General features: G+C 42.8%; 1 protein-coding gene, 1 non-coding gene and 1 pseudogene across 2 annotated transcripts; all 3 read right to left on the reverse strand.

The window, feature by feature from the left end:
- Window positions 1-2,030: 2,030 nt before the first annotated feature.
- On the reverse strand, window positions 2,031-9,207 carry LOC127779491 (DEAD-box ATP-dependent RNA helicase 5). Its single transcript, XM_052306282.1, has 12 exons — window positions 8,656-9,207; window positions 8,415-8,539; window positions 7,691-7,798; window positions 7,310-7,390; window positions 5,329-5,407; window positions 4,771-4,856; window positions 4,555-4,679; window positions 3,957-4,025; window positions 3,777-3,870; window positions 2,862-3,026; window positions 2,681-2,773; window positions 2,031-2,369 (listed from the first exon to the last, which is right to left on the reverse strand). The coding sequence occupies exons 1-12, from the start codon at window positions 9,074-9,076 to the stop codon at window positions 2,277-2,279; spliced, it is 1,539 nt and encodes a 512-aa protein (XP_052162242.1). The 5' UTR covers window positions 9,077-9,207; the 3' UTR covers window positions 2,031-2,276.
- Window positions 9,208-18,011: 8,804 nt separating this feature from the next.
- LOC127780981 (small nucleolar RNA R71) lies at window positions 18,012-18,118 on the reverse strand. Its single transcript, XR_008018871.1, has one exon. It is a non-coding gene; the product is annotated as a small nucleolar RNA R71 (small nucleolar RNA).
- A 5,160-nt stretch (window positions 18,119-23,278) lies between these two features.
- LOC127780177 (cysteine-rich receptor-like protein kinase 44) lies at window positions 23,279-48,095 on the reverse strand (annotated as a pseudogene).
- Between the last annotated feature and the right edge of the window lie 23,994 nt (window positions 48,096-72,089).

A 72,089-nucleotide genomic window follows, 5' to 3' on the forward strand; every position in this document is an offset into this window, starting at 1 on the left:
TAAAATTAAATCAGTTGCTTAAAAAATAAATTGATTTCGGCCTAAAAGGCTCAAACCGACATGGCACTCTGTGGCATACAAGCGTGTGTCATGGCGGCCTAGCCAGGCTAGAAGGCCTAGCGAACAGTGCGGGCAGCCCAATGCAAGAGAGATGATGGTCGTCTGAGATTCTGGCCGCTCCGCTGAAATTGTGGGGAAAACCTAGCCCAGATTCTTCTCGATCCTCTTTCTCCCTGACGATGAGCAAGCGAGAGAGAGGAAACGGCGATGGTGGCGGTGACGGCGGTCCAGCGAGGTGGCACCCGCGCGGCGGGGAATCCATCGCGCGGCTCCAACCTTCGGTCGATTGCCGAGGGACAAAACCCAAATCCCATTCTCTTCTCCCTAATCCCCTTCTCTCTGGCACTTTCGAGCAAGCGAGCAGCAGCGATGGTGGTCCGGTGAGGTGGTGCGCACGCAGCGGGGAATCCGCCATGCGGCTCCAACTCTTTTCCGGCTGGGGGTGTTGCGGAGAACGGCACCTAGCCGTGCCTCTTCCCGTCCTTCACGCGACAATGGCGCGCTAGGTCAGTGGGGTCATGACGGCGGGCATGTGGCGGAGCTGGTGCAACTGCGAGGAGGAGGTGGCAAGCGCGTGTCGAGGCACGCGCGGGCGAAGAAAACGCCCATGGGACGATGTTGTTTCCCAGCGTAGGGCCAACTGTGTGGCTCCCACCGGTGGATTAGGCCTCCCCGAATTGAAAAAAAAAAGATTAATTTGATTCAAGGATTTGGGGGTTTACTTAGGTTTTTCTCAATTTGGCAGTTCGGGGAATTTCCTCCCTATGGCTCGATTATGTCGGTTTCAAGCTATCTATCCCTCCTAGATAATTTTTTTGATTATTGAGTTCGATTCATATTCCATGACTAACACAGATGTCACACCCGGAGTTTTCCCCTTTCCTGTAGTTCTAATTCATCAATAAATCATCTATAGAAATTACTTTGGTTAACCAGGAGAAAAACCTTAATTAACAATGTATTTAATAATCGGAATTGTTAGGGAGATTTTTTTTTTCAAATTTTCTTTGCTCTAAAATCATTAACATGACTTAAACCAGAATATTTAGAGTATCAGAGTTAATGTTGATAATTTAATTTGTCAAGATTTGAATTAATGATAATCTTTCTCTCCCGCCTTTAGTCGTGAATCGTGCCCGATTCACTCCCCTCACTGTCCGCTGTTTCGTTTTGCATGGCGAGCCGTGTCCGTTTTCGTTCTTTTCCTAAAACAGCACTGCATTTATTTTCCAATTTGGGAAAGTCCTAATCCTATTCTCCATATCCCTATTTTCCCTCCCCCTCTCATCCTCCCACTCGGCCACCGCCTCCCCCTCTTCCCTGCGCGCGCCTCCACTCCCTTGTCCGATTCCCTCTCCCTCCTTGCCGGCCATGGCTTCCCTCTGACCCACCTCTTTTATTCCACCCCTATATAAGCCATCATACCCCTGTTTTTTTTTTCCTATTTTCCAATTTATTGGAGCTCTAGCCTTAGCCGCCGCCTCCTGCACCACCGCCGCTAGCCACCACCGGCCGCCGGTGAGCAGCCCTCCTCTCCTGCCAGTATGGTTTGTCGTCGTGCGTTGTCCCTAGGGTTTAATCTAACCTAATCCCTCGTTGTCTAGTGTTATTGTTGTCTCCGCCAGATCGTCATCGCCGTCTCCTCGCCAATCGTCTTGGTTTGGTGAGGCTCCTAATCATGATCCCCTGGTTTAGGTGTTTACTCCCAGGAAGTTTGCATTATCATAGCCACCATGCTCATTGAAACAGTTTTCTTCACCCGCTTTTTGCTAGCCCACCGTACATTTCGGCTAATCGACAACAATGCTAGTCCATCGTACATTTCTGCTAATCGACAACAATCCAGAATATTTCTGAGATAAATATCGATGAACAGTATATTTTAAAAAAAATTCCTCTATTTGACGTTGATACTTCTGACTCTTTTCTTTTCAGCTAATCAACTGCTTTTGTGAACTGCCAATGGTGCCTTAGCACATATCTGATTTTATTTTTTTCCAACACAAGAGAAGCAAATTGCAGTACATACAACCAAGTATAAAATAAGATGGTCTGGACAAGGTAGGAAATCACTGATACTAAACTAACCTAGGTATACAATGATACTGTTAGAGGGGTTCTCCCTTCAAGAAAGGCAATATTTTGCTGTCGAATATTTGGCCTACTCCAAGCATCAAAACTTCAGAACGCAACGAAGAAAAGACCAGCAAATGTTGCTAGTCCTCATCAGAATCACCAAACGTAATCTTTGTTGATTTAGGAGCATCTGCTTTGATTTCTTTGAAATGAGATCCATATATTTGCGATTCCTGCAAATGAATTGTTAGCAATAAGGTAAGGTCATTTCTCAGTCATGTCATGCAAAGTCCTTAGTGTTTATTTCTTAGAACTTGCAACGTTAGGGCAAGGTGTTACAGCATTTCTAAGGATTAATGTAAAAAAGTAAGTCGCTAAGCTTTCTGTAGCATAAAGCATCAGCATATATAACAGTATTTTCATAGATTGAAACGATTTCTCGAGGACATATTCCTAGTTAACTAGCACGGTAGTACCTATAGACATGAACAAAGCACTCTACGAATGAGAATGTAACAAGATCTATTTCACAGTTAACACAAACCTTTTTCTTGACGTGTGTGCCAAATTTTGTAAGTGCAGGAGGAACGACCTGACCAGCCTCCCGCAAAACATTGACAAGTTCACCAGCAAGTCCCTGTATATAGTTTTGAAGTGACAATAAGTACAACTTAAGTTGTAAGGCTAAACCTAAGGGCTAACGTGTGGCACATAATCTCCAATACCTTGTTCTCTTGAGTGAAGAAGGTATGTGCAACACCTTTCTTGCCAGCACGACCGGTCCTCCCAATCCTGTGGACATAATCCTCTGTAGTCAAAGGATAGCTATAGTTAATGACAACTTCGACATCTGGAATATCAAGTCCACGGGATGCGACATCAGTGGCAATCTGCAAAATATACAAAAGAAAAAAAAAACAAGTGTTAACAGATGAGAATAAAAGTGCTACGGATGCAATGATAAAAAGGAAATAAATTCATAAAAACACAATATTTTCAGACAACGGTTGCAGACAACTGTACATTTCTGTTACAAAACCTCAGTAGCATATTTTAAGTGAGACTATCGGTTAAATGATTTCACATACTCAAAAATTTATCATACCTCAACTCTTGGCTCGGTTTGATTTCCAACCGTCAACTCAAAAACTTGATAAAACCAGACCCTCAGCTCCCAAAACCAGCTAGAACTCATTTCTCTTCTAGTTTATGTACTTGGCATCCACATGGGATCCTAGGTGGCACAGGACTCATTTGTCATGGTATACATGGTTTCAAGAGTTGAGGGATGGTATTTACTTGGTTTAGGAGTTAAGAGATGAAAATTAAACCGAGCAAAGAATTCAGGGATGAGAAAGACTTTTTCCTTAAATTAATAACAATGTTGCAAGCAAGTAGTTGAACACTTCCAACTCTCAAAGTATCATCGATCAGGAAATAGTAGCAGAATACCACCAAGCCCAACAAAATCCCTTAAGGGATAAATAACGAAACCACAACTAGATTTACAAGGGCGAAGTCTAAAAACTAGATTTACACTAAGCTCACAAATAAGCAAGAGAGAGTAGCCATTAAAAAACCACAACTGAACTATCAATGCTTATAAGCAGCCATGTAGAAATTAGTTAGAATTAGCGCACCATCAAAGGACATGACCCTTCTTTAAATAAAGATAAAGCTTTCGTCCTGTCATGCTGTGCCTTATCTCCATGAACAGAAACAGCACTCCAACCCCTTCACAACAAGCATGTGTAGATTAGCGAAAGTAGAGCATAAGTTTCACAAATATTTAAGTCGCACACTGGAAACAAATCTGCTACCTTCTTTGTAACATTGTTTCTACTCGCGTAGCTTCTCTCTTGTACAACACAAAAACCAACACCCTGTTTCTGTTGCACAAAACACAGGCACAATCTGCTTAGATCCATATGAAGACAAATGGTGATTAATTAGTTTGTTGAAGCAGATATTAGTATAATACTAACATGTTCAGAGGTTCAATTAAAACCTAACATTGAATATATTTGTTTGTTTGGTGTTGAAAATGTTGTTATGTTTTATATAAACTTGGTCAAAACTTAATAAGTTTGACTTAGGAAAAAGTTAAAGCGTCTTATAATATGAAACGGAGGGAATACTTCCTTAGTTTGCCAAACTGAGATAGCCTACAAATAGAATTGAACAATCAGCTTTGGTATGTGACTGAATACAATCCAAAGTAGAAAATTTTGCAGGACGAGACGAATGACATGCAATCTTATACATAATTTTCTAAGCTGCTCAGCTTAAAATCTTTTGTTATCCTCAAGAGCATCCAGCATGCATGCTGATTGCAATGCTTTTGCCTATGATTTTCGAAAGTGAGACTTTCATGGAGACTAATACAGCAACAAGTAAAATCCGTACTGCAATACCTACCTCTGTGCTTTATGGTATTTATCGAGCAAAGCAACTAATCTTGAATCCCTTGACCTGTCATCCAATACTTCAACAATTTGCATCACATCATGGTTAGCAGCAAGATCTTCTGATCCAATAACAACCTACAACAAGGTGGCATACCACATACGGAAGGTCAGCATTACCGCATTAGCAATCAGATATTAACAAGAGATAAGAAAAGAGAAACTATACCTTTATTGGATTTGGATCCATAAACTCTTGGGCTAGCTGGTGGACAGCAGGAGGCCATGTAGCACTGAACATAACCGTCTGACGTACTGCACAGGAAGAATTATATGGCCATGGTTGCAGATATATTCAGAAAAGATAACTAGGTGTAGTAACACATAAAATAAATGGCAGTGTCAAATTGACATGAAAAAAATGTACAAATGTATTCCACCTACGCGGTATATTCATCACAATTTCAATATCATGGTAAGTAAAATATGCCAAGAATTATGAATGCCATGAGGCTAAAGTGGTTTTTTTAGCAACGTGATATAGAAGTATGAAAATCTTGAGAACAATATTTCTTGCTCATTTCTGCCGTCACTAGTGGCTATTAACTTATGAGCACAAGTGTGCTGAACAAGGTATTAAAAACTATGGAGCAAGAGGGCACATGCAACAGACTTTGTGGATAAGTCCAACCAGATAAAAAGGGATGAAAGGAAAAGAATACATGCGATGCAAAGGTGGACATGCACATACACATGCCCTGAGAGGAAGAGAGTAATGGAGACAAACCAGATGCAGTTTGGCTTAAAATTGCTCTGACTTCAGGTTCAAAACCCATATCCAGCATTCGATCAGCTTCATCTAGAACCTTTATCAGTTACCAGACACGTCTGTGTTAGAAAGGACACTTACACTTCAAATGAGCAAAGCAATTAAACAGAATGAAAATTGACCAGCGCAAAATAAAAAATCCAGGTAACATCACAGGTGTAACTTATTGAACCAATATTTACCATTGACTATGACCATCCTCACGAGTCAAGTCCAGTTCAACAAAGGGGAGTAGGGGACAGAGGAGAGAGGGCATGGAAGAGACAAGAGGAAATACCACTCAAATCTTAAAATACCGAATCTGTTAGTGCTGGTAGGTTCCACAACCCTGATCTCGTGGATGAAAATACATATACATTGGTGTGTCACTTGTATTGTCTTCTATAAATGACTACATTATCTGCTTATGTGTATATGCACTGTGGCCATTTAACCCGATATGAACTATGTACACTAGAAACCAGCATAGTTCCTCAGCCATATTATTCTTAGGTAACAGCAAATTCAAGTTATAAAAATGATATAATTCCTTTCATGTTGTGCATTATTAATTTTATGAAACAATCATTGACCAGTCAACCCAACTACTCAAATTTGATGGAACCAGGTGAGCCTTTAATGCCAAACTTGTGGCGTTATTATCAAGGGGGTAACACCAAAAAAAAAAAAAAATCAGCGAACAAAGCAATCTTGACATGAGTGTTGCTACAACACCACCTAAAGATCAATCATGCACCTGCGTTTCTCTCTAGGCTTGTCCCATGTTAAGAATCTTAGGGTCTGTTTGGTTGTTGCCTAACATTGCCACAACTCAATTTGCCATAGGTGTGGCATGGCAAACAAAGTGTGGCCAACAATTTGTTAGGTGCAATGAAGTTCTCCGGCCTCCAATGTAATACAACAAATAGATTCAACATAATCATTGTTTAGTGTGCATGCATTACAACTGCACAAACGTCTTGTTTGTTAACTCAAAGTAACACTCAAACATCAATGACAAACTTCACAAATAAATAAAATTATATATATATATAGAGAGAGAGGACATATCGATGAAAATGATCTAAATGTTGGAAGCTCGTGAAAATCATACCTAAAAGTTTTGTAAATTCATGAAAAAAAATTACTAGAGATTGGTGTAGATATGAAATACATTCTCACCAAATCTCAAATCCAAACTCAACTTCATTTAAGAGAAACAAAAAAGACAAATTTCGGGTGAATAGTGTCATGTTACTATTCACCTGAAATTTGTCTTTTTTGTTACTCCTAAACGAAGTTGAGTTTGAACTTGAGATTTGATGAGAATGTATTTCACCTGCACCGTGAATCACAACCATTCAATCATTCCAAGATGCGTGCTTCCTAAATGGACATTACTTTCACAAATGAAGAGTTACTATAGGAGAAAAGATCAAGGAGGTACATGATGCATGTGTAGCTCTGGCATGGGACATGTAGTTCTGGGCAGAGATAGAGGAAGTTGACCACACATCATGTAGTATTTATCCTTCATTTGAATATTGTTTCTTTTCTCTTGTTATCCATGGAATTTAGCATATATAACCATTTATTTAAATGTTTAGGTATAAACATTAACTTCTTTACTAACTAGTCCATATAAGTTTGAACTTAATTTGAATAGGTTTTTTGTTAAATTTTGATTCTAGGTATATAACATCCATCCAAACTTATAATTAGTTAGGTATGTAATAATGGATTGTAAAATAAAGTTGAATTTGAGTTGTTTGTTGCTAGGTATAGGTATGAATAAAATTCTTGTACCTGGGTATATACTCAGAAGTTCAAAAAAATTCAAAAATTTGAGTGAATTTGTGTATTACATACCTTGGTGCCCGGGCACCATGGTGCCCCCATATGGGTGTATACTAATTCAAAACCATAGACAACAACACAATGAAATGCATAGTTAACTTACCACAAAAGAAACATCATTAAGACGACAAATACCCATTTCAATAAGGTCTTTCATACGACCAGGTGTCCCTATGACAATATCCTGAAAGCATATAGGCAGAAAAAAGGGGGGGGGGGGGGGTCAGGAATATGAGTATTTCTGTGTAACTAACTTCTGGATAATGATACAAAACAAAATCCAAGGCAGCGAGTCTGCTGAATCCTCGGAAAGTAAACAAAATTATTCAACAATACATTTAAAGAGAACTTTTCAAATCAATATAGCAAATTGAAATGTCATCACAATATGATGAATGTCTCTAGAAATTAACATTCATTGGTCATATATCATAATCCAGAACTGAGATAGAGTAAAAAAAATATTGTGTAAGTCTCATCTTACCACTCCAGATTTAAGGGCAGAAATTTGTGGTCCTTTGGAAGTTCCACCATAAAGGCACACTGAACTTATCCCACATGGTGCACCAGCTTCACAAAGTACATCTGCGATCTAACATATAATACAAAATGAATCATTCATGTGTATTAAAAAGCAGTAGTTTTTGCAGACCATCAGATGCCTATCTTACAAGTTCATATCATCAGTATATGACTGCAGTTAACCTGCTGGGCCAAACAAATTATATAATCCCATACAACCATAGAAAAAGGTAAAAAATCTGAACATGCAACTCTTTCACTTCAATTTGTTCGATACTAAAGGTTCTTATCAATTAGTTCGATACTCAACGATCTTATCATCAGCAAAATATAGGTTGTGAGCTGAGAGACTACACTTATAAATTAGAGTAAATTTCAGAAAACCTACGTTTTAGGGTCAGAGTTACAAAACCAGGGTATTGCAACTTGTGGCACATAACCTAGGTCATTAGGTTCTAAGGTTCAAAAAAACCACCGCCCTCAATTTAATTTCCAGATGATACAACATATTGGCAGATATTATAAAGTGTCTATGAAATTGTGTATTACGAATTTATCAAGGAAATTGAAAAAAAATACTATTCCAACAATCTCCCCCTTTTATATGTGAATCAATTTCTCCTATCCCCACTGGAAGTTGCATACATCCCTTATACTTCCCTAAAAGATTGAGTTCAGGGGTTTACCTGCTGAGCAAGCTCTCTCGTTGGCGATAGCACGAGGACCCGTGGCACCCCCTTCTTAGCAGATTTCTCCCCCATTTTCCTCCTAACGTGCATCAGAGCCGGCACACCAAACGCAATCGTCTTCCCTGGCATCAACAAATTACGACGAACAACAAACCATCAGCAGCAATTCGAGCACGATGCAGCAGTACTAACCAATTAACAAAAAGAAACTAACTAATTAGAGAATTTTTTTCAGCACCAGATCCGGTGGCGGCGATGCCGATGAAGTCACGGCCGTCGAGGAGGTAAGGCCAGGCGTACGCTTGGATGGGCGACGGACGCTCGAACCCCTTGCAGCAGTCGAGCACCTGGGGAGGAAGCGCGGTGGCGGCGAAGGATGACAGCGGGGCGTACTTGGCGTCCGCGGAGCCCTTCCCGGTCACGGCCACGACCTTCCCACCGCCGTTCTCCGCCTCCTCTCCTTGGCCCAGATCGCCCTTGGCCCTCTTCTTCTTGCTGCTCTTCGTCGCTTCATCCGTGGACGTGGCCGCAGCCGCCTCCACCACCACCACCTCGGCCTCCGCCTCCAGCTTCCGCTTCTTGTCTTTCTTGCTCTTCTTCTCCTTCTTGCTCTTCCTCGATACGTCCTCCTGCTGCTCGGGAAGCATACTGCGACCCATCTCAGCGGCGGTGACGGCGGAGGAGGTGGTGGTGGTAGAAGAGAGGAACGAGGGCGGCGAAGACGGCGGGAAGGTGAAGGAGAAGGGGAAGGGGAGGTTGATTTCTAGGGTTTAGAATGACCAAGGCGCATCACGTGCACAAAACAAATAGATCTGGACCATCCATTTTGAGGGTACAAATAGAAGCCCACAACACTGCTGGTCAGGTTCCCCTTACCTTTTTTGAGTGGTTACCAACACCACACGGGAAGATGGTTACCGTGAAAATTCGCACAAAATTTGTTTTCAAACATTTGAACTCTTTGGCCGCGGTTACCGCGGTATATGAATGGTTACCGCGAGATATTAGCTAGAAGAACAAAGTGAAGAAAATGCAAAAAGAAAATGCAGGACACTTAAATATGTGTAGAATTTGGGGATAATAACAATATATATATATATACACACACACAGAGACACTTATATGAGACACCATGGTGCCCGGGCACCATGGTATGAAATACACAAATTCATCCAAATTTTTCAAAATTTTCAAATTGTGAGTATATACCTAGTTATAAGTATTCGATTCATACCTATACCTAGCAACAAAATAACTCAAATTTAACTTTATTTCACAGTCCAATATTACATACCTAACTAATTATATGTTTGGATACTATATACCTAGAATCAAATTCTAATAAAAACATGTTTAAATTCAGTTTAAACTTGTTTTGAACTAGTTAGTTAGTAAAGTAATTAATGTTAATACCTAAACATTTTTGAAAAATTCAAACTCATTTGAATTGAGTATATACTCAATTTGAATCATGGAGCCCGGGCACCATGGAGCACCAAACAAATTTAATATATATATATATATATATATATATATATATATATATATATATATATATATATATATATATATATATATATATATATATATATATATATATATATATATATATATATATATATATATATATATAAAGATACCTGAAAACTTGTGGTTATACAATAGAAAAATTCAGCATGACCTTTTCTATATTATGGATTTGAAATCAATTCAACAATTCATAGCATAATAATTCAACAACAACAATCAACAATCTCAAATTTGAAAGAATAAGGACATTCACATGTAGGTGAATGAATAGAGCCCACAATAACAATAGAGTCCACAATATAATGTCCATGATTACAATTCTAGTTTCAATCAAAGAAAATAAACAGTCCACAATATAATGTCCATGATTAGTCCACAATATAATGTCCATGGTTATAATTCTAGTTTCAATCAAAGAAAATAAACAAGGACATACTAACATATAGCATAGTTATGCGTTCCACTACTAACATAGAGCATAGTTATGCGTTCCACTGATTATATGCCACGTTATACTCCTTTGTGAACATGAGCATCAAGCCATGTGAGTGTGTCAGGGTTATGGATACCACATACCCAATAGTAATGACTAAGCTCAGCGGGGCCCACTATATAGCAAGTCTTATACGGGATCGTACCTCGTATATAGAAATAGAATTCTATATGGAAACGACAAGGACTACTCGGATTGTATCCATACTAGTCTCCCTAGTTCTACTTGGAGAAGGGGACATCTATGGGTATAAATACAAGCCCCCTAAGAGGAGAGGGGGACACGCTACAAAGCCACAAGCCAATACAAACCAATACACCGTCAGATATTGACGTTAGAGATTAGTCTAGACAAATCCAATCAGGTGCCTGCGGAGGCCGGCAAGAGGGATCTAGCGCCATCTCTGATCTCGACGAGTTCATATTTGAGGAAGAGTACCCTGCCGTAGACTACAAGTTGATTATCCATGCCGCCAAGTCGACGATAGTTAGATAGGTTATCCCAAATATTGTACTAGTGTGATTATGGTGAATAAAGAGCAACATCGGCTTCGGCCAATAGGATGTAGGGCTATTACCTATCAGATAAGGGGCTCGAACCTATATAAGAATCCCTGTCTCTATCTCTTTTACCTCAATCTCACATATACCCTAGTACCAACGATCCCCATACTATCCAAATACCCTAGTCGTGACTATCAAACATCGACAGTGGTGCGCCAGGTAGGGGGATTTTAGTGCTTCAAGGTTTCGACGAGATGGGTTCAAGAGATGGATTCTCCAACAACAAGCTACTCGACAACATCGGCTGTGGGGAGATCTAACCCGACCGGAGTATGCATTCCGTTGAGATCGGAATCATCATCGCCAACAATTTGATCTATTGAGATCGTCCAAGCTTCAAGACCTTTGTCACCGCGGAGAATCAACAATATTCGCTGCATGCGGAACCGATTTGATAAGAGCCTGTTCTGGATCGAGATCAAATAGTGCTCCATCTTTCTTCATGCAGAATTGATGACCAAGCCCTCCGCTCGGCGACATCAGCTGGTATGGCTAGTGCGCAAGCATCAGCGGACTAAGTCCAGGCCGAACACGACGCCGTGTCCAAACCGAGCATGTGACGCTTCACGCTACACGGGGATTCGTCCGAGTACCTGTGCCCTTGTGTTACCGTGTCCTAGCCAGAGATGGTCAATAGAGAGTATTTGCCTAATCAAGTCACATACATATACACACACGTGTGAGTGTATGACAGGTCGGCATGCTCCACAAGACCAACAAATAATCAAGTCCCAGTTTACTGCATACATATGTCTCCTACAGAGTGTAGTAGACAATAACAAGGTAATTAGTATATTAATTAATTTAATTGATCTACTAATTTTGTAGATACATCCGGCATGTATCTACAAAGGTACGCAATATTTTATATACAATTTACCGTACCTATTTTTCAGATCATACAATATTATCCATGATTTATTATGTTCACCTAGAGCATGTGTTTTATACAACACCTACTGTGCAAGTGTGTCCGATGTTAGGCTGACGACGGTTTAATACTGGGCTTGCCCTATTTTCTTCAGTATAAATCATGTTTGTTTACAGTTTACATAATGTCTGATATTTAATTTGCTCGTTATATCCTGATAATACTAGAAGATTCATGCAGTCTTTTGAGTACATGCCCGATATTCTCTGCTATATATCTTGTCTTCTAGAATTTTTTTTCAGGAACAATTGATCACTCGAGTAGGTTGTAGTTGAGTACACCCAATTATTGAGAAGGTTCTCGATAAATGCTGAGTTGTCATACCCAACCTACCAACGAAGTCTGACGATCTATCTCATGTATAGTGACGGCCACGGCTAGACTATTTGGGAATAGGTTATTAACGGATAATTCCTCACGAACGTTGTCAGCCTGATCACTCGACATGATTGTGAACAGACGTCCGGATATGCTATAAGTTGGGTATGTGAGTCATGCTGGCCACATGAGATGCATATGTAATATCCAACTCTAGCGCCCCTATAGGTGATTAAGAGATCCCTACTCCTGGTTATCAACCAGACAGTTGCAGCGACATATCGCCGCCTATAAATTTAAATTCACTTGTGGACCGTTGAACTCCATCTATCGTTGTCAAAGACTCCATGTCTCTACACCGGGATCGACCAAGTGAGTACGGCAAATATTGATAAAGGAAGTCACGGGTAACAAGAGAAGCTTTCACGAATACGGTTTGTTTCCGTATGCCTATCAGTTGCCTATAGGTGATCGAGATACGCCTACACCTGGTCCTCGACCAGTAGATCGTAGCGATCTCTCACCACCTAAAAATTCATCTTCAGATGATCGAGATACACCTACACCTTGTCCTCGACCAGTAGATCGTAGCAATCTCTCACCACTGTTACAGCAATCTCTCGACATCTAATGCGACAATCAACATTGTCGTGATAGCGATAACCAGGACCGACTAGATCGCCGTTGTCACCAGGACGACAACGTCCAGGACTAACGACATCAGGACGACAACCCCGGACAAGGTTAACGACATCACGACATCACACAACAACGATGAAACTCGAAATCCCCATACTTCTAGAGGGCCCGAGGATGAGGTAGTAGGTCCAGGAGCTGAACCTCCGACTACGATAATTCCTCATTGTCTTCGTCGTCATCAGGAGGCAGTTCTCGCAAGTTCCGAGGATGCTGTCCATCTATTACTCTAGATTCCCTTTAGGTGGTCGAGGTACGACTACGACTGGTCTTCGACCAGCAATGCAACGATCCTCACACCACGACTTCAAGCGATCGAGGTACCTATGACTAGTATTCTACCAGCAACGTAGCGATCCTCGTACCACGACTTCTAATGGTTGAAGTACTACTACGACTGGTCTTCTACCAGCAACGTAGCGATCCTTGTACCACTACTTCTAATGGTCGAGGTACGACTACGACTGGTCTTCCACCAGCAGTGTAGCGATCCTCGTACCACAACTTACAAAGGTCGAGTTACGACTACGACTGGTCCTCGACAAGCAGTGTAGCGATCCTCTGTAGGATCGAGATGTCGACTAGAGGGGAGTGAATAGGCGATTTAAAATTAAATGACACCTAATCAAAACTAACCTAAGTTGCTAGGCTCGGTGAGGGACAAGTCTAACTAAGCAACTAAGTTATGTTTTGCAATCCTAGGGTGAAAGTGGCTCAAGTATATCACTAGGAAAGTAAATCACAATTCCTAAGTTAGTTTAGCAATCCTAGGGTGAATGATCTCAAGTATGTCTCTAGGTATGTGAATTGCACAAATGTAAATGCGACAAATAAAAGAGACAATGAGATAAGAGATTTTTCACCGAGGTTCGGAAACTCACCGGTTTCCTACTCCCCGTTGAGGCGAGCCCAACTCCACCGCTTAACCACGAAGCCACCACACGCCCCCTTTGTCAAGGGGTGGGCAAGGCGGGAGCCGGCCCACGGAGAGGACTACCCAAGCCTCGATCACTCGGGATAGTTCTTCCTTCACTCCGAAGGTGGTGAACTCCAAACCACTCACAACCGGCGCCGGCCCTCCTCCACAATCTTCTCGGAGAGGTCACCGGGCAACTCCTCCACAAGCTGTCTAGGAGGCGGCAACCTTCAAGAGTAACAAGCAATGACTCGGCTCGGAGATGATCAAGTGCCACACTAGCTCTACAATGAAGCAATGCACTTGACTCTTGGCTAAATGAACCCTCAAACACACTAGATGGATGAACAAAAAGCTCAAGTGGGTGTGTGAGAGATGTAAGGGGTGTATGCAATTGAATTGGGTGCTAAGAGAGTCCCCTTGCTGCTGGTGGGAGAGTATTTATACTCACACCCACCAAAACTAGCCGTTAGGGTGAAATCCCCGAACTTAGTGCTCTGCCGGTCTAACCGGATGTATGTGGCCGGTCAGACCGTGCTACTCTACAATGGCTAGTTTTCTAGCCGTTGTAGGCTTGTCATTGGGCCCAATTGCCCTGGCCGGTCAGACCGACATGGGGTGGCTGGTTAGACCGGCCTAGGCTCGGTCTGACCGCCACCAGCTCGGTCTGATCGACTTCGGCTCTGGCGGCTCTGTATCGGCCACCCAGAGTGCAACCATCTGGCCACCAAGGGGCCGGTCAGACCGACCATAGGCCGCCGGTCAGACCAGCCAAGGACCTGCGGTCAGACCGGCATAGATCTTACGGTCAGACCGGCCCTGGTCGGGCCGAACACAGTGAACTTGCAATGATGTGAAATTTGAGTCTAAATGCATAATTACCTAATGTGGCAATTTAAATCATCTCTTTGCTAGGTCATTACCCCTCTTAATAGTACGACAAAGCTAACAAATAAACTAGCAAATTTAGTCGCCCTACACCTCGATCAATTTAAAATAAAAGCACTAGTTCACCGTCTTCTTTTCCTTTCGCTTTGCGCCGTCAATTTTAATCCATCGGTAGTCATCCATGCGCACACATAATGTGAACCTAACTTAAAATATATAGCTCAATAGTGTTTGTCATTAATTACCAAAATTAACAACGGGGCCTAGATGCTTCATCCTCGCACCTCAATTTCAAACGGTTGAGAGACTCCTACTCTTGGTTCTCAAACCAGTATGTCATAGCGATCTCTCATACCTCCACTTCAAGTGGTCGAGTTATGACTACAACTGGCCTTCGACCAGCGGCGTAGCGATTCTCCCACTACTTCTGCAATTTGTTGAATACAACTATACACCTGGTCTTTCCCCAGTGTGGTGGTCGTCTCATCATCTACATCCACTTCTGTAAGTTTTATATGTGCAATATTTGTCCGTTGATCCCCTCTTCTTATATCGCCTCGTCTTGAAGGCGGTCCTATTGTCCTTTTACGCTTTCCGACAAAGCCTCCAAGAAACCTAAGGGGATTTCGGCTGGAGACGCCCAGAGCAGATAAGGCTTTGTTAGATGCTAAGAGCCGAACGACCATGTAAAATCTGGTCATGTAAGAGTGCTCAATGGATGCGTATTAACTAAGCCATGTAATCGGGAATTGGTTTTCCCAACTTCACGTCTAGGGGCTGGGATCTGTCAACTTCAGCATGGTTTGTTATAAGATTTAAGTTGCTTTTGTGGAAAATGGCTTTCCCATAAAAACAGCTAGGGGCTAGGAAGGGTACCAAACTCCGTTTGCTGAGGGCAACTCTAGCGAGCGTACTCTTTTATTGTCACACGCAGATTCAACTTATTTTCAATTTTCCATACATATTATAACATGTTACCCTTTAAGCATTCGCTCGGGGGCTATTTCTATTTAATATTATGTTCTAAATAATGATTTCAGGAAAGTTCCATTCAGCGTTGTCGAGGACTCCATGTCTCTACGGTTCTACACCGGGATGGACTAAGCGAGTACGACAAATGTTCCGAGTGTTGATTTCAGGAAAGTCATACATCAGAACAATCAAGTCAGATTTTCAAGGCTTTGTCGCAGACTTTGCACCTTCTTGATTGCTCGAGAACGGTTGAAAAAGCTCGACAAGGAATATATAATGAAGCGATGGTGTACCCGCCGAGATGGAATTTCTTGACTTCAATCCAAATTCTTGATTACAGCAAGACGAGAGACTTAGTCACATGCTCCATACCTTCTCGGTCGACATCGGGACCTAGACAAACTCAATATAGTGCCTGCAGAGGCCGATAAGGGGAATCTAGCGCTATCTCTAATCTCACCGAGAACAGTCAAACGAGCACGACAACAGTTGTTCCAAAGTCTTCGGTTGAGAACATCAACTTGTTCATTTGCATTGAAGTCGGGGGCTACTGTCAGGGTTATGGATACCACATACCCAATAGTAATCGACTAAGCTTGGCGGGGCCCACCATATAGCAAGTCTTATACGGGATCGTACCTCGTATATAGAAATAGAATTCTATATGGAAACGACAAGGACTACTCGGATTGTATCCATACTGGTCTCCCTAGTTCTACTTGGAGAAGGGCGCATCTATGGGTATAAATACAAGCTCCCTAGGAGGAGAGGGGGACCTGCCACAAAGCCACAAGCAAATACAAACCAATACACTGCCAGATATCGACATTAGAGATTAGTCTAGACAAACCCAATCCGATGCCTGTAGAGGCTGACAAGAGGGATCTAGCGCCATCTCTGATCTCGACGAGTTCATATTCAAGGAGGAAGACTACCCTGCCGTTGACTACGAGTTGGTTATCTATGCCACCAAGTCGACGACAGTTAGATAAGTTATCCCAAATATTGTACTGGCGTGATTATGGTGAATAAAGAGCAACATCGGCTTCAGCTAACAGGATGTAGGGCTATTACCTGTCATATAAGGGGCTCGAATCTATATAAAAATCCCTGTCTCCATCTATTTTACGTCAATCTCGCATATACCCTGGTACCAACGATCCCCATACTATCCAAATACCCTAGTCGTGACTATCAAACGTCGATAGAGTGTAACAACCCCGCCTTGTATTCCTCCAAACTTTGACCTGTCTATGATGATGTAAGCGTGACTATATACTAGCAAGTGTAAACTAAAGATGTATGTATACTACAAGTATATGATTGAATTCTTTTCTTATTCTTCCTCCACTTAGCTTAAATTATATTTTAGTTAGAGTATCTTAGTTCTTTCTTCTGTGTGTCACCTTTATCCTACCATTTGGATTACTTATGCCCTGCATAGACCTTGATGTATACAAGTAATATATATAAATTATTAGCATAGTTCTCTCTTATCATATTTTCTCGTGGGATTAAATAAATATGATACCTTAATACTTCAGGGTGAAATGCTACAATGGTATATCCATACACTTGCGGATTATACCTGTAACCATAAATATATCATGAATATTTCTACGTAATTGGTTGGAATTATATTTCTAGTAATGTCGTTAAGAAATACCAACAAGAATTTCTGACGCCGTTATCGGGGAAGATTATTTTATATTCACCTCTGTATGATCACTGTCCTTTGTAGGAAAATCTTGTTTGTTTTCTCTTTTATGTGAAAACAGGGTAGTACTGGTTCTGATTTGCAGACCAACTCCAAAGAAAATCCTGAGTCACTTATGAGGCAAATCTGACCCCGTGTCATTCCTCCTCAAGTAACTCGTGGCAACCAGACCAGTCATCTCCGCGCCACCAGAGTTGAACGATATGGCTGGGAAGACCCTACACAAGTTTGCTACTCCCTCTGCTGACAACGTGCCTATTGGACCCCCAAGTCAACATGGGAGATGGTGACTTTGATTTGAAAACCAGCCCAATCACAATGACGCAGGCTAGCCCGTTCTATGGCAGGCCCAATGAGGATGCATGTGTTCATCTGCAGTAATTCCTGGAAATCTGTAGCACGTATACCATCAAAGGAGTCAGCCCTGATGTTATCAGACTCCAACTGTTCCTGTTCCCCCTCTTCGGGAGAGCAAAACAAAGGTTTTACACCAATCGTGCAATTGTGAATACTCGAAAGAAGCGCTCAACGGCATTCCTCTCAAGATTCTTCACGATGGGCAAGATCAACGCTCTTCGTGGAAGAATATCCAGCTTCCAGCAGACGAGGGATGAAACCATTCTTGAAGCTTGGGAAAGACTGCAGGAATATGTCGCCGTCTGTCCTCATCATGGGATAGACGAGTGGCTCATCCTGTAGAGTTTCTACAACGGATTAACCCCCTCGTCCCGAGATCACCTGGATGCTACTGCTGGAGGGGCATTCTTCTTAAAAGATGGTCAGAGATGCCACTGACCTGATTAAGAAGATGATCTCAAACATGGGTTGGAGCGAGGAACGGCTCCAAACCCATCAACGCGGCATGCACACCGTCAAGTGGACAGAAATGCTCACCACTAAGTTGGATCTCCTTATGAAGAGAGTGGACAACAATGAGAAGGACGCCAAGCAGGGTACCGTTAAGGCCCTGAACTCTCAAATGACATGTGAGGTCTGTGGCAATGACGGTCACTTTGGGATGGATTGTCCGGAAACCCGTAAGGACGTCATGTTCATGAACAACAATAACGGGTATCGTCCACAAGAAAGCCAAGGATGGAGCATTGCTCCATGGGGTAGATCAAGTATGGACCAAACCCACAGAACATTAAGGAGGTCAAAGTAAAACCCCGAAGGACGGATAGCCTCATCGATTTCATGATGGACTTCCTGAGCAAGAAGAAACGAGGAACCGTCAGTACCTTAGGCTGGCATCCAATAAGCCGGGGACACAGGCCGGTTAACCTGTGAACCCTAGCGCCGTTCCTCCCTCAAATCCGCTCGATTCAAATGGCTAATTCCAAAATTGATTAGGGGGAATTAAACCCTATTGATTCCTCTCTGTTTCCCCCTAATTTTCCCCTTGAATAGCACCATTAATCGCCCGGAACGGCCGCGCCAATCCCGGCCACCTTCCATGGCCGCCGGCCGCCATTCCTGCCGCCGTTCCCCACTCCTCCCGTGGCCGGCTCCCTCGCCGCGCCTATAAAACGGAACCCCCTCACTCCGTTCTCTCGTTTTAGCCTTCTTCCGCGTCTCCCCGTGGCCGCACCACCTCTCCCCACCTCCTCCTCTTTCCCCGGCGCCAACCGCCTCCAGCCACCTGTGCCGCCTCGCCTGTGCACTGGCCGACGTCGCCACCACTTCCCTCGGCTCCGCGACGCCGTCCTCATCTCCGGCCTCACCTCCTCCTCGCCCGAAGCTTGCCGGAGTGGTCTCCTCGTCGGCGTCCAGTACCTCCCCTCCTCCGTGCGGCTACTGTTCCTCGCCGGTGAGCCAACCTACGCTGCCGTCTCCTCCCTCGGCACAGTGACGTCGCCCTTCACCCCGGCCTTCCCTCGGTTTCGCCGAAATGCTGCCGCCGCGCCGGCCTCTCCTTCCTCCTCATCGACGTCTCCTCCGGCAGCCCCTTCCGCAGTTCCCGTGCGCCGGCCGACGTCGCCGTCTCCTCCTCCGGCATCGCAGCGGCGTTCGTTCCCGGTCGTCGTCGTCGTTGTCGTCCTCTCGTGTGTTCCCGGTCATAGTGGCGTTCGTTCCTCCGTCAAGCCGCGTCCGTTCGTCGCCCGCGTTTCGTCAAGTTGCTGCAGCCCTGTCGTCGTCTTCGTCCTCGGCTCTGCGTCGTCAAGCATTGCGCCAGCCGTGTCTCGCCTTCGTCCAAGGATCGCCGCCGAAGTCGTTCCCTCGCCGTTTGCCTCCATCGTCCCCGAGCCATCTCCGCCGCGCCCATTCGTCGTCGTCGTGCCGCGCCTTTTCGCGTGGTGGTAAGGATCCCTCTTCTCGCTGCCCCGTTCTCGTCCTTTCGGTGTCGCCCCATGCCCGTCATTCGGTTGTCGACCCCGGTACCCGTGTACCGGTGTCGGTAGTCGTTCATGTGTGCGTGTGGTGACCGTGTTAGTGTGCCCGCTCGGTAGCCGCGTGGTTTCCACGTGTGCAGCCCGCGTGGTGTGTAGTGGAGTCCGTTTGTCGGCCATTCGTCTCAGTTGACACACGGGGTCCGCTTCCGTCGACCCGTGGACCGTCTCTGTGTGCTCGGTCTACCGTGGCCCTTTAGGTTGACATGTGGGGTCTGCATGTCAACAAGCGCAGCCTTCCTGTCTTTTCCAGGCTAGCGCTTACACATGTTTTATAGTTGCAAAGCCTAATTATAATAATCCACAAATCTCCATGTAGCAGCATTAAACTTCAGATGACCATGTCTTGGTCGTACGAACCCCGAATCGACCCATTCAAGTCTCTTAATGTTTGTTATAACCTAAAGAACCCTGTGCTTTCTTTTTATGTATTGTTATTGCTTCTTTATAGCCTTGTAGCTTTGCTTGTGTGCTTCACGTAGCTTCTGTCATTCCGGAGGTTCTCGAAGCGTGGTTCGCGGTCATCGCCGAAGGTTCGGAAGGCCGTTCTCTCTGAGCAAGGCAAGTCACATCATCCTTGAGCATATTGAATCCCAGTTTATGAAATTTTTTTGGTTTAAATTATTGAATTACCACTTTATTTAAATTCCCGCGTTATCACTGTTTTATTTAGCACTTCCTATTAATCCTTGTTATAGCCTTGTCATTGTTATTGTTTATTATTACCTTGTTCACCCTAGGAAAATAAAATCCCAACTAGTGGGTACTGCATTTATGGTTCCACTATTGTGAATTAGGGTAGATGCTTCGCTGATTAATTAGGCAACATTAGGTGGTTTTATAACTTTAGACTTTGGGAATTCTCATATCACTTGGACACTATGGAATGGTTGGCTTATGGTGGAATTGGACATGCCCCTCTCTTCCTCTTTCAAAACCCTTAAAACCTGTTTTCCGGTGGGGTTTGGGTGCATGCCAGTTGTGGGAAGTAGCACCCCGGCCAATATAAGGATTAAGCTTGGGCCTCTGTTGCAAAGCACTACCGTACTAACCACATGTCTAATGGGCAAGGCTTAACTCGGTGCTCAGTCTAGTCTTGAACAAAAGGACACGGATAGAGATGGATGAAGTCGTTGCGACGATGGATATCTCTGAGGCAAATGAAGGCTACGCGAGCTGCGGCTCGGTAATCGAGATGTCTAGGCAAATGAAGGCTACACGGGCCGGTGTCCGTTAGTCGAGATGCCATGGCACTAGACTAGTACGCGGGTGGTCTCACCCCTATGTGTGTGGCGCACCCGGTCTAGATCCTGTTGCTAGGGGCTCAATCCTGGCCTGCCTGTCCGGGATACCAGCCGTAGGCAGGGTTGGGTCGGTACTTTTGTTCACGGCTAGGATGGGTAAAGGGTTATATCACATGTTTACGACGGGTTCCAAGGCCATGGAATGCGGAGTAAAGATGTGTCTTGTGGGTAAAGATGTACACCTCTGATCAGAGTAAATCTATTCAAATAGCCACGCCCTCGGATATGGGCAAGCCTAGCAATGTACCTAAGTTAGTGGTTTAATTCTTAAAATTTGCTTAACAACTAAAATATGGAAAGGTAGGCCTGGGTTGGCTTGGGATGAGCTGGGACCCAGGTCGGGTTGCCAATTCGGTCTGAATCATCGTAGGCCTTGGGTTAAGGCAGGTTCGTGAGGGTTCACGACCTTGATTAATAATATTGTGTAGCTCTAGGATCGTATTTACAAAATAGGTTTAAGCAACTAAGTGTCTTTTAAATGCTGTTTACTGTAAAACCTAACCCCTATTATTATCCCCTTGTACCCCCTTGCATTAATCATGCATCTCCCGGTGTGGCTTGCTGAGTACTGTGGTTGTACTCATTCTTGCTCTATCTTTTCCCCTCCTTCAGTAAGAGAAGCTTTGGAGAAGAAGTCCTAGGTGGAGTCCTGGCTTATACCCCAGTCGAGCGCCTGTGAAGATGGAGCCGTAGGCCCGCTAGTCCGCTGTTGTTTATTTTTGTTTGTCAGGCCTGAAGTGCCTTTGTAATAATGTAAATATTATCGATATAATAAAGATGTGCCTTTTATATCATGTTTGTGTGGTGTACCCCGGCTTTTCCTGGGACTGGGATTAATACACTAGCGTTCCGGAAAAGGTATTTTTCCGGGCGCGACATCGGACCTAAAACGACGACGCCCTTGCCTTGCCAACAGGTAAATTGGTGGTTATCTCATATTTAATTTCCGCATTGCATTAGAGCATGTTTCCCTTTTCAAAATTTTTTGCATTCAAATGATTTTTGAGACAACAAATTTAAAATAAATTTTTGAGCAATAATAAAATAAAATTCTCAACCAAAATTCAGTGAGTCCCACTCCAACTAGCCGTTGAATCCACACCACGAAATCCTGGGCCAGTAGGCCCCACCAAGAGGTTGGCTAACCCAGGAAGGTGGCCGTTGGGCCTGTCCTTTTGTGGTGCAACGGTTTTTGTGTCCCACATGTCATAAATGGCCGTTATGGCCCCTCTGTATAAAGAGGATGGCTGGGGAAGAGACATTCACACCAATGCAACTCATTTTCAACACTCCCTCCCAAATTCTTTTGCTCTCAAGTTTGTTTAGCCTATCTCAACTTTCATTTGCTGCAATTAGCTAAGGCATTTTGCATATACAAGTTTTGCTTTAGTTCGGTGCAAGGTTAATCAGCTGGTATTTGTTTACCCCCGCTCGAGTAGTCTTGTACCCTTGCTCTTTGTTGTAGCCATGAAGAAATGATTCTCGGGCATCTTCAAGAGAGGATCGAGCTCGAGGACGAACCGACACGATGAACCAAGTACACCTTCCTCCGCGGATGCATCCATGATTGATTTCGTGTATGTTGCGAGTAGGCAACGGCTCGGTTTATTTATATGGAGATATCAGGATGCTTGCAAGATGTATGGATTGATTTCGTGTATGTTATGAGTAGGCGGCGGCTTGGTTTATTTATATGAAGATATCAGGACGCTTGCACGATGTAGGGAGATATCAGGCGCAAGGGTGCAAGGGGTGAGGATGTATGGATATATTAGGTGCAAGGTGCGTATGTCGTGAGCGCAAGTGTGTTTCTCATGTTGTCTCCACCACAAATGACTTAAGTGGTTAGGAGAGCACCATTCCCTTTTCTATAATAGGCAATATGGTACTAAACATCTCCATGCATGCGTGACATCCCACGAGGTGAGTTTTTGTAATTTTTCAAAGAATTAATCTTAAAAGGGCTAAAACCCATCTATTAATTCCAATAATTATGTAATCATCCCATAATTATTTTCGCTATCAATAAGCGGTGTCTCAGTATCTTTAAAGTTGAACTACCAAATTTCATGCATTTAGCAGAGCCGTAGGTGACGGCGCATTTCTTGCATGCACCCTGGCCGGTTGCTCAGCCACTGTCATGCTATCGTGCTTCGAGGTCGGTAATGGTCAGGCGCCCACTATGGCCGCAGGTGGTTGTCTGCTGCACGCCGAGATCATCGACGACGGCTGCTGGCGATCGTCTCATCGGTGTGCACACCACCGGCCGCCGCGGCTGGCCCAGCGCCTTCTCCCGCGACAGCATGTGGATCACGTCGGCCATCGGCGACCGCTGGTCCGGGCTCTCCTGGACGCACAGCAGCCCGACCTGAATGCACGTCGTTGCCTGCTCCAGCTTGCTGGCGGTGCACTCGCCACGCACGGCGGGGTCCAGGAGCTCGAGGTTCCTGCCGTCTTCCCATAGCCTCCATGTCTGAAAGAAAAAAAAAAAGAATATATTTTCTATCTATTATCTATCTATCTATTATATACTAAAAATATATTAATTAAACTTCCTACAAACCCTCTCAAATCGTCACGTAGGACTCCTATGAACTCTCCTAAGTCAACATGTGACACTATAATAAATTAAAATAATCATATAACTTAAACTGGTGGGCCAATTCGATTTATCTCAAGAAAAAAGCTATCCTTCCTCTCCTGCCGTACGTATGCATATATTACTCAGTGTGTTGTCTCGTCTCATTTCCCCTAGATCCCTTCTCCCTGTTTCTTCCCTTTTCGCTGTATGGTAGTTAAGCTAACATTCCGTTTTTACTTAATTTTACTCATATCTATTTTTAGTTTGTTTGAACTGTTATTTCATAATTAGACATGTAAATAATTTAAGGTCAAGATTACCAATATTTTACTATAAAAACTTAAAATACGTTATTTGAACTGCCACCTATTCTTTACATGACAACCAAATAATATCCGATTTTTAATTTGCTTGAATTGTTTTCTATTTATAAATACGTGAGTATGTCCGGATTTATATTACTCATATTTTACTATGTAAAATTTAAAATATGTAATTTCAACATAGACCAACAACCAAACAACAGTGAAACGCTACAAAAATTGACATGTATATGCCATCATGAATCATTCTACATAATAAAAATTAGAAAATACAAAGTCGCCATGTGTCACCTTTTAGAGCCCTCCACGTGTCACATTTTAAAAATTAGAAAAATCTTATAAAATCTAAAGAAAAAACAAAACATCTAGCCAACGGTTTTCACTTAGATCGATGACCTATTGATATTATTTTCAACCATCAAATATACTTTTAGAAAAATCTTAATCCGCGACATGTCACATATTTTAATAAAAATCTTACAAATCCTATGGAGAAAACTTCTAATAATTGGCTTTCAATTAAACCACTTAGAGAAACTAAAAAAAAGGACCCCTCCATATCGCCCTCCATGCATCCATCACTATATACCCACTCCATCTTCCCCTCTCTAGCTCGAGCTCTATGCTCTTCTTTCCTATAAATAGAAACAATCTATAATTATAAGCTACACGTCTGGTTTATAATCACATAAACGATATAAAATTCATATGTCTATATTTTGTTATATAACAAATAGTACGACATTTCGACACAATTGACCTATTACTTATAAGTATATCAAACGTAGCCTATGATGCATGCCCGCTCATTCTGGCCAGCTACCTTCTTAGTTTTATCAAAAGTTTTACTTTGTTTGGGACGCGCATCGAAATGTCTGAAACTCTTAATTTCGGAAATCGAGTTCCGACAGTTCAGGAATTTTAAAAACTCAGTTCTGAAAATGTAAACTGTAAACCCTGCACACAACTCTCTCATGCTTTGTTCAACTAATCCTCAAGAGGGAGAAATTGGAGGGGATTGAGGGGGAATAATTCCACACTACAATAGGTGTGCAATAAATCCAAATCCCCCTCAATCCACTTATATATGAAAGGGATTAGTTGAACAAGGCCTCACGGAAATTAATTCTAGCTAATATATACTACCTTCATTTCATATTTTAAGACTTTCTAGCATTGCTCATATTCATATATATGCTAATGAATCTAAACATATATATGTGCCTAAATTCATTAACATCTATATGAATGTAAGAAATGCTAGAAAGTCGTATATATATATGAATATGAGCAATGCTAGAAAGTCTTATAATATGAAACGGAGGAAGTATTTTCTATTCAACGTATGCCCCCAAATGCATGCAGGAGAGATGTGCTGCTTACATGTGCTATAAGGCTCGAAGTTCCTTGGTTGTGCTTGCCACTGATGATCTCCAGTAGTAGAACGCCGAAACTATACACGTCTTGCATGAATGACAACTTACCATCCATTGCATACTCTGGTGACATGTATCCACTACAATTGGAGGATAAGATCGGTCAATAAATAATCTGATGAAGGTTTGGAAGATATTTAGAGCTTTTTCAGATATTGAGATCTGAAAATCCAGCCACTACATCCATCAGATGTACACACAACCAAAAAGAAATTTCGAGCTAAAACACATGGTTATTTATCCGTAATTAATTGTCTATATAGTTGCATTGCTTACGGTGTTCCAACAACCCTGTCAGTGATCGTGCAGTCCTGATTGCCACCACTGTGGCTGAAAAGCCTTGCAATCCCAAAATCCGATATCTTAGCCACCATGTCTGCGTCGAGGAGAACATTGGCTGCCTTAAGATCTCGGTGGATGATGGTGTGCCTTGAGTCCTTGTGAAGGTATTGCAGCCCACTAGCAATATCTAAGATTATGTCCATTCTCATTTTCCAGCTCAACATAGCACGCCCACTCTCATCTGTTTGCAAATTCCGAGGTCAGACAATTCCTTTTCTTTTCGATAATGGAAATCTATCTAGCCTCTACATTAACTCACAATTTCTTAATCTACAACTATTTAAGCATATGCATATATATTGTGCTCTTTTTTTCATTGCCTTAAGTTTTGGGTGATGTTAATTATTGAATTGACAAAATGCAATCGTAGCACTAATGAAATGGTGAATGGTTTTAAAAGCAACATACGAAAGATAAAGGCGTCTAGGCTCTTGTTGCTCATATATTCTTAGACGAGCAGTCTCTCGGAACAGTGGATGCAGTAGCCGAGAAGACGGACGAGGTTGCGGTGTTGCAGCTTACAGATAATGTCAACCTCATTCATGAACTCTTTCAGTCCTTGAACCGTGTTCTCCTTTGAGAGCTTCTTCACAGCAATTTCCTGACCGTTTGGCAGTTGGCCCTGATAAACTCAATCAGAAATTCGTCAGTGAGTTCAAAGCTGTTCTTTTTATTAGTTAGTTTTCATAAAACGGATTTGGCAGGTTCAGAATAGAAATAGCTAATTTTACGGCTCCTTTGAAATGCAGAAGTTTTACAGGATTTTAGGGTAATTTATCTAGTTCCGATGAAATCCTAATTAAAAAAAAAAATCCTAAAGAGCCTTATCAAGCACACACACGTGTAGAAAATCCTAATACAAGTGCCAATACTTTTGAACTGTAGTTTGTACGACAATATACTTATTTGTTTTTCGCACTTTTGGCATTGATGCATGTTTCATTAAAGATTTGTAGAGCATTATGACCTTGTAAACAATGCCAAATCCACCTCGCCCAATTTCGTTCTCCTGAGAGAATCCATTCGTAGCTGCTCTAATAATCTCGAAAGGATAAGTAGGACATCCGGTGATGAAGTCACCTGTCTCATCAAGCACCCTGACTGCAAAATGGAGAAGCCATATGAGCAATATGGAGTATAAGAGAGCAGTCAGGATTTGGATCCTAAAACGTTTTGTCTGTTAGATACTGAGAAATTAAGTATAATTACAAGGATCAGTTACCTTTTTTGCCGCGCCGTGCCTTTCTCCACATAAGAAATCCAAGCGACAGTATAGCCAATACGAACCCTGTAATCACCAGTGCGATGACTACCGCAAAGTTGGTGTTTTTAATCGCGTCTGAACATTTGAGTGCAGCTTTATTGAGGGTTAAATTGACCAAATATTTCATATTTCAATCAGTAGACAGAAAATCATCACGGCATTTGTAGGAATAATCAGCAATTACCACTTTTAGGCTAAATCCACGTAATATTGATGTAAATACTGCTACTGCTTCCTTCGATCAATTATATATTTGATTTCGGGAGTACCACAAACTAATACTCCCGCGTCAAATGTAATTAACCGGAAAAAAAGACAATAGAATGGCTGAGTCCAATATATATACTATATTCCTAAGCTTGACCTGGCCTGGTTGTCACTTTAGGCTATTGAAAAGGACTTGTCAGTGGCTGAACACAAGTCATGCATGCATGCATGGACAAGTCTATAATTCCCGATTTCAACGGAAAGTTCAAACTTCTCAGTATCAAACTCAGGCTGTGTTTAGATCTAAGGGTGTAAAGTTTTGGCGTGTCACATCGGATATACGGATATATATTTGAAGTATTAAGCATAGTCTACTAACAAAACAAATTACAGAATCCGCATGTAAACCACGAGACGAATTTATTAAGCCTAATTAATTTGTCATTAGCAAATGTTTACTATAGCACCACATTGTCAAATCAGCGCGCGATTAGGCTTAAAAGATTCGTCTCGCAATTTACACACAATCTGTGTAATTAGTTATTTTTTTCGTTTATATTTAATACTCCATGCATGTGTTCAAACATTCGATGGTAGGGTGTAAAATTTTGCCAGGGATCGATCTAATAAACAGGCCCTCAGTATTTTAGCTTCATGGAATTTCCAAATTCTCTCTATCAGGACTTGGAAGTTGCCATCAGGGCAAATTCTATATCAGGAAAAGATCTTGCCTCCAATTATTTGACCTCCAAAATATATTATTAGTTTTTTTCCCACTTGTTTGTTTTTAAGATAGTATTCTCAATTATTTATGTACAGTCCAACTCACGGTTAAACTGACGTAGTTGACTTCAGCCTCACATGTACCACCGCATATCCATGATTCGATATTACTCCATTAAACAAAAAGATCACAAAACTAACATGCCATTTTCATCTAGTACTAACTGTACTAAGAGTTCACTTTACAACCTGAACTTTCGTGAAAGTTTGAAACTTAAAATTATACTGTAAAACCAGATATTAATTCTAAACATTTAATGCCGTCTACTTGCCAATTAAGTTGCCAACCTTGGCCCGAATATTATCTATTTGTAAAAAAAGTAAATGCTTAAAAACAATTAATAATGTATAAATAAGGTTAATGTAGATAAAAACTACTTCAAAATGTAGATAAAAACCATTTTTTGTGCATGGAATAGATTTAGTTTTGCCACACTAAGTTTATTTAGGTTTTAAAATTCAAATGCACTTATGCTTTCCAACTGAGATTTTTTTTCAACAATTGTTTGAAGTACTTTGAATATTTTACAATTTCAAACGCATGCAATTTCACATGTATTTCAATTCTACAAAATTAATCCCTGGACTATACTAAAACTAACCCCAGTATCGATAAGGTTTTATTCAGATATAAGAACATTTTTTTCCTGCCAAGTATAGCATATTTTATGGTAGGAAATTTATTCAAGTTGTAAATGTTGGTTGGAAAGATTATACTTTTGTAAAATAATTCTTTGAATTCAATACTGTTTTTATTTAAAAATTTGTTCTCAAACTTACAATGCATTGCCACGTCATCCACTACAAGCGCATGGTAAAGTTTAGGGTTAGATAGTGTGTGATTATAAAGTTCAAATATGCTTCCGAAAATTGTAAAAGGATTTTCCGTTGCCAGCTCGTACATTAGCATTTTGTTTTTATTATGGTCTAATCATGAGCTTGACTTGTGTTAGAATAAATGGGCTAGGCCCGATTTTTCTATTAAATCTCAAAGGCCCATAATAAATGTTAAAGATAATAATACCACCCTGGGAATTAAACGAGGAGTATCTCAACTTCAATAGGGAGTTATTGGAGGCTCCCTGTTGACCGGTTGAGGTGGGGATCGGAAAGCCACACGCTCGCTGGGGCGGGCGTTGCGCCTGCCTCTATCCTTTTGCAACGGATCAGAATCCAACCTCGAGATTGCCTTCGTAACTTGCAACGGATCAGAATCCAACCCCGAGATTGCCTCTGTAACTTGCAACGGATCAGAATCCAACCCTGAGATTGCCTCCGTAACGGGCAGGTGATTCAATACCCATTGATCGCGTCGTTACTGCGGCAACGGGCGGATCTCTCTCCTGCGCCATAAGGAAAGGGGGAACCCGATCAGATCCGCTCGGTTACTTTCCAAACAATGTCCGCTCGGTTACTTTCCAAACACTGGTGTTCTTCCTCCTCCGCACGCCGTCGCTGGGTATTGATCGCGTCATTACTGCGGCAACGGGCGGATCTCTCTCCTGCGATATAAGGAAAGGGGGAACCCGATCAGATCCGCTCGGTTACTTTCCAAACACTGGTGTTCTTCCTCCTCCGCGCGCCGCCGCTGGGTATTGATCGCGTCGTTACTGCGGCAACGGGCAGATCTCTCTCCTGCGCCATAAGGAAAGGGGGAACTCGATCAGATCCGCTCGGTTACTTTCCAAACACTGGTGTTCTTCCTCCTCCATGCGCCGCCGCTGCCTGTGGTGCTTCTGTCTGCTTCCCCGGTTCTGATCGCTTGCGCGCACGAGAGATCAGAACGAGCAGGGCCTCCGGAACCACACCTTCGCCTGAGATCTGCACTGGGTAGGCGGGTGATCAGGTTTTTGGGGAGTGCTTTCGCACGACTGCTCCTCGTCTTCTGTTCGTCGTCGACCGTACGTCTGCATCACCATATCTGCCGCACCTGCACCTGCAGCTGGCGCACCGGGAGCTAGTGCACAGAACTACAACACCAACGGAGGCAGTTCTGCCTCACAATCCAGCGGAGGGACTTTCACAGGGTATAATCCTCTACTGTTATTTTAGTTTTTGATATTTCTGTTAGTCGTAGTACAATTGCGTTCTATGTATGATGATGATGCTTATTCTACCTTAAGCATGCTCCTGTTTATGTTTGATTTTATCACTAGATCACCTCACATTGTTCATGCCATGATTATTGTCTTAATATTTTGGATTAAAATATGCCGATATATGACTATATTTCCAACAATCCAAAAACCTGATAGGTCATTTTCGGTAGTTCGTTTTGCTGCTGCACTGAAACCACATGCTTTTGATTGTTCTAATTATAAGAGGTGGAAAGCACGTGCACTACTGTGGTTGACAGCGATGCAATATTTCTATGTTTCACGGGGCAAACGAAGTGAACCACCTCTCTCTCCTGAGGAAGAGGTTAAGTTCAAGGCTTCGGATTGCCTGTTCCGTGGAGCATTGATCAGTGTACTCGCTGACAATATAGTGGACGTGTATATGCACATGCCTTCAGGGAAGGACATGTGGGATGCACTTGAGGCCAAGTTCGGAGTTCCCGACGCCGGCAGCGAGCTGTATGTCATGGAGTAGTTCTATGACTACAAGATGGTCGATGACCATTCTGTAGTAGAACAAGCTCATGAGATTCAGATGCTGGCTAAGGAACTTGAGAACAACAACTGTGAGTTGCCGGACAAGTTTGTGGCGGGTGGCATTATTGCCAAATTGCCACCTTCTTGGTCGGACTTTGCCACTTCTCTAAAGCACAAGAGATAAGAGTTCAGTGTTTCTGATCTCATTGGCTCTTTGGGTGTTGAAGAGAAGGCGAGGGTAAAGGACAACCGGGGCAAAAAGGTTGAGGGAGGTTCTAGTGCCAATATGGTACAGAAGAAGAACCCTCATGCATCCCATAACAACAAGAAAGTCAAGCCTGATGTCAAACCCAAGGCTACAACCAATTTTAAGAAGAAAGGCAAGGGAAAGGCAAAGGGAGACTGCTTTGTGTGTGGCAAGTCTGGGCATTGGGCCAAGGACTGTCCTGAGCGCAAAGACAGGAAGTCTACCAACATGGTCATTAGCGAGGGTGGAGGAACATCGGGGTACAGTAAATTATTACCTACAGTTCTCTCTGTTTTTCATTCACCTGATTGGTGGGTTGATACTGGTGCTAATATTGATGTATGTGCTGATATTTCCCTGTTTTTTTCTTATCAGGTCGAGAGAGGTTCCTTCTTGTTGATGGGAAACGGGTCACTTGCGGCTGTTCATGGTGTTGGTACGGTCGATCTGAAGTTTACTTCGGGAAAGGCCGTGCAGCTGAAGAACGTGCAGCATGTCCCTTCAATAAAGAAGAATCTAGTTAGCGGCTTTCTACTGTGTAGAGAAGGTTTTAGATGAATCCAATAAATGTGTCGTATCTAAATATGGAACTTTTATTAGAAAAGGTTATGACAACGGAGGCTTGTTCCGCTTTTCTTTGGATGACATGTGTAATAATAATAATGTTGTGAACCATAGTAGCGAGAATGATGAGTCCAATGTGTGGCATTCGTGACTCTGTCATGTAAATTTCGGTTGTATGACGCGCTTGGCTAACATGAGTTTAATTCCAAAATTCACTTTGGTCAAAGTTTCCAAGTGCCATACTTGTGTTCAATCGAAACAACCTCACAAACCTCACAAGGCATCTGAGGCAAGGGATTTGGCACCTCTAGAACTTGTTCATTCCGATTTGTGCGAAATGAACGGCATGTTGACTAAAGGGGGAAAGAAATATTTCATGACACTGATAGATGATTGCACTAGATTTTGTTATGTTTATCTATTGAAAACAAAGGATGAAGCATTGCATTACTTTAAAACCTATAAAGCTGAGGTAGAAAACCAACTTGAAAGGAAAATCAAACGGTTGAGGTCTGATAGAGGTGGAAAGTATTTCTCCAATGAGTTTACATCCTTTTGCGAAGAGTTTGGAATTATTCATGAGAGGACGCCTCTCTATTCACCCCAATCAAATGGGGTAGCCGAAAGAAATAACTGTACTCTAACTGAGATGGTGAATGCCATGTTAGACACTGCGGGACATTTCAAGGAATGGTGGGGTGAGGCAGTTTTGATTGCGTGTCATGTCCTGAATAAAATTCCAATGAAGCATAAGGAAGTAATACCATTCGAGGAATGGGAAAGGAAGAAATTAAATCTCTCATACCTATGAACATGGGGCTGTTTGGCCAAGGTAAATGTACCTATAGCCAAAAAGCATAAACTTGGACCAAATACTGTTGATTGTGTGTTCCTTGGTTATGCTATTCACAGCGTGGGTTATAGATTCTTAATAGTAAACTCTGGAGTACCCGACATGCGTGTTGGTACAATTATTGAGTCCAGAGATGCTACATTCTTTGAGAATGAATTTCCCATGAAAAATACACCTAGCACTTCTAGTCAAGAAACTGTCATACCCCATGAGCACTTTGCACCGATAGAACACAATGATCAAACGCCTGAGGGAAATCCTGTGGAGGATAACATTGTAGATACTCGTAAGAGTAAGAGACAAAGGGTTGCAAAATCCTTTGGAGATGACTACATTATATACCTCGTGGATGACACTCCAAGAACCATAGAAGAGGCATATTCATCTCCTGACGCTGACTACTGGAAGGAAGCAGTACGCAGTGAGATGGACTCGATTATGTCTAATGGTACTTGGGAAGTCTTTGAGCGTCCATATGGGTGCAAGCTTGTAGGATGCAAATGGGTTTTCAAGAAAAAGCTTAGGCCTGATGGTACAATTGAAAAGTACAAGGCAAGGCTTGTGGCCAAGGGTTATACCCAAAAAGAAGGCGAGGATTTTTTTCGATACCTACTCACCAGTTGCCCGTTTGACCACGATTCGAGTACTACTTGCTCTGGCAGCCTCTCATGGTCTTCTCGTCCATCAGATGGACGTTAATACAACTTTCCTAAACGAAGAGCTGGAGGAGGAGATCTATATGGATCAACCAGATGGGTATGTACTAGAAGGTCAGGAGGGAATGGTGTGTAAACTGTTGAAATCCTTGTATGGCCTTAAGCAAGCACCTAAGCAAAGGCATGAGAAGTTTGACACCACACTTACATTTGCAGGCTTTGTTGTGAACGAAGCTGACAAATGTGTGTACTATCGCTATGGTGGGGGAGAAGGAGTGATCTTGTGCTTGTATGTCGATGACATATTGATCTTTGGAACCAGCCTCAATGTGATTGAGGAGGTCAAGGACTTTCTGCCCAAGAGTTTTGAAATGAAGGATTTGGGAGAGGCTGATGTTATTCTTAACATTAAGCTACTGAGAGGAGATGAGGGTGGGATTACACTTGTGCAATCCCACTATGTGGACAAGGTTTTGAGTTGCTTTGGATATAGTGACTGCAAGCCAGCTTCTACTCCTTATGATCCTAGCGTGCTATTAAGGAAAAACCGAAGAATAGCAATCGATCAATTGAGATACTCCCAAATCATTGGTTCATTGATGTACTTGGCTAGTGCAATGAGGCCTGACATCTCATTTGCTTTAAGCAAGCTGAGCCGGTTTGTCTCAAATCCGGGAGATGATCATTGGCAGGCTCTGAAAAGAGTAATGCGCTATCTAAAGGGCACTATGAGCTATGGAATTCACTATACCGGGTACCCAAAAGTACTGGAAGGGTATAGTGACTCAAACTGGATATCTGATGCTAATGAGATAAAAGCCACAAGTGGATATGTGTTCACACTTGGAGGTGGCGCTGTTTCCTGGAAGTCTTGCAAGAAGACCATCTTAACGAGGTCAACAATGGAAGCAGAACTTACAGCACTAGATACTGCGACAGTTGAGGCCGAATGGCTTCGTGAACTCCTGATGGATTTGCCGGTGATTGAAAAACCAGTGCCAGCTATCCTAATAAACTGTGATAATCAAACAGTGATTATTAAAGTGAATAGTTCAAAGGATAACATGAAGTCATCTAGGCATATCAAAAGAAGACTGAAATCTGTCAGAAAGCAGAAAAATTCCGGAGTGATAGCATTGGACTATGTCCAAACGGCTAAAAATCTGGCAGATCAGTTTACCAAGGGGCTACCACGTAATGTGATAGACAGTGCATCGAGGGAAATGGGCTTGATACCCACCTAAGGTTGCACAATAGTGGAAACTTGTCCATTGTGATCGGAGATCCGTGAATTTGGATGGCGAAACAAACTATTGTGTGGTTGAGAGAAGAGACCCTTAAAAAGGGCTCATTTTCATGATGTACTTCTCTTCTACTCTGCATGGTAGGATGGCTTATTCGTTAATGTGATCCGAGTGGCTTTTCTAAGCAGAGATGTTGACCTGCAGAACGTCTCAGAAGGAACACACCTATATGAGTTCGACTGCTAGTCACAGTCTATGAGATTTGGGCGATCTCTAGATACTCATGAAAGGGCCTGGAGTTTGACTTATATGCTCCAAACAGAGGGGATGCAAACCGCAGCCCAGTACCAATCAAGCTGATATTGATAATTCAAGTTGCCCCCTTGGTAATTATGAAGGTTCGGCTGGATGTTACATACTAAGTGCTCAGGAATGACTTGAGGCATTACTGTGCCATCCGGCCGTACGTGGTGAACTAAGTGTTCTGGGACAACTTGATATAAAAATTGTTGTATAGGCTGACCGCCAGGCGTCGCAAACCCGGCCGATGCGCTTATTGAACCTTGGTGCTGAATCGGCTGAACGACTTGCTGTCTTAACGGCGTCTGCCGAATCGGCTGTAGAGGCTGCTGCCTTGGTGGTGTTTGCTGAGCTGGTTGCATGACCTGTTGCTGAATCGGTTGTACAACCTGTTGAATTAGGGGTGTTTGCTGACTTGGCTGCTGTTGTATTGGATCAACAATAGGTTGAGGTGGTAGAAACATGGCAGCAATCGGATCTTGGGTCAGCCGATTCGCAACCTGCCTACTATGCTGTGGCTGCTCTCTCGTCAACAACCGAGGATTCACCGGCTAGCCTGGCGTCATCGCTGACAACGCAGGTAGGGGAGTTGATGCTGGCGCCGTCGGCTGAGCTGTTGGTGTAACTGAGGGAACCGCCTGAATGGATGGCTGAACATCGGTGATCAAGGACCGATAATCTGGAAAGACACCTCCTTGCAAATAAACTGGGCCTACAGCCTGATGCTCAGCTACTAAACCATCGGCTATTGACTTCATCATGTTTGATAAGGTATTGACTAACACCCCAGACTGATTGATCAGAGCATGATGTACGGCGTAGTCAACCCGGTCTTGGAAATTGTTGAAAAAATCTTGTGCCACATCACTATTCTGATTAAGATCTCCTCCCTGTAATCCTTGAGCACCATCACCTTGATTTCCGAGAGATCCGTCGATAGCGCCTTTGTCACTCGGTTGAGCTGAGCCGTCTGGAGCTTGCTTCCCATCTCCATCCTTAGAAGAATCAGTTCCAGAATCATCAGCAACCACTTTTAATTTGTTCTTCTAAACAAATGTTCCCTTGCGAGTCTGCATAAACAAATTCAGGAACTGATCTCGTGCTTGCTGCATCATTGCCTCAAAATCTTTCTTTTGCTCAGGAGTGAACTTTTCTGGATCAATAGGCACGACGTTTGCCTCATGGACGTTGGTCAATCCTAACTTCTGAATCTTTTCTTTGACAGTGCCCGGGCTAGCCGAGGATGGTGACAGCGGTGGTTTCTCAGCCATGAGGAAGAATTGCTTGCTGACTTCTTACTTGTCCCACCGGGCATGCCAAAAGCGTGTTGACAGAAAACACGAGGCCTGGGAGATCTGCTTAACTCCAGTGCAGGTCCAAAGCTCGCCTTCAGATGTATGAGCGTGCCAGTTGATTTGATCCTGCAATCAACAAGAGATAGAAACAAAGGAACCGCAATTAAATCTATAAATGATAGCCGATCGGCTAGATGCCGATGTCATATCATTTATCTTTGAGCCGATGTCGTATGTGAATCGATCGGCGGTTGTAAATAAGCAATAAAGAACTAGATCTATTCGATCGGCTGTAGATATTAACGATATATAGTTCTTATATCGATATATTTGGACAGTATGGGGATCGTCGGTGCTAGGATATACGTGAGACTGAGGTATAAGAGATGGAGACAGGGATTTTTATACAGGTTCGGGCCCCTGAGTTGTCAGGTAATAACCCTACATCCTGTTGGCTGAAGCCGGTATTACTCTTATTCACCATAATCACACCAGTACAATATGTGGGTAGCCTACCTGACTGTTGTCGACATGTCGGTCTGAAGGTCTGACTCGTAGTCGACAACATGGTAGTCTTCCTCCTCGAATCCGTGCCCGGCGAGATCAGAGATAGTGCTTTTGTATCTCCTGACGGTATCCGGAGACACCGTAGGGGAATAGCCATGCCTATCCCTGAAGTCGATATCCGGCGGCATGTCTTGGCTTACGTAGGCTTGTATGTTGTGGCTTCTAGTGGGCGTGTGTTGATTGTCATGGGTGTCTTCCATGGTCCTTCTAGGGGGGCTTGTATTTATACCCATAGGTGTCCCCTTGTCCAAGTAGAACTAGGGAAACCAATATGGATACAATCCGAGTAGTCCTTGTCGTTTCCATGTAGAACTCTGGTTGTCTTTCCTTATCCGGAACTCCCTCCTATATCTGTAGGTTGTTTCCGTATAGGACATGGTATGTGGTAGGTCCTGCCGAGATTTAGTCAACTACTACTAGATATGTGGTATCCATAACCCTGATAGTAGCCCCCGACTTCGATGCAAATGAACGAGTTCATATTCTCAACCGCAGACTTTGGAGGCACTGTTATCGAGCTCACGTGACCGTTCTCGGTGAGTTTAAAGATAACGTTAGACTTCCTTTATCAGCCTCGTGCAGGGACCAAAAGGGTTTGTCTATGTCAATCTCTGATGTCGACCGAGAATGTACGGAGCGTACGACTAAGTCTCCCGTCTTGCTGTAATCGAGAAATTGGATTAAAGTCAAGAAATTTTATCTCGGCGGGTACACCATCTCTTCATTCAGTATTCCTTGTTGAGATCCAGCAACCGTTCTCGAGCGATCGAGAAGGCGTAGAGTCTGCGACGGAGCCTTGTCGACATTTGTCGTACTCGCCTTAGTCGATCTTGGTGTAGAACCATAGAGACATGGAGCCTTCGTCAATGTCGAATAGAATTTTCCTGAAATCAATACTCAGAAAAGAATATCAAATAGAAAGAGCCCCCGAGCGAATGCTCAAAGGGTGACATGTTATAATATGTATGGTAAATTGAAAATGAATTAAATTTACTGACCAAGTTTTGTGTATGAGCGTCTTCTCTCTTACCGACTTCGATCAGTCAGTTTGTAGAGTCATACACTCTCCCTAGCCCCCAGCCTTGTCGTCGGAGAATCGTTCTCAGAGGATAAGGCTCTTGGACCCTTGACCTGCCTTGGTTGAATAAGCACTGATCCTAGCCCCCAGCCGTGAAGTTGGAAAAGTCAATTTCCGATTACACGGCTTGGTTAATATACATGGTGAGAACTTTTACCCGACCAGATCTTACATGGTCTTTTGTCTCTACAGGATCCGACAAGGCCTTATCGGCTCTGGGCGTCCCCAGCCGAACATCCCTTAGGTTCCTCGGAGGCCTTGTCAAGACAGCGTAAAGGGATAGTAGGATAGGTTTCAACGCTAGGTGTCGTCGTGGTAAGGGATCTCTGGGTAAAACACTTGGCGATATTGTGTACCTGCTATCAACTTTGTTGAATCGCTACACCGCTGGTCGAGGACTAGGTAGTAGTCGTAACTCGACCACTTGAAGTGGAAATAGTGGGAGAAACGCTACATCACTGGTCGAGGACCAGGCAATAGTCATAACTCGACCACTTAAAGTGGAAGTAGTGGGAGAAACGCTACATCGCTGGTCGAGGACCAGGCAGTAGTCGTAACTCGACCACTTAAAGTGGAAGTAGTGGGAGAAACACTACATCGCTAGTCGAGGACCAGGCAATAGTCGTAACTCGACCACTTAAGGTGAAAGTAGTGGGAGAAACGCTACATCGCTGGTCGAGGACCAGGCAGTAGTCGTACCTCAACCACTTGAAGTGGAAGTGGTGGGAGAAACGCTACGTCGCTGGTCGAGGACCAGGCAGTAGTCGTCACTCGACCACTTTAAGTGGAAGTAGTGGGAGAAAACGCTACATCACTGGTCGAGGACCAGGCAGTAGTCGTAACTCGACCACTAGAAGCAAATGTACGAGAGATCACTACGATCAACTGGTTGAGAATCGGTGAGTAGGTATCTCTCGATCATTTGGAGTCGTGGTACGAGGACCGCTACGCTGCCGGTCGAAGACCAGTCGTAGCTGTTCCTCAACCATCTAAAGTCGTGGTGCGAGGACCGCTACGTTGCCGTAGTCGTACCTCGACCATCTGAAGTTAAGGTGCGAGAGATTGCTGCGTATTAGTGCGAGAACCAATGAGCGAGCGGAATTATCTCTCGAACACCAATGGAAGTTGCGGTGCGAGAGATTGCTACGTACTGGTGCGAGAACCAGTGTGCGAGCGGAATTATCTCTCGAACACAAATGGAAGTTGCGGTACAAGAGATTGCTACGTATTGGTGCGAGAACCAGTGTGCAAGCGGAATTATCTCTCGAACACCATTGGAACTTGCGGTGCGAGAGATTGCTAGGTACTGGTGCGAGAACCAGTGAGCGAGCAGAATTATCTCTCGAACACCAATGGAAGTGCTAGAGTTGGTTTATTGCAAGTGTATCTCATGTGGCCAGCATGACTCACGTACCCAACTTATAGCATATCCGGATGTCCGTTCGCAATCATGTCGGGTGATCAAGCCGACGACGTTCGCGAGGAATTATCCGTTAACAACCTTTTCTCGAGTAGTCCAGCCATGGCCGGTGCTATGAGGTAGGTCGTCGGTCTTCGTTGGTAGGTTGGGTGCGATAACTCCGCATTTGTCGAGAATGTTCTCAATAATGGAGTGTACTCGACCACAACCTACTCAAGTGCTCAATTGTTCCTAAAAAATATTTTCTAGAAGGCAAGACATATAGCAGAGAATATCGAGTATGTACTCAAAAAACTGCATGGATCTTCTAGTATTATCAGGATACAACAAGCAGATGTAAATATCAGGCATTATGTAAACCGTAAACAAGCATGATTTATACAGAAGAAAACAGAGCGAGCCCCTAGTGTTAGACCGTAGTTGGCCTAACATCGGAAGCTCTCGCGCAATATATATTGTATAAAAAACATGCTCTAGGTAAACGTAATAAATTATAGATCTGACAATGCTGTATGGTCTGAATAGGTACGATAAATTGCATATAAAATATTACGTACCTGTGTAGATACATGCCGGATGTATCTACGAAATTAGTAGATCAATTAAGAAATTAATCTTACTAAAATACCTTAGAATTTGTAATGTGGCCTGATGGGCAGGTGCACTGTTGGGTTATTGTTGGGGCCACATGTACATATTCCCGTATATATACTGATTTGCTTTTGCCTTTTGTCATCGGGACGAGCAGGCAGGTTGTTGACTTGGAATTGAATTCCAGTGTCCGACTACGGTGCAGGCCAATGAACAGATCAATGTGGCGCTCAACTCCAGGTCCTCAGAGATTTGTCGGCAGATGATGAACACACGAGCAGGCCTACCCTCTTGGGAATCACGCGCTACAAGTAGTTGTGCGTAGTGGATGCCGATCCTGATTTGATCCGGTTAGAATTCTGGCAACAGATGTCGATTTCGGAGATGGTCGATTGGGGACGAAATCTCGCGATCGACGATCTTGTATTGATGTCTTTCGTCGCGGCGATGTCTTGATAGATCGAGTTACTGGTGACCAATTCCGATTTTGTCGGAAGACATGCTCCGGTCGGGTTAGATCTCCACAGCTGAAGTCGTCGAGTAGCTTGTTGTTGGAGAATCCATCTTTTGAACCCATCTCGTCGAAATCCTAGAGCACCGAAATCCCCCTACCTGGCGCGCCACTGTCGACGTTTGATGTCTCGACTACGGTATTTGGACAGTATGGGGATCGTCGGTGCTAGGATATACGCGAGACTGAGGTAAAAGAGATGGAGACAGGGATTTTTATACAGGTTCGGGCCCCTGAGTTGTCAGGTAATAACCCTACATCCTGTTGGCCGAAGCCGGTATTGCTCTTATTCACCATAATCACACCAGTACAATATGTGGGTAGCCTATCTGACTGTTGTCGACATGTCGGTCTGAAGGTCTGACTCGTAGTCGACAACATGGTAGTCTTCCTCCTCGAATCCGTGCCCGGCGAGATCAGAGATAGTGCTTTCGTATCTCCTGACGGTATCCGGAGACACCGTAGGGGAATAGCCATGCCTATCCCTGAAGTCGATATCCCGCGGCGTGTCTTGGCTTACGTAGGCTTGTATGTTGTGGCTTCTGGTGGGCGTGTGTTGATTGTCATGGGTGTATTGTCCTTCTAGGGGGGCTTGTATTTATACCCATAGGTGTCCCCTTGTCCAAGGAGAACTAGGGAAACCAATATGGATACAATCCGAGTAGTCCTTGTCGTTTCCATGTAGAACTCTGGTTGTCTTTCCTTATCCGGAACTCCCTCCTATATCCGTAGGTTGTTTCCGTATAGGACTTGGTATGTGGTGGGTCCTGCCGAGATTTAGTCAACTACTATTAGGTATGTGGTATCCATAACCCTGACAAAAGTAATTGGGATAGATCGGTCGTCATGCCGAGACAGTATAAATCGCTCAGATTGAAACATATACTAATAACAAGACTATATGTGTTTATAGCATAGCCGATCAGATAGATCTAGTGTGTATCCTGACAATCCGTATGCCGATTAATCGAACTTCCAAATTTGCTCAAAACTTCGCTAAACTGTATCTCGTGCATATATATGTGCCCCCCTAATTTTACAATGTCAAAAGCATTGATAAAATTTTAAAAACAACTAAGGGCGATATAACCATATCGGCCATTGTACATCGGCAAACCACGACTGATTACACCAGGAAAAACAACTAAGGGCGATATAACCATATCGGCCATCTCAAGGCGATGTAAACACATCGGATGACATACATCGGCAATACTAGCCGATCATGCGTTAACCCAAACACTTGGGTAATATTTCTTCAAATACTTTCCATTGAGCGCTCGCCCATAGACTTCACCATCAAGCCCTTGCAACATATATGCTCCCTTAGACACAACCTTATAAATTTGGAACGGTCCTTCCCAATTCGGTGACCACTTGCCGAATTTGTTATCCCGAGTTCCAATCGGCAGAATCAATTTCCATACAAGTTCACCTTCCGAAAAAGTCTTAGGCACCACTTTCTTATTATAGTGCCGGGCAACCCGTTCCTTATCTCTAGTCACCTTAGCAAGAGCTCGCAAACGCGATTGAACCAAGTCCTCCCTTTCATCGGCCATAAGGTTATAATACTCATCGGCTGTCAGACCATCTTGTAACTCTATTCGGCGTGAGCCAACTCTAACTTCCCATGGCAAAACAGCTTCATGCCCATAAACAAGCTTATAAGGAGGAACTTGGATTGATCCATGACAAGCCATCCGATAAGACCACAATGCTTCGGCTAAACGAGTATGCCATTGCCGAGGATAATCAGAAATTTTCCTCTTAATCAACTTGATCAAGCTTTTCTTAGATGCCTCGGCCTGCCCATTAGCTTGTGCATAATACGGTGAAGAATTCAACAATTTGATACCCATGCTATCGGCGAATTGAGCAAACTCATCGGACACAAATATTGAACCTTGATCAGTTGCAATAGTTTGAGGAATACCAAGTCGGTAGATTATATGCTCTTGAACAAACTGTATTGCATCCCCAGAATCAACTTTCTTCAAAGGAATCGCCTCCACCTATTTGGTGAAATAATCAGTCGCCACCAATATAAACCTATGTCCTTTACTTGATGGTGGGTTTATCATACCAATCATATCAATCCCCCAACCTCTGAATGGCCATGGCTTAATAATAGGATTCATAGCCGATGCCGGCGCTCTCTAGATCGCTCCAAATTTCTAACAGTCTTGACAGCCTTTATAATATCTGAAACAATCCTCCAACATTGTCGGCCAAAAATATCTAGCATGTCGAAGTAGCCATTTCATTTTATGAGCCGATTGATGAGTACCACATATCCCTTCATGGACTTCGCCGATTGCAACCTTGGCCTCATCGGCACTCAAGCACTTAAGTAACACTCCATCGATCGTTCGATAATAAAGCTCATCATCCAACAGTGTATACTTCAATGCTTTATACCTTAACTTCCTAGAAGCCGATTGAGATGGATCCTGTAAATACCGATAAACATCATATCTCCAATCATCGGCTGTTATGGTAGCAACCTCAATCTGAACATCTTTGATCATCGGCTTATATCCCGATGCTCCTTAGGCTAAATCATTAGCTTCAATGTTATGTTCTCGAGATACATGCTTTAAAGTTACTAATCGAAATTCCTTCATCAGTTCTTGGCATTTCTCATTATAGACTATCAATGTATCATTCTTGCACTCATACTCTCCTGCCAATTGACTGATTACTAGCAAAGAATCTCCCATGATCTCAATGGTATCGGCTTCAACTTCTTTAAGTAATTGCAACCCTTTGAGCACTACCTCATACTCAACTTGATTATTAGTCGCATAAGGTTTAAAAGTATAAGCAAACTCGAAACATGCCCCCCTAGGGGAAATTATAACTAGACCGATACCACAACCATGAGTACACACCGATCCATCAAAGAATAAAGTCCATGGCACAATCGCAAGTGAGCCGATTGAATCATCACGATGATCAACAATAAAATCGGCTACAGCCTGCCCTTTAATCGCCTTCGGTGACTCATACCGCAGATCAAACTCAGTTAAGGAAAATATCCATTTTCCAACCCTTCCTTTCAAAATTGGAGCCGATAACATGTACTTGACAACATCGGCTTTGCATATGACAGTACATTCATTGGACAATAAATAACGCCTTAACCTTGTGCATGAAAAGTATAAACACAGGCATAACTTCTCCACAGGGAAATATCTAGTCTCCGCATCCAAGAGCCAACGGCTTAAGTAAAACACAACTCTTTCTTTTCCTTCGAGCTCCTGAATCAAAACCGAGCCGATTGACGTCTCACTGGCCGACAGATATAACCGAAAAGGTATCCCCTTCTGTGGAGGAATCAAAACAGGAGAGTTAAGATACTCCTTAATATTATCCAAAGCCTTCTGTTGCTCCGCCCCCCAAATAAACTGCTGATCGGCTTTTAATCTCAACAATGGTGTAAAAGGTTCTAACCTTCCAGACAGATTGGAAATAAATCTTCTAACAAAATTTATCTTGCCGATCATCTCTTGCAGTTTTGTCTTGTTTTCCGGAGGCTGAATCTTCTTGATCGCATTAACACTCTTTTGAGTCACCTCGATCCCCCTCTCATGAACAAGAAATCCTAAAAACTGGCCAGCCGATACGCCAAAAGCACATTTTGTTAGATTCATCTTCAATCCATATTTTCTTGTTCTCTCAAAAACCTTCCTCAAATCGGCTATGTGATCTTCTATTTCTTTAGACACAACAACCACATCATCAATGTACACCTCGACCAACCAGCCGATTAGATCATGATAAATATAATTCATAGCTCTTTGATATGTAGCGCCAGCACTCTTCAAGCCGAAAGTCATCACAACCCACTCAAACAAGCCGATCGCACCAGGACACCTAAAAGCTGTCTTATGGATGTCTTCTTCAGCCATAAAGATTTGATTATATCCTGCATTTCCATTCATAAAACTCAAAATTTTGTTTCCTGACGCAGCATCAACCAGCTGATCGGCCACTGGCATTAGATATTCGTCCTTCAGTGTAGCTTTATTCAGATCTCTAAAATCAATGCATACCCTCACCTTTCCGTTCTTCTTGATGATAGGAACTATGCTAGAAACCCATTCAGCATATCGGCAAGAACGAATAAAACCAGCATCATACAATCGCTTAATTTCAGCTTTGACAGGTTCGAGCATATCGGCTTTACATCTTCTCGGAGGTTGCTGGTGTGGTCTAACCCCTGGTTTGATAGGTAGCCGATGTTCAACGATCGATCGGCTGAGTCTAGGCATCTCATAATACTCCCAAGCGAAGCAATCTCTAAACTCTTTCAAGAGCTCTATCAGCTTGGTTCTAAACTCTGGAGACAAATTCTTACTAATAAATGTCGGCCTTGGCCGATCGCCTGGACCTATATCTATTTCTTCCAAATCATCAGCCGACATGAAACCTTGACCTTGCTTGTCATCGAGATCATCTACCGCGTCCTTGGTGTAGACATTTGAGCCCTCCACAACGCCCTCAAAGTAATAGCTTGGGTTCTCCATCTTCAAGTGGCTGTATATCAGAATCGGATACTTTTAGAAAATTTCCATCCCAGACTTTTCCAGACAAACAATCAAGGCCATCCATCTCCCAAAGAGCTAAATCGGCACTGGTGACATTAACTGACCTGTCGGCTGGCACAATCTCTATCTTGTCGCCTTGCCACTGAATCAAGCATTGATGCATAGTCGAAGGAATACAACAACTGGCGTGAATTCAGTCCCTTCCAAGCAACAAGCTGTAAGAACCCTTCCCATCGATGACAAAAAACGTAGTAGGAATAGTCTTACAGCCGACTGTCAGCTCCACATTTAGAACACCTTTAGTTTCCGATGGATTGCCACCAAAGTCTTTGAGCACCATATTTGTCTTGATGAGATCCTCAGCATTTCTACCCAACTTCCTGAACATAGCATAAGGCATCAAATTTACCGCAGCTCCACAATCAACCATCATCTTAGACATCTGCTTCCCATTGACGTAGCCGTTCACATACAATGGTTTAAGATGCCGATTCTCTTTCCCCCCAGGCTTTTCAAAGGCTGCCTGTTCTGGTGATAGAACCAACTTAGCCGACTCCTCTTCCACCTCATCAACATCGGCTCGGTCGATCCCAAATTCGGCTGGCAAAGTGAAAGCCATGTTAACTGACGCCGTTATAATACTTTTCCCTTTTGCCAACCTTTTTGCCTCATCGGTTGCAACATCATCGGCTACAGGAACCTGACTCTTAACTCGCCACTCCTGCCTTGGTTTTGCTTTCTTCAACCGATGATTAATTTCTTGCTCGACCTCCTGGAAATGTTCCCTACTCCTCAACCTTTGAACCCTTCTTTTCTGATTCTTTGTAAAAATACCCGAAGGGCACCACTGATTCTTCCTGATTACATTGTCCTCTTGGCCATGATCGTGATTCACCGGACCCAATCTTTGATGGACAGAAACTCTTGTTTGCCTTAGCAGATTACCCCTATTATATGATCGGCTTGAGCTCTCGACGATGTCACTGCACCCAGGGCAGTTTTCAATAGATGGCAGCCTCATACCTTCATTCCAGCAGAATTTAAAGAACTCACAACCCCAATGAGGATCAAAACCATCATCGTATTGCTCATGATGCTTCTCCTGCTGCTTGTCATACCTCCTCTGATATTTATTAATAATCTTAGCCGAACTCACCTGAAAACCCCTTGCACGGGCCCTGTTGGCTGTTTGGCCAGCTGTATGCACCATATTAACAGGAAAAGGATTACCATCCACCTTCATCGGCCTCTTAGAATCATCAAACTTAATTTTGCCTCCCTCAATGGCCACCCGAATCTATTATCTGAAAACCTTGCAATCATTAGTAGAATGAGATCCAGAATTGTGCCATTTGCAATATCTTTTCTTGCCTAATTCCTCAGCCGATGGAAGCGTATGACCAGCAGGGAGTTAAATTTGCTTCTCTCGGAGCAATAAGTCAAAGATTTTATCAGCCTTGGTTATATATCAAAATCATACCTCTCCTCTTTTCCAGAACTTTTTACCCATTGGCATGGTATGACCTTTTTACTTCTCACCCATTCGGCTGCAGCTATTTCAGAATCGTCCTCCTCATCATCCAACCCATACATGTACGGACAAACATGATTAACCTTCTTGGAGCTTTTCCTGACTTCCGCAGACCTATGCTCGTGCAAAGTTACCTTCTATATCAGATGTGACAAGCTATCAAAGTTTTCAGACGAGAATTTCTCCCTGATCAGAGCAATCATACCCTGAAAGGCCAGATCGGCTAACTGGGCATCAGTCAAACTCAAGCTGAAGCATTTATTCCTCATCTCCCTGAATCTCTGAATATACTCGTGCACAGGTTCATCATACCGCTGCTTAGTCGCTGTTAAGTCAGATAATTTCATCTCGTGGACCCCACTGTAGAAATAGCTGTGGAACTGCTTCTCCAAATCGGCCCAACTATTGATCGACCCATACGGCAAAGATGAAAACCAAGTAAAAGCCGATCCAGACAAAGATAACCGAAACAACCTAACCTTCATAGCGTCCATAGCCGACGCTTCACCACATTGAGCTAAGAATCGGCTAATGTGCTCATAAGTTGACACACCATCTTGTCCCGACAATTTAGAGAAGTCCGGAACTTTAAACCGATTGGGAAGAGGAACTCTCTCAAACCACTCAGGATAAGGCTGCCGATACAAGCTTCCAGTCTCTTTAGGTTTAAGTCCGAACTGTTCCCTCATTACGTCAGCAATCACATTGGCCGACGGTCGTTGCTGAGCTGCTCCCTGTGCCTGTTGTTGCACAGGCTCGAAATGACCATACTGAGAAGCAAACTGAGGTTGAGTTGGCCCCCTGAGGCTGATATTGATAATTCAAGTTGCCCCCTTGGTAATTATGAAGGTTCGGCTGGATGTTACGTACTAAGTGCTCAGGAACGACTTGAGGCATTACTGTGCCATCCGGCCGTACGTGGTGAACCAAGTGTTCTGGGACAACTTGATTTAAAAATTGTTGTACAGGCTGACCGCCAGGCGTTGCAAACCCGGCCAATGCGCTTATTGAACCTTGGTGCTGAATCGGCTGAACGACTTGCTGTCTTAACGGCGTCTGCCGAATCGGCTACAGAGGCTGCTGCCTTGGTGGTGTTTGCTGAGCTGGTTGCATGACCTGTTGCTAAATCGGTTGTACAACTTGTTGAATTGGGGGTGTCTGCTGACTTGGCTGCTGCTGTATTGGATCAACAATAGGTTGAGGTGGTAGAAACATGGCAGCAACCGGATCTTGGGTCCGCCGATTCGCAACCTGCCTACTATGTTGTGGCTGTTCTCTCATCAACAACCGAGGATTCACCAGCTGGCCTGGCGTCATCGCTGACAACGCAGGTAGGGGAGTTGATGCTGGCGTCGTCGGCTGAGTTGTTGGTGTAACTGAGGGAACCGCCTGAATGGATGGCTAAACATCGGTGATCAAGGACCGATAATTTGGAAAGACACCTCCTTGCAAATAAACTGGGCCTGCAGCCTGATGCTCAGCTACTGAACCATCGGCTATTGACTTCATCATGTTTGATAAGGTATTGACTAACACCCTAGACTGATTGATCAGAGCATGATGTACGGCGTAGTCAATCCGGTCTTGGAAATTTGTTGAAAAAATCTTGTGCCACATCATTATTCTGATTAAGATCTCCTCCCTGTAATCCTTGAGCACCATCACCTTGATTTCCTAGAGATCCGTCGGTAGCGCCTTTGTCACTCGGTTGAGCTGAGCCGTCTGGAGTTTGCTTCCCATCTCCATCCTTAGAAGAATCAGTTCCAGGATCATCAGAAACCACTTTTAATTTGTACTTCTGAACAAATGTTCCCTTGCGAGTCTGCATAAACGAATTCAGGAACTGATCTCGTGCTTGCTGCATCATTGCCTCAAAATCTTTCTTTTGCTCAGGAGTGAACTTTTCTGGATCAATAGGCACGACGTTTGCCTCATGGACGTTGGTCAATCCTAACTTCTGAATCTTTTCTTTGACAGTGCCCGGGCTAGCCGAGGATGGTGACAGTGGTGGTTTCTCAGCCATGAGGAAGAATTGCTTGCTGACTTCTTACTTGTCCCACCGGGCATGCCAAAAGCGTGTTGACAGAAAACACGAGGCCTGGGAGATCTGCTTAACTCCAGTGCAGGTCCAAAGCTCGCCTTCAGATGTATGAGCGTGCCAGTTGATTTGATCCTGCAATCAACAAGAGATAGAAAGAAAGGAACCGCAATTAAATCTATAAATGATAGCCGATCGGCTAGATGCCGATGACATATCATTTATCTTTGAGCCGATGTCGTATGTGAATCGATCGGCGGTTGTAAATAAACAATAAAGAACTAGATCTATTCGATCGGCTGTAGATATTAACGATATATAGTTCTTATATCGATATATGCTTAAATCAAGTAATTGGGATAGATCGGTCGTCATGTCGAGACAGTATAAATCGCTCAGATTGAAACATATACTAATAACAAGACTATATGTGTTTATAGTATAGCCGATCAGATAGATCTAGTGTGTATCGGCTAATACTCCGATACAACTCTATGTTAAGATGTTAAAGCAAGTAGGATATACCAAACAAAAGCTTAATATACTTAAATGCAATAATATCTTAACATAAAGGGCGGATTTAACATGTCAACTAAGCATGTGAAGTAAATATAGCTAAATCAGATAAGATCGGCTGAAACCCCGATACGACCCTAATCGGCAACCAGGAGGCAGGCTAGAGATTGATTTTCTAAGCACGACTTAATAGATCAAACTTAACTGATGCAGCACTAAGTATGAAAAGAATAACAATATCTAGACAATCAAGCCGCTGGAAGTTTCATAGAGTGGTAGATATCTTATATAATCTAGATCAACGTCGCTATTTAACCTAATCGGCATTAATTGACAAAAGTTCGCGCGCGAATCACGAACTGAGTTTTTGCCACGAACGCACCCAATACACTCCAATATGTCCAGAAATCATGTTTTGGTGCTTTTTGAACTTTTTCCTTCCGGTCAAAAACATCGCACCCGTGTGTGCCAATATATGCCAATATTGGAATTAATTGACAAAAGTTCGTGCGCGAATCACGAACTGAGTTTTTGCCACGAACGCACCCAATACACTCCAATATGTCCAGAAACCATGTTTTTGTGCTTTTTGAACATTTTCATTTCAGTCGAAAGAATCGCACCCGTGTGTGCCAATATATGCCAATAATGGGATTAATTGACAAAAGTTCGTGCGCGAATCACGAACTGAGTATTTGCCACGAACGCACCCAATACACTCCAACATGTCCAAAAATCATGTTTTGGTGCTTTTTGAACTTTTTCCTTCTGGTCAAAAACATCGCACCCGTGTGTGCCAATATATGCCATTATTGGCATTAATTGACAAAAGTTCGCCGCGCGAATCACGAACTGAGTTTTTGCCACGAACGCACCCAATACACCCCAATATGTCCAAAAATCATGTTTTTGTGCTTTTTGAACATTTTCATTTCAGTCGAAAGCATCGCACCCGTGTGTGCCAATATATGCCAATAATGGGATTAATTGACAAAAGTTCGCGCGCGAATCACGAACTGAGTTTTTGCCACGAACGCACCCAATAGAGTCCAATATATCCAGAAATCATGTTTTGGTGCTTTTTGAACTTTTTCCTTCCGGTCAAAAACATCGCACCCGTGTGTGCCAATATATGCCAATATTGGAATTAATTGACAAAAGTTCGTGCGCGAATCACGAACTGAGTTTTTGCCACGAACGCACCCAATACACTCCAATATGTCCAGAAACCATGTTTTTGTGCTTTTTGAACATTTTCATTTCAGTCGAAAGAATCGCACCCGTGTGTGCCAATATATGCCAATAATGGGATTAATTGACAAAAGTTCGTGCGCGAATCACGAACTGAGTATTTGCCACGAACGCACCCAATACACTCCAACATGTCCAAAAATCATGTTTTGGTGCTTTTTGAACTTTTTCCTTCTGGTCAAAAACATCGCACCCGTGTGTGCCAATATATGCCATTATTGGCATTAATTGACAAAAGTTCGCCGCGCGAATCACGAACTGAGTTTTTGCCACGAACGCACCCAATACACCCCAATATGTCCAAAAATCATGTTTTTGTGCTTTTTGAACATTTTCATTTCAGTCGAAAGCATCGCACCCGTGTGTGCCAATATATGCCAATAATGGGATTAATTGACAAAAGTTCGCGCGCGAATCACGAACTGAGTTTTTGCCACGAACGCACCCAATAGAGTCCAATATATCCAGAAATCATGTTTTGGTGCTTTTTGAACTTTTTCCTTCCGGTCAAAAACATCGCACCCTGTGTGCCAATATATGCCAATATTGGAACTAATTGACCAAAGTTCGCCGCGCGAATGACGAAGTGAGTTTTTCCCACGAACGCACCCAATACACTCCAATATGTCTCGAAATCATGTTTTTGTGCTTTTTGAACTTTTTCATTTCAGTCGAAAGCATCGCACCCGTGTGTGCCAATATATGCCAATAATGGGATTAATTGACAAAAGTTCGCGCGCGAATCACGAACTGAGTTTTTGCCACGAACGCACCCAATCGACTCCAATATGTCCAGAAATCATGTTTTGGTTCTTTTTGAACTTTTTCCTTCCGGTCAAAAACATCGCACCCCTGTGTGCCAATATATGCCAATATTGGAATTAATTGACCAAAGTTCGCCGCGCGAATGACGAAGTGAGTTTTTCCCACGAACGCACCCAATACACTCCAATATGTCTCGAAATCATGTTTTTGTGCTTTTTGAACTTTTTCATTTCGGTCGAAAGCATCGCACCCGTGTGTGCCAATATATGCCAATAATGGGATTAATTGACAAAAGTTCGCGCGCGAATCACGAACTGAGTTTTTGCCACGAACGCACCCAATACACTCCAATATGTCCAGAAATCATATTTTGGGGCTTTTTGAACTTTTTCCTTCTGGTCAAAAACATCGCACCCGTGTATGCCAATATATGCCACTATTGCCATTAATTGACAAAAGTTCGCCGCGCGAATCACGGAGTGAGTTTTTGCCACGAACGCACCCAATACACTCCAATATGTCCAAAAATCATGTTTTTGTGCTTTTTGAACTTTTTCACTTCAGTCGAAAGCATCGCACCCGTGTGTGCCAATATATGCCAATAATGGGATTAATTGACAAAAGTTCGCCGCGCGAATCACGAAGTGAGTTTTTGCCACGGACGCACCCAATACACTCCAATATGTCCAGAAATCATGTTTTGGTGCTTTTTGAACTTTTTCCTTCCGGTCAAAAACATCGCACCCGTGTGTGCCAATATATGCCACTATTGCCATTAATTGACAAAAGTTCGCCGCGCGAATCACGGAGTGAGTTTTTGCCACGAACGCACCCAATACACTCCAATATGTCCAAAAATCATGTTTTTGTGCTTTTTGAACTTTTTCATTTCAGTCGAAAGCATCGCACCCGTGTGTGCCAATATATGCCAATAATGGGATTAATTGACAAAAGTTCACGCCCGAATCACGAAGTGAGTTTTTGCCACGAACGCACCCAATACACTCCAATATGTCCAAAAATCATGTTTTTGTGCTTTTTGAACTTTTTCATTTCAGTCGAAAGCATCGCACCCGTGTGTGCCATATATGCCAATAATGGGATTAAATGACAAAAGTTCGCGCACGAATCACGAAGTGTGTTTTTGCCACGAACGCAACCAATACACTCCAATATGTCCAAAAATCATGTTTTGGTGCTTTTTGAACTTTTTCCTTCTGGTCAAAAACATCGCACCCGTGTGTGCCAATATATGCCACTATTGCCATTAATTGACAATAGTTTGCCGCGCGAATCACGAACTGAGTTTTTGCCACGAACGCACCCAATACACTCCAATATGTCCCGAAATCATGTTTTTGTGCTTTTTGAACTTTTTCATTTCAGTCGAAAACATCGCACCCGTGTGTGCGAATATATGCCAATAATGAGATTAATTGACAAAAGTTCGCCGCGCGAATCACGAAGTGAGTTTTTGCCACGAACGCACCCAATACACTCCAATATGTCCAGAAATCATGTTTTGGTGCTTTTTCAACTTTTTCCTTCTGGTCAAAAACATCGGACCCATGTGTGCCAATATATGCCACTATTGCCATTAATTGACAAAAGTTTGCCGCGCGAATCACGAAGTGAGTTTTTGCCACGAACGCACCCAACACACTCCAATATGTCCAAAAATCATGTTTTTGTGCTTTTTGAACTTTTTCATTTCAGTCGAAAGCATCGCACCCGTATGTGCCAATATATGCCAATAATGGGATTAATTGACAAAAGTTCGCGCACGAATCACGAAGTGAGCTTTTGCCACGAACGCAACCAATACACTCCAATATGTCCAAAAATCATGTTTTGGTGCTTTTTGAACTTTTTCCTTCTGGTCAAAAACATCGCACCCGTGTGTGCCAATATATGCCACTATTGCCATTAATTGACAATAGTTCGCCGCGCGAATCACGAACTGAGGTTTTGCCACGAACGCACCCAATACACTCCAATATGTCCAAAAATCATGTTTTTGTGCTTTTTGAACTTTTTCATTTCAGTCGAAAGCATCGCACCCGTGTGTGCCAATATATGCCAATAATGGGATTAATTGACAAAAGTTCACGCCCGAATCACGAAGTGAGTTTTTGCCACGAACGCACCCAATACACTCCAATATGTCCAAAAATCATGTTTTTGTGCTTTTTGAACTTTTTCATTTCAGTCGAAAGCATCGCACCCGTGTGTGCCAATATATGCCAATAATGGGATTAATTGACAAAAGTTCGCGCACGAATCACGAAGTGAGCTTTTGCCACGAACGCAACCAATACACTCCAATATGTCCAAAAATCATGTTTTGGTGCTTTTTGAACTTTTTCCTTCTGGTCAAAAACATCGCACCCGTGTGTGCCAATATATGCCACTATTGCCATTAATTGACAATAGTTCGCCGCGCGAATCACGAACTGAGTTTTTGCCACGAACGCACCCAATACACTCCAATATGTCCTGAAATCATGTTTTTGTGCTTTTTGAACTTTTTCATTTCAGTCGAAAACATCGCACAAGTGTGCGAATATATGCCAATAATGGGATTAATTGACAAAAGTTCGCGCACGAATCACGAAGTGAGTTTTTGCCACGAACGCAACCAATACACTCCAATATGTCCAAAAATCATGTTTTGGTGCTTTTTGAACTTTTTTCTTCTGGTCAAAAACATCGCACCCGTGTGTGCGAATATATGCCAATAATGGGATTAATTGACAAAAGTTCGCGCACGAATCACGAAGTGTGTTTTTGCCACGAACGCAACCAATACACTCCAATATGTCCAGAAATCATGTTTTGGAGCTTTTTGAACTTTTTCCTTCTGGTCAAAAACATCGGACCCATGTGTGCCAATATATGCCACTATTGCCATTAATTGACAAAAGTTCGCCGCGCGAATCACGAAGTGAGTTTTTGCCACGAACGCACCCAATACACTCCAATATGTCCAAAAATCATGTTTTTGTGCTTTTTGAACTTTTTCATTTCAGTCGAAAGCATCGCACCCGTGTGTGCCAATATATGCCAATAATGGGATTAATTGACAAAAGTTCGCGCACGAATCACGAAGTGAGCTTTTGCCACGAACGCACCCAATACACTCCAATATGTCCAAAAATCATGTTTTGGTGCTTTTTGAACTTTTTCCTTCTGGTCAAAAACATCGCACCCGTGTGTGCCAATATATGCCACTATTGCCATTAATTGACAATAGTTCGCCGCGCGAATCACGAACTGAGTTTTTGCCACGAACGCACCCAATACACTCCAATATGTCCCGAAATCAAGTTTTTGTGCTTTTTGAACTTTTTCATTTCAGTCGAAAACATAGAACAAGTGTGCGAATATATGCCAATAATGGGATTAATTGACAAAAGTTCGCGCACGAATCATGAAGTGAGTTTTTGCCACGAACGCAACCAATACACTCCAATATGTCCAAAAATCATGTTTTGGTGCTTTTTGAACTTTTTCCTTCTGGTCAAAAACATCGCACCCGTGTGTGCCAATATATGCCAATAATGGGATTAATTGACAAAAGTTCGCGCACGAATCACGAAGTGTGTTTTTGCCACGAACGCAACCAATACACTCCAATATGTCCAGAAATCATGTTTTGGAGCTTTTTGAACTTTTTCCTTCTGGTCAAAAACATCGGACCCATGTGTGCCAATATATGCCACTATTGCCATTAATTGACAAAAGTTCGCCGCGCGAATCACGAAGTGAGTTTTTGCCACGAACGCACCCAATACACTCCAATATGTCCAAAAATCATGTTTTTGTGCTTTTTGAACTTTTTCATTTCAGTCGAAAGCATCGCACCCGTGTGTGCCAATATATGCCAATAATGGGATTAATTGACAAAAGTTCGCCGCGCGAATCAGGAAGTGAGTTTTTGCCACGGACGCACCCAATACACTCCAATATGTCCAGAAATCATGTTTTGGTGCTTTTTGAACTTTTTCCTTCTGGTCAAAAACATCGCACCCGTGTATGCCAATATATGCTACTATTGCCATTAATTGACAATAGTTCGCCGCGCGAATCACGAACTGAGTTTTTGACACAAACGCACCCAATACGCTCCGATATGTCAAAAAATCATGTTTTTGTGCTTTTTGAACTTTTTCATTTCAGTCGAAAACATCGCACCCGTGTGTGCCAATATATGCCAATAATCGGATTAAATTGACAAAAGTTCGCCGCGCGAATCACGAAGTGAGTTTTTGCCACGAACGCAACCAATAGAATCCAATATGTGCAGAAATCATGTTTTGGTGCTTTTTGAACTTTTTCATTTCAGTCGAAAACATCGCACCCGTGTGTGCCAATATATGCCAATAATGGGATTAATTGACAAAAGTTCGCGCGCGAATCACGAAGTGAGTTTTTGCCACGAACGCAACCAATAGACTCCAATATTTGCAGAAATCATGTTTTGGTGCTTTTCGAACTTTTTCATTTCAGTCGAAAACATCGCACCCGTGTGTGCCAATATATGCCAATAATGGGATTAATTGACAAAAGTTTGCTGTGCGAATCACGAAGTAATTTTTTGCCACGAACGCACCCAATACACTCCATTATGTCCAGAAATCATGTTTTGGAGCTTTTTGAACTTTTTCCTTCCGGTCAAAAACATCGCACCCGTGTGTGCCAATATATGCCATTATTGGCATTAATTGACAAAAGTTCGCGCGCGAATCACGAACTGAGTTTTTGCCACGAACGCACCCAATACACTCCATTATGTCCAGAAATCATGTTTTGGGGCTTTTTGAACTTTTTCCTTCCGGTCAAAAACATCGCACCCGTGTGTGCCAATATATGCCATTATTGGCATTAATTGACAAAAGTTCGCGCGCGAATGACGAACTGAGTTTTTGCCATGAACGCACCCAATACACTCCAATATGTCCCGAAATCATGTTTTTGTGCTTTTTGAACTTTTTCATTTCAGTCGAAAACATCGCACCCGTGTGTGCCAATATATGCCAATAATCGGATTAAATTGACAAAAGTTCGCCGCGCGAATCACGAAGTGAGTTTTTGCCACGAACGCAACCAATAGAATCCAATATGTGCAGAAATCATGTTTTGGTGCTTTTTGAACTTTTTCATTTCAGTCGAAAACATCGCACCCGTGTGTGCCAATATATGCCAATAATGGGATTAATTGACAAAAGTTCGCGCGCGAATCACGAACTGAGTTTTTGCCACGAACGCACCCAACACACTCCAATATGTCGAGAAATCATGTTGTGGTGCTTTTTGAACTTTTTCATTTCAGTCGAAAACATCGCACCCGTGTGTGCCAATATATGCCAATAATGGGATTAATTGACGACAAAAGTTCGCCGCGCGAATCACGAAGTGTGTTTTTGTCACGAACGCACCCAATACACTCCAATATGCCCAGAAATCATGTTTTGGTGCTTTTTGAACTTTTTCCTTCCGGTGAAAAACATCGCAGCCGTGTGTGCCAATATATTCCAATATTGGCATTAATTGACAAAAGTTCGCCGCGCGAATCACGAAGTGAGTTTTTGTCACGAACGCACCCAATACATTCCAATATGTCCAGAAATCATGCTTTGGTGCTTTTTGAACTTTTTCCTTCCGGTCAAAAACATAGCACCCGTGCGTGCCAATATATGCCAATAATGGGATTAATTGACAAAAGTTCGCCGCGCGAATCACGAAGTGAGTTTTTGCCACGGACGCACCCAATACACTCCAATATGTCCAGAAATAATGTTTTGGTGCTTTTTGAACTTTTTCCTTCTGGTCAAAAACATTTCACCCGTGTGTGCCAATATATGCCACTATTGCCATTAATTGACAACAGTTTGCCGCGCGAATCACGAAGTGAGTTTTTGCCACGAACGCACCCAATACACTCCAAGATGTCCAAAAATCATGTTTTTGTGCTTTTTGAACTTTTTCATTTCAGTCGAAAGCATCGCACCCGCGTGTGCCAATATATGCCAATAATGGGATTAATTGACAAAAGTTCGCGCACGAATCCCGAAGTGAGTTTTTGCCACGAACGCAACCAATACACTCCAATATGTCCAAAAATCATGTTTTGGTGCTTTTTGAACATTTTCCTTCTGGTCAAAAACATCGCACCCGTGTATGCCAATATATGCCACTATTGCCATTAATTGACAATAGTTCGCCGCGCGAATCACGAAGTGAGTTTTTGCCACGAACGCACCCAATGCACTCCAATATGTCCAAAAATCATGTTTTTGTGCTTTTTGAACTTTTTCATTTCAGTTGAAAGCATCGCACCCGTGTGTGCCAATATATGCCAATAATGGGATTAATTGACAAAAGTTCGCCGCGCGAATCACGAAGTGAGTTTTTTCCACGAACGCAACCAATACACTCCAATATGTCCAAAAATCATGTTTTGGTGCTTTTTGAACTTTTTCCTTCTGGTCAAAAACATCGCACCCGTGTGTGCCAATATATGCCACTATTGCCATTAATTGACAAAAGTTCGCCGCACGAATCACGAAGTGAGTTTTTGCCACGAACGCACCCAATACACTCCAATATGTCCAAAAATCATGTTTTTGTGCTTTTTGAACTTTTTCATTTCAGTCGAAAGCATCGCACCCGCGTGTGCCAATATATGCCAATAATGGGATTAATTGACAAAAGTTCGCGCACGAATCCCGAAGTGAGTTTTTGCCACGAACGCAACCAATACACTCCAATATGTCCAAAAATCATGTTTTGGTGCTTTTTGAACATTTTCCTTCTGGTCAAAAACATCGCACCCGTGTATGCCAATATATGCCACTATTGCCATTAATTGACAATAGTTCGCCGCGCGAATCACGAAGTGAGTTTTTGACACAAACGCACCCAATACACTCCAATATGTCCAAAAATCATGTTTTTGTGCTTTTTGAACTTTTTCATTTCAGTCGAAAACATCGCACCCGTGTGTGCCAATATATGCCAATAATGGGATTAATTGACAAAAGTTCGCCGCGCGAATCACGAAGTGAGTTTTTGCCACGAACGCACCCAATACACTCCAATATGTCGAGAAATCATGTTTTGGTGCTTTTTGAACTTTTTCCTTCTGGTCAAAAACATCGCACCCGTGTGTGCCAATATATGCCACTATTGCCATTAATTGACAAAAGTTCGCCGCGCGAATCACGAACTGAGTTTTCGCCACGGACGCACCCAATACACTCCGATATGTCCAGAAATCATATTTTGGTGCTTTTTGAACTTTTTCCTTCCGGTCAAAAACATAGCACCCGTGCGTGCCAATATATGCCAATATTGGCATTAATTGACAAAAGTTCGCCGCGCGAATCACGAAGTGAGTTTTTGCCACGAACGCAACCAATAGAATCCAATATGTGCAGAAATCATGTTTTGGTGCTTTTTGAACTTTTTCATTTCAGTCGAAAACATCGCACCCGTGTGTGCCAATATATGCCAATAATGGGATTAATTGACAAAAGTTCGCGCGCGAATCACGAACTGAGTTTTTGCCACGAACGCACCCAACACACTCCAATATGTCGAGAAATCATGTTGTGGTGCTTTTTGAACTTTTTCATTTCAGTCGAAAACATCGCACCCGTGTGTGCCAATATATGCCAATAATGGGATTAATTGACGACAAAAGTTCGCCGCGCGAATCACGAAGTGTGTTTTTGTCACGAACGCACCCAATACACTCCAATATGCCCAGAAATCATGTTTTGGTGCTTTTTGAACTTTTTCCTTCCGGTGAAAAACATCGCAGCCGTGTGTGCCAATATATTCCAATATTGGCATTAATTGACAAAAGTTCGCCGCGCGAATCACGAAGTGAGTTTTTGCCACGAACGCAACCAATAGACTCCAATATGTGCAGAAATCATGTTTTGGTGCTTTTCGAACTTTTTCATTTCAGTCGAAAACATCGCACCCGTGTGTGCCAATATATGCCAATAATGGGATTAATTGACAAAAGTTCGCGCGCGAATCACAAACTGAGTTTTTGCCACGAACGCACCCAATACACTCCATTATGTCCAGAAATCATGTTTTGGGGCTTTTTGAACTTTTTTCTTCCGGTCAAAAACATCGCACCCGTGTGTGCCAATATATGCCATTATTGGCATTAATTGACAAAAGTTCGCGCGCGAATCACGAACTGAGTTTTTGCCACGAACGCACCCAATACACTCCATTATGTCCAGAAATCATGTTTTGGGGCTTTTTGAACTTTTTCCTTCCGGTCAAAAACATCGCACCCGTGTGTGCCAATATATGCCATTATTGGCATTAATTGACAAAAGTTCGCGCGCGAATGACGAACTGAGTTTTTGCCATGAACGCACCCAATACACTCCAATATGTCCCGAAATCATGTTTTTGTGCTTTTTGAACTTTTTCATTTCAGTCGAAAACATCGCACCCGTGTGTGCCAATATATGCCAATAATGGGATTAATTGACAAAAGTTCGCGCGCGAATCACGAACTGAGTTTTCGCCACGAACGCACCCAATACACTCCAATATATGCAGAAATCATGTCTTGGTGCTTTTTGAACTTTTTCCTTCCGGTCAAAAACACCGCACCCGTGTGTGCCAATTTATGCCATTATTGGCATTAATTGACAAAAGTTCGCGCGCGAATCACGAATTGAGTTTTTGCCACGAACGCACCCAATACACTCCAATATGTCGAGAAATCATGTTTTGGGGCTTTTTGATCTTTTTCCTTCCGGTCAACACATCGCACCCGTGTGTGCCAATTTATGCCATTATTGGCATTAATTGATAAAAGTTCGCGCGCGAATCACGAACTGAGTTTTTGCCACGAACGCACCCAATACACTCCATTATGTCCAGAAATCATGTTTTGGGGCTTTTTGAACTTTTTCATTTCAGTCGAAAACATCGCACCCGTGTGTGCCAATATATGCCAATAATGGTATTAATTGACAAAAGTTCGCGCGCGAATCACGAACTGAGTTTTTGCCACGAACGCACCCAATACACTCCAATATGTCCAAAAATCATTTTTTTGTGCTTTTTGAACTTTTTCATTTCAGTCGAAAGCATCGCACCCGTGTGTGCCAATATATGCCAATAATGGGATTAATTGACAAAAGTTCGCGCACGAATCACGAAGTGAGCTTTTGCCACGAACGCAACCAATACACTCCAATATGTCCAAAAATCATGTTTTGGGGCTTTTTGAACTTTTTCCTTCTGGTCAAAAACATCGCACCCGTGTGTGCCAATATATGCCACTATTGCCATTAATTGACAATAGTTCGCCGCGCGAATCACGAACTGAGTTTTTGCCACGAACGCACCCAATACACTCCAATATGTCCTGAAATCATGTTTTTGTGCTTTTTGAACTTTTTCATTTCAGTCGAAAACATCGCACAAGTGTGCGAATATATGCCAATAATGGCATTAATTGACAAAAGTTCGCGCACGAATCACGAAGTGAGTTTTTGCCACGAACGCAACCAATACACTCCAATATGTCCAAAAATCATGTTTTGGTGCTTTTTGAACTTTTTTCTTCTGGTCAAAAACATCGCACCCGTGTGTGCGAATATATGCCAATAATGGGATTAATTGACAAAAGTTCGCGCACGAATCACGAAGTGTGTTTTTGCCACGAACGCAACCAATACACTCCAATATGTCCAGAAATCATGTTTTGGAGCTTTTTGAACTTTTTCCTTCTGGTCAAAAACATCGGACCCATGTGTGCCAATATATGCCACTATTGCCATTAATTGACAAAAGTTCGCCGCGCGAATCACGAAGTGAGTTTTTGCCACGAACGCACCCAATACACTCCAATATGTCCAAAAATCATGTTTTTGTGCTTTTTGAACTTTTTCATTTCAGTCGAAAGCATCGCACCCGTGTGTGCCAATATATGCCAATAATGGGATTAATTGACAAAAGTTCGCGCACGAATCACGAAGTGAGCTTTTGCCACGAACGCACCCAATACACTCCAATATGTCCAAAAATCATGTTTTGGTGCTTTTTGAACTTTTTCCTTCTGGTCAAAAACATCGCACCCGTGTGTGCCAATATATGCCACTATTGCCATTAATTGACAATAGTTCGCCGCGCGAATCACGAACTGAGTTTTTGCCACGAACGCACCCAATACACTCCAATATGTCCCGAAATCATGTTTTTGTGCTTTTTGAACGTTTTCATTTCAGTCGAAAACATAGAACAAGTGTGCGAATATATGCCAATAATGGGATTAATTGACAAAAGTTCGCGCACGAATCATGAAGTGAGTTTTTGCCACGAACGCAACCAATACACTCCAATATGTCCAAAAATCATGTTTTGGTGCTTTTTGAACTTTTTCCTTCTGGTCAAAAACATCACACCCGTGTGTGCCAATATATGCCACTATTGCCATTAATTGACAATAGTTCGCCGCGCGAATCACGAACTGAGTTTTTGCCACGAACGCACCCAATACACTCCAATATGTCCAAAAATCATGTTTTTGTGCTTTTTGAACTTTTTCATTTCAGTCGAAAGCATCGCACCCGTGTGTGCCAATATATGCCAATAATGGGATTAATTGACAAAAGTTCGCGCACGAATCACGAAGTGTGTTTTTGCCACGAACGCAACCAATATACTCCAATATGTCCAAAAATCATGTTTTGGTGCTTTTTGAACTTTTTCCTTCTGGTCAAAAACATCGCACCCGTGTGTGCCAATATATGCCAATAATGGGATTAATTGACAAAAGTTCGCGCACGAATCACGAAGTGTGTTTTTGCCACGAACGCAACCAATACACTCCAATATGTCCGAAAATCATGTTTTGGTGCTTTTTGAACTTTTTCCTTCTGGTCAAAAACATCGCACCCGTGTGTGCCAATATATGCCACTATTGCCATTAATTGACAAAAGTTCGCCGCGCGAATCACGAAGTGAGTTTTTGCCACGAACGCACCCAATACACTCCAATATGTCCAAAAATCATGTTTTGGTGCTTTTTAAACTTTTTCCTTCTGGTCAAAAACATCGCACCCGTGTGTGCCAATATATGCCACTATTGCCATTAATTGACAATAGTTCGCCGCGCGAATCACGAACTGAGTTTTTGCCACGAACGCACCCAATACACTCTAATATGTCCCGAAATCAAGTTTTTGTGCTTTTTGAACTTTTTCATTTCAGTCGAAAACATCGCACCCGTGTGTGCGAATATATGCCAATAATGGGATTAATTGACAAAAGTTCGCGCACGAATCACGAAGTGTGTTTTTGCCACGAACGCAACCAATACACTCCAATATGTCCAAAAATCATGTTTTGGTGCTTTTTGAACTTTTTCCTTCTGGTCAAAAACATCGCACCCGTGTGTGCCAATATATGCCAATAATGGGATTAATTGACAAAAGTTCGCGCACGAATCACGAAGTGTGTTTTTGCCACGAACGCAACCAATACACTCCAATATGTCCAGAAATCATGTTTTGGAGCTTTTTGAACTTTTTCCTTCTGGTCAAAAACATCGGACCCATGTGTGCCAATATATGCCACTATTGCCATTAATTGACAAAAGTTCGCCGCGCGAATCACGAAGTGAGTTTTTGCCACGAACGCACCCAATACACTCCAATATGTCCAAAAATCATGTTTTTGTGCTTTTTGAACTTTTTCATTTCAGTCGAAAGCATCGCACCCGTGTGTGCCAATATATGCCAATAATGGGATTAATTGACAAAAGTTCGCGCACGAATCACGAAGTGAGCTTTTGCCACGAACGCACCCAATACACTCCAATATGTCCAAAAATCATGTTTTGGTGCTTTTTGAACTTTTTCCTTCTGGTCAAAAACATCGCACCCGTGTGTGCCAATATATGCCATTATTGGCATTAATTGACAAAAGTTCGCGCGCGAATGACGAACTGAGTTTTTGCCACGAACGCACCCAATACACTCCAATATGTCCCGAAATCATGTTTTTGTGCTTTTTGAACTTTTTCATTTCAGTCGAAAACATCGCACCCGTGTGTGCCAATATATGCCAATAATGGGATTAATTGACAAAAGTTCGCGCGCGAATCACGAACTGAGTTTTTGCCACGAACGCACCCAATACACTCCATTATGTCCAGAAATCATGTTTTGGGGCTTTTTGAACTTTTTAATTCCGGTCAAAAACATCGCACCGCCAATTTATGCCATTATTGGCATTAATTGACAAAAGTTCGCGGCGCGATTGACGAAGTGAGTTTTTGCCACGAACGCACCCAATACACTCCAATATGTCCCGAAATCATGTTTTTGTGGTTTTTGAACTTTTTCATTTCAGTCGAAAACATCGCACCCGTGTGTGCCAATATATGCCAATAATGGGATTAATTGACAAAAGTTCGCGCGCGAATCACGAACTGAGTTTTTGCCACGAACGCACCCAATAAACTCCATTATGTCAAGAAATCATGTTTTGGGGCTTTTTGAACTTCTTCCTTCCGGTCAAAAACATCGCACCCGTGTGTGCCAATATATGCAATTATTGGCATTAATTGACAAAAATTCGCGCGCGAATCACGAACTGAGTTTTTGCCACGAACGCACCCAATACACTCCATTATGTCCAGAAATCATGTTTTTGGGCTTTTTGAACTTTTTCCTTCCGGTCAAAAACATCGCACCCTTGTGTGCCAATATATGCCATTATTGGCATTAATTGACAAAAGTTTGCGCGCGAATCACGAACTGAGTTTTTGCCACGAACGCACCCAACACACTCCAATATGTCGAGAAATCATGTTTTGGTGCTTTTTGAACTTTTTCATTTCAGTCGAAAACATCGCACCCGTGTGTGCCAATATATGCCAATAATGGGATTAATTGACGACAAAAGTTCGCCGCGCGAATCACGAAGTGTGTTTTTGTCACGAACGCACCCAATACACTCCAATATGCCCAGAAATCATGTTTTGGTGCTTTTTGAACTTTTTCCTTCCGGTGAAAAACATCGCAGCCGTGTGTGCCAATATATTCCAATATTGGCATTAATTGACAAAAGTTCGCCGCGCGAATCACGAAGTGAGTTTTTGTCACGAACGCACCCAATACATTCCAATATGTCCAGAAATCATGCTTTGGTGCTTTTTGAACTTTTTCCTTCCGGTCAAAAACGTAGCACCCGTGCGTGCCAATATATGCCAATATTGGCATTAATTGACAAAAGTTCGCCGCGCGAATCACGAAGTGAGTTTTTGCCACGAACGCAACCAATAGACTCCAATATGTGCAGAAATCATGTTTTGGTGCTTTTCGAACTTTTTCATTTCGGTCGAAAACATCGCACCCGTGTGTGCCAATATATGCCAATAATGGGATTAATTGACAAAAGTTCGCGCGCGAATCACAAACTGAGTTTTTGCCACGAACGCACCCAATACACTCCATTATGTCCAGAAATCATGTTTTGGGGCTTTTTGAACTTTTTCCTTCCGGTCAAAAACATCGCACCCGTGTGTGCCAATATATGCCATTATTGGCATTAATTGACAAAAGTTCGCGCGCGAATCACGAACTGAGTTTTTGCCACGAACGCACCCAATACACTCCATTATGTCCAGAAATCATGTTTTGGGGCTTTTTGAACTTTTTCCTTCCGGTCAAAAACATCGCACCCGTGTGTGCCAATATATGCCATTATTGGCATTAATTGACAAAAGTTCGCGCGCGAATGACGAACTGAGTTTTTGCCACGAACGCACCCAATACACTCCAATATGTCCCGAAATCATGTTTTTGTGCTTTTTGAACTTTTTCATTTCAGTCGAAAACATCGCACCCGTGTGTGCCAATATATGCCAATAATGGGATTAATTGACAAAAGTTCGCGCGCGAATCACGAACTGAGTTTTTGCCACGAACGCACCCAATACACTCCATTATGTCCAGAAATCATGTTTTGGGGCTTTTTGAACTTTTTAATTCCGGTCAAAAACATCGCACCGCCAATTTATGCCATTATTGGCATTAATTGACAAAAGTTCGCGGCGCGATTGACGAAGTGAGTTTTTGCCACGAACGCACCCAATACACTCCAATATGTCCCGAAATCATGTTTTTGTGGTTTTTGAACTTTTTCATTTCAGTCGAAAACATCGCACCCGTGTGTGCCAATATATGCCAATAATGGGATTAATTGACAAAAGTTCGCGCGCGAATCACGAACTGAGTTTTTGCCACGAACGCACCCAATAAACTCCATTATGTCAAGAAATCATGTTTTGGGGCTTTTTGAACTTCTTCCTTCCGGTCAAAAACATCGCACCCGTGTGTGCCAATATATGCAATTATTGGCATTAATTGACAAAAATTCGCGCGCGAATCACGAACTGAGTTTTTGCCACGAACGCACCCAATACACTCCATTATGTCCAGAAATCATGTTTTTGGGCTTTTTGAACTTTTTCCTTCCGGTCAAAAACATCGCACCCTTGTGTGCCAATATATGCCATTATTGGCATTAATTGACAAAAGTTTGCGCGCGAATCACGAACTGAGTTTTTGCCACGAACGCACCCAACACACTCCAATATGTCGAGAAATCATGTTTTGGTGCTTTTTGAACTTTTTCATTTCAGTCGAAAACATCGCACCCGTGTGTGCCAATATATGCCAATAATGGGATTAATTGACGACAAAAGTTCGCCGCGCGAATCACGAAGTGTGTTTTTGTCACGAACGCACCCAATACACTCCAATATGCCCAGAAATCATGTTTTGGTGCTTTTTGAACTTTTTCCTTCCGGTGAAAAACATCGCAGCCGTGTGTGCCAATATATTCCAATATTGGCATTAATTGACAAAAGTTCGCCGCGCGAATCACGAAGTGAGTTTTTGTCACGAACGCACCCAATACATTCCAATATGTCCAGAAATCATGCTTTGGTGCTTTTTGAACTTTTTCCTTCCGGTCAAAAACGTAGCACCCGTGCGTGCCAATATATGCCAATATTGGCATTAATTGACAAAAGTTCGCCGCGCGAATCACGAAGTGAGTTTTTGCCACGAACGCAACCAATAGACTCCAATATGTGCAGAAATCATGTTTTGGTGCTTTTCGAACTTTTTCATTTCGGTCGAAAACATCGCACCCGTGTGTGCCAATATATGCCAATAATGGGATTAATTGACAAAAGTTCGCGCGCGAATCACAAACTGAGTTTTTGCCACGAACGCACCCAATACACTCCATTATGTCCAGAAATCATGTTTTGGGGCTTTTTGAACTTTTTCCTTCCGGTCAAAAACATCGCACCCGTGTGTGCCAATATATGCCATTATTGGCATTAATTGACAAAAGTTCGCGCGCGAATCACGAACTGAGTTTTTGCCACGAACGCACCCAATACACTCCATTATGTCCAGAAATCATGTTTTGGGGCTTTTTGAACTTTTTCCTTCCGGTCAAAAACATCGCACCCGTGTGTGCCAATATATGCCATTATTGGCATTAATTGACAAAAGTTCGCGCGCGAATGACGAACTGAGTTTTTGCCACGAACGCACCCAATACACTCCAATATGTCCCGAAATCATGTTTTTGTGCTTTTTGAACTTTTTCATTTCAGTCGAAAACATCGCACCCGTGTGTGCCAATATATGCCAATAATGGTATTAATTGACAAAAGTTCGCGCGCGAATCACGAACTGAGTTTTTGCCACGAACGCACCCAATACACTCCAATATATGCAGAAATCATTTCTTGGTGCTTTTTGAACTTTTTCCTTCCGGTCAAAAACACCGCACCCGTGTGTGCCAATTTATGCCATTATTGGCATTAATTGACAAAAGTTCGCGCGCGAATCACGAATTGAGTTTTTGCCACGAACGCACCCAATACACTCCAATATGTCGAGAAATCATGTTTTGGGGCTTTTTGATCTTTTTCCTTCCGGTCAACACATCGCACCCGTGTGTGCCAATTTATGCCATTATTGGCATTAATTGACAAAAGTTCGCGCGCGAATCACGAACTGAGTTTTTGCCACGAACGCACCCAATACACTCCATTATGTCCAGAAATCATGTTTTGGGGCTTTTTGAACTTTTTCCTTCCGGTCAAAAACATCGCACCCGTGTGTGCCAATATATGCCATTATTGGCATTAATTGACAAAAGTTCGCGCGCGAATGACGAACTGAGTTTTTGCCACGAACGCACCCAATACACTCCAATATGTCCCGAAATCATGTTTTTGTGCTTTTTGAACTTTTTCATTTCAGTCGAAAACATCGCACCCGTGTGTGCCAATATATGCCAATAATGGGATTAATTGACAAAAGTTCGCGCGCGAATCACGAACTGAGTTTTTGCCACGAACGCACCCAATACACTCCATTATGTCCAGAAATCATGTTTTGGGGCTTTTTGAACTTTTTAATTCCGGTCAAAAACATCGCACCGCCAATTTATGCCATTATTGGCATTAATTGACAAAAGTTCGCGGCGCGATTGACGAAGTGAGTTTTTGCCACGAACGCACCCAATACACTCCAATATGTCCCGAAATCATGTTTTTGTGGTTTTTGAACTTTTTCATTTCAGTCGAAAACATCGCACCCGTGTGTGCCAATATATGCCAATAATGGGATTAATTGACAAAAGTTCGCGCGCGAATCACGAACTGAGTTTTTGCCACGAACGCACCCAATAAACTCCATTATGTCAAGAAATCATGTTTTGGGGCTTTTTGAACTTCTTCCTTCCGGTCAAAAACATCGCACCCGTGTGTGCCAATATATGCAATTGTTGGCATTAATTGACAAAAATTCGCGCGCGAATCACGAACTGAGTTTTTGCCACGAACGCACCCAATACACTCCATTATGTCCAGAAATCATGTTTTGGGGCTTTTTGAACTTTTTCCTTCCGGTCAAAAACATCGCACCCTTGTGTGCCAATATATGCCATTATTGGCATTAATTGACAAAAGTTTGCGCGCGAATCACGAACTGAGTTTTTGCCACGAACGCACCCAACACACTCCAATATGTCGAGAAATCATGTTTTGGTGCTTTTTGAACTTTTTCATTTCAGTCGAAAACATCGCACCCGTGTGTGCCAATATATGCCAATAATGGGATTAATTGACGACAAAAGTTCGCCGCGCGAATCACGAAGTGAGTTTTTGTCACGAACGCACCCAATACACTCCAATATGCCCAGAAATCATGTTTTGGTGCTTTTGGAACTTTTTCCTTCCGGTGAAAAACATCGCACCCGTGTGTGCCAATATATTCCAATATTGGCATTAATTGACAAAAGTTCGCCGCGCGAATCACGAACTGAGTTTTTGCCACGAACGCACCCAACACACTCCAATATGTCGAGAAATCATGTGTTGGTGCTTTTTGAACTTTTTCATTTCAGTCGAAAACATCGCACCCGTGTGTGCCAATATATGCCAATAATGGGATTAATTAACGACAAAAGTTCGCCGCGCGAATCACGAAGTGAGTTTTTGTCACGAACGCACCCAATACACTCCAATATGCCCAGAAATCATGTTTTGGTGCTTTTTGAACTTTTTCCTTCCGGTCAAAAACATCGCACCCGTGTGTGCCAATATATTCCAATATTGGCATTAATTGACAAAAGTTCGCGCGCGAATCACGAACTGAGTTTTTGCCACGAACGCACCCAATACACTCCATTATGTCCAGAAATCATGTTTTGGTGCTTTTTGAACTTTTTCCTTCCGGTCAAAAACATCGCACCCGTGTGTGCCAATATATGCCAATAATGGGATTAATTGACAAAAGTTCGCGCGCGAATCACGAACTGAGTTTTTGCCACGAACGCACCCAATACACTCCAATATATGCAGAAATCATTTCTTGGTGCTTTTTGAACTTTTTCCTTCCGGTCAAAAACACCGCACCCGTGTGTGCCAATTTATGCCATTATTGGCATTAATTGACAAAAGTTCGCGCGCGAATCACGAACTGAGTTTTTGCCACGAACGCACCCAATACACTCCAATATGTCGAGAAATCATGTTTTGGGGCTTTCTGATCTTTTTCCTTCCGGTCAACACATCGCACCCGTGTGTGCCAATTTATGCCATTATTGGGATTAATTGACAAAAGTTCGCGCGCGAATCACGAACTGAGTTTTTGCCACGAACGCACCCAATACACTCCATTATGTCCAGAAATCATGTTTTGGGGCTTTTTGAACTTTTTAATTCCGGTCAAAAACATCGCACCGCCAATTTATGCCATTATTGGCATTAATTGACAAAAGTTCGCGGCGCGATTGACGAAGTGAGTTTTTGCCACGAACGCACCCAATACACTCCAATATGTCCCGAAATCATGTTTTTGTGGTTTTTGAACTTTTTCATTTCAGTCGAAAACATCGCACCCGTGTGTGCCAATATATGCCAATAATGGGATTAATTGACAAAAGTTCGCGCGCGAATCACGAACTGAGTTTTTGCCACGAACGCACCCAATAAACTCCATTATGTCAAGAAATCATGTTTTGGGGCTTTTTGAACTTCTTCCTTCCGGTCAAAAACATCGCACCCGTGTGTGCCAATAAATGCAATTATTGGCATTAATTGACAAAAATTCGCGCGCGAATCACGAACTGAGTTTTTGCCACGAACGCACCCAATACACTCCATTATGTCCAGAAATCATGTTTTGGGGCTTTTTGAACTTTTTCCTTCCGGTCAAAAACATCGCACCCTTGTGTGCCAATATATGCCATTATTGGCATTAATTGACAAAAGTTTGCGCGCGAATCACGAACTGAGTTTTTGCCACGAACGCACCCAACACACTCCAATATGTCGAGAAATCATGTTTTGGTGCTTTTTGAACTTTTTCATTTCAGTCGAAAACATCGCACCCGTGTGTGCCAATATATGCCAATAATGGGATTAATTGACGACAAAAGTTCGCCGCGCGAATCACGAAGTGAGTTTTTGTCACGAACGCACCCAATACACTCCAATATGCCCAGAAATCATGTTTTGGTGCTTTTGGAACTTTTTCCTTCCGGTGAAAAACATCGCACCCGTGTGTGCCAATATATTCCAATATTGGCATTAATTGACAAAAGTTCGCCGCGCGAATCACGAACTGAGTTTTTGCCACGAACGCACCCAACACACTCCAATATGTCGAGAAATCATGTGTTGGTGCTTTTTGAACTTTTTCATTTCAGTCGAAAACATCGCACCCGTGTGTGCCAATATATGCCAATAATGGGATTAATTAACGACAAAAGTTCGCCGCGCGAATCACGAAGTGAGTTTTTGTCACGAACGCACCCAATACACTCCAATATGCCCAGAAATCATGTTTTGGTGCTTTTTGAACTTTTTCCTTCCGGTCAAAAACATCGCACCCGTGTGTGCCAATATATTCCAATATTGGCATTAATTGACAAAAGTTCGCGCGCGAATCACGAACTGAGTTTTTGCCACGAACGCACCCAATACACTCCATTATGTCCAGAAATCATGTTTTGGTGCTTTTTGAACTTTTTCCTTCCGGTCAAAAACATCGCACCCGTGTGTGCCAATATATGCCAATAATGGGATTAATTGACAAAAGTTCGCGCGCGAATCACGAACTGAGTTTTTGCCACGAACGCACCCAATACACTCCAATATATGCAGAAATCATTTCTTGGTGCTTTTTGAACTTTTTCCTTCCGGTCAAAAACACCGCACCCGTGTGTGCCAATTTATGCCATTATTGGCATTAATTGACAAAAGTTCGCGCGCGAATCACGAACTGAGTTTTTGCCACGAACGCACCCAATACACTCCAATATGTCGAGAAATCATGTTTTGGGGCTTTCTGATCTTTTTCCTTCCGGTCAACACATCGCACCCGTGTGTGCCAATTTATGCCATTATTGGGATTAATTGACAAAAGTTCGCGCGCGAATCACGAACTGAGTTTTTGCCACGAACGCACCCAATACACTCCATTATGTCCAGAAATCATGTTTTGGGGCTTTTTGAACTTTTTAATTCCGGTCAAAAACATCGCACCGCCAATTTATGCCATTATTGGCATTAATTGACAAAAGTTCGCGGCGCGATTGACGAAGTGAGTTTTTGCCACGAACGCACCCAATACACTCCAATATGTCCCGAAATCATGTTTTTGTGGTTTTTGAACTTTTTCATTTCAGTCGAAAACATCGCACCCGTGTGTGCCAATATATGCCAATAATGGGATTAATTGACAAAAGTTCGCGCGCGAATCACGAACTGAGTTTTTGCCACGAACGCACCCAATAAACTCCATTATGTCAAGAAATCATGTTTTGGGGCTTTTTGAACTTCTTCCTTCCGGTCAAAAACATCGCACCCGTGTGTGCCAATATATGCAATTGTTGGCATTAATTGACAAAAATTCGCGCGCGAATCACGAACTGAGTTTTTGCCACGAACGCACCCAATACACTCCATTATGTCCAGAAATCATGTTTTGGGGCTTTTTGAACTTTTTCCTTCCGGTCAAAAACATCGCACCCTTGTGTGCCAATATATGCCATTATTGGCATTAATTGACAAAAGTTTGCGCGCGAATCACGAACTGAGTTTTTGCCACGAACGCACCCAACACACTCCAATATGTCGAGAAATCATGTTTTGGTGCTTTTTGAACTTTTTCATTTCAGTCGAAAACATCGCACCCGTGTGTGCCAATATATGCCAATAATGGGATTAATTGACGACAAAAGTTCGCCGCGCGAATCACGAAGTGAGTTTTTGTCACGAACGCACCCAATACACTCCAATATGCCCAGAAATCATGTTTTGGTGCTTTTGGAACTTTTTCCTTCCGGTGAAAAACATCGCACCCGTGTGTGCCAATATATTCCAATATTGGCATTAATTGACAAAAGTTCGCCGCGCGAATCACGAACTGAGTTTTTGCCACGAACGCACCCAACACACTCCAATATGTCGAGAAATCATGTGTTGGTGCTTTTTGAACTTTTTCATTTCAGTCGAAAACATCGCACCCGTGTGTGCCAATATATGCCAATAATGGGATTAATTAACGACAAAAGTTCGCCGCGCGAATCACGAAGTGAGTTTTTGTCACGAACGCACCCAATACACTCCAATATGCCCAGAAATCATGTTTTGGTGCTTTTTGAACTTTTTCCTTCCGGTCAAAAACATCGCACCCGTGTGTGCCAATATATTCCAATATTGGCATTAATTGACAAAAGTTCGCGCGCGAATCACGAACTGAGTTTTTGCCACGAACGCACCCAATACACTCCATTATGTCCAGAAATCATGTTTTGGTGCTTTTTGAACTTTTTCCTTCCGGTCAAAAACATCGCACC

This window comes from Oryza glaberrima, chromosome 7 (assembly GCF_000147395.1).
Source record: "Oryza glaberrima chromosome 7, OglaRS2, whole genome shotgun sequence".
In the NCBI taxonomy this organism is placed as follows: domain Eukaryota; kingdom Viridiplantae; phylum Streptophyta; class Magnoliopsida; order Poales; family Poaceae; genus Oryza; species Oryza glaberrima.

What these genes read in the sequence shown, in the direction of transcription:
- LOC127779491 (XM_052306282.1), bottom strand. Translation starts at nt 9,076, where the DNA reads ATGGGTCGCAGTATGCTTCCCGAGCAGCAGGAGGACGTATCGAGGAAG. An exon ending in CATCGCCGCCACCGGATCTG is followed by an intron (nt 8,540 to 8,655) that starts GTGCTGAAAAAA and finishes TGTTGATGCCAG; the next exon opens with GGAAGACGATTGCGTTTGGT. An exon ending in TGGATCCAAATCCAATAAAG is followed by an intron (nt 4,680 to 4,770) that starts GTATAGTTTCTC and finishes ACCTTGTTGTAG; the next exon opens with GTTGTTATTGGATCAGAAGA.